Source organism: Xiphophorus maculatus, chromosome 17, assembly GCF_002775205.1.
Source record: "Xiphophorus maculatus strain JP 163 A chromosome 17, X_maculatus-5.0-male, whole genome shotgun sequence".
Classification (NCBI taxonomy): Eukaryota; Metazoa; Chordata; class Actinopteri; order Cyprinodontiformes; family Poeciliidae; genus Xiphophorus; species Xiphophorus maculatus.
Genome location: NC_036459.1, coordinates 1,271,313 through 1,325,892, shown reverse-complemented (window position 1 = coordinate 1,325,892; position 54,580 = coordinate 1,271,313). Strand labels below are relative to the sequence as shown.

General features: G+C 38.5%; 4 protein-coding genes across 5 annotated transcripts; all 4 read right to left on the bottom strand.

Moving 5' to 3' along the window:
* Positions 1–4,971: 4,971 nt before the first annotated feature.
* LOC102236714 (23 kDa integral membrane protein-like) lies at positions 4,972–10,337 on the bottom strand. The gene is made up of 9 exons (XM_005816018.2): positions 10,111–10,337; positions 8,218–8,274; positions 7,707–7,826; positions 7,519–7,593; positions 6,978–7,061; positions 6,793–6,894; positions 6,164–6,196; positions 5,979–6,062; positions 4,972–5,281 (listed from the first exon to the last, which is right to left on the bottom strand). The coding sequence occupies exons 1-9, from the start codon at positions 10,168–10,170 to the stop codon at positions 5,207–5,209; spliced, it is 690 nt and encodes a 229-aa protein (XP_005816075.1). The 5' UTR covers positions 10,171–10,337; the 3' UTR covers positions 4,972–5,206.
* Positions 10,338–27,424: 17,087 nt separating this feature from the next.
* On the bottom strand, positions 27,425–31,865 carry LOC106699971 (23 kDa integral membrane protein-like). 2 transcript variants are annotated; one of them, XM_014472958.2, is made up of 9 exons: positions 31,717–31,865; positions 30,938–30,994; positions 30,563–30,682; positions 30,400–30,474; positions 29,506–29,595; positions 29,198–29,299; positions 29,078–29,110; positions 28,908–28,991; positions 27,425–27,732 (listed from the first exon to the last, which is right to left on the bottom strand). In XM_014472958.2, exons 1-9 carry the CDS (start codon positions 31,774–31,776, stop codon positions 27,640–27,642), a joined length of 714 nt encoding a protein of 237 aa, XP_014328444.1. In that variant the 5' UTR covers positions 31,777–31,865; the 3' UTR covers positions 27,425–27,639. The 2 variants fall into 2 exon arrangements, with proteins under 2 accessions (XP_014328444.1, XP_023205725.1); XM_023349957.1 differs by lacking the exon at positions 30,938–30,994.
* A 9,781-nt stretch (positions 31,866–41,646) lies between these two features.
* Positions 41,647–44,389, bottom strand: LOC111611884 (tetraspanin-1-like). Its single transcript, XM_023350642.1, has 6 exons — positions 44,231–44,389; positions 43,479–43,535; positions 43,217–43,336; positions 43,065–43,139; positions 42,342–42,428; positions 41,647–42,265 (listed from the first exon to the last, which is right to left on the bottom strand). The coding sequence occupies exons 1-6, from the start codon at positions 44,288–44,290 to the stop codon at positions 42,173–42,175; spliced, it is 492 nt and encodes a 163-aa protein (XP_023206410.1). The 5' UTR covers positions 44,291–44,389; the 3' UTR covers positions 41,647–42,172.
* A 1,454-nt stretch (positions 44,390–45,843) lies between these two features.
* On the bottom strand, positions 45,844–52,153 carry LOC102224861 (tetraspanin-15-like). Its single transcript, XM_023350641.1, has 9 exons — positions 52,014–52,153; positions 50,722–50,778; positions 50,041–50,160; positions 49,888–49,962; positions 49,712–49,807; positions 49,515–49,625; positions 48,877–48,909; positions 47,935–48,018; positions 45,844–46,765 (listed from the first exon to the last, which is right to left on the bottom strand). The coding sequence occupies exons 1-9, from the start codon at positions 52,071–52,073 to the stop codon at positions 46,673–46,675; spliced, it is 729 nt and encodes a 242-aa protein (XP_023206409.1). The 5' UTR covers positions 52,074–52,153; the 3' UTR covers positions 45,844–46,672.
* Between the last annotated feature and the right edge of the window lie 2,427 nt (positions 52,154–54,580).

The following is a 54,580-nucleotide window of genomic DNA, read 5'->3' as shown; positions in this document are numbered from 1 at the left end:
TTCCTCCGGAGAATCTTAAGGACGCCTCGTTTATCTGGATGATTTTCCCGAGAGACATTCCATCCAGGTGAGGCGAGGTAAGAGCCAAAATCTCAGGAGAAACATTTGACGTTCAACTGCTAAAACCCTCTTTATTCTGAAAAACAGAAATCATTTGGATGGAAAGAAAGACAGAAAGTGATTTACATTTTTGGCCAACTCTCCAAAACTATCATTCTCAAGTTCTGCTCCACACAAAGAAATATCAAAAACATTTCCACAGTTCTGCGCTTCACTGCTGGAAACAGCATGAAATTAATTGAAATTAGTCCAGATCATCCTCCTCCTTGTTGAGGTTTAAGTGACCATTAGCAGTGAGGTTAATGGGAGTCCAATCTGACCTGAGAACAGAAAACGTCTTCAAATTTCTGCAGCGCTGCTCCTGAAATTCAGATCGACGTTTATTACCGGAACGCCAGGAATTAATCAGCGTCTGACCCAAGCTGGCAATGAAATTTCATGCATTTTTGATGTTTGGCATCTTTTCCTGGCAGACATTTTGACTCCATATGCTTGTGGATTCATTCATACTAATCATGCCTCTTGGCACGATTACATGGCTCCGGTTCTGTTGGTGATAAAATGAGATTTTTTTTCCCAGGTATTTGTTGAGCGAGACATTCACCCTGAACGTGAATCATCAGATTCTTTACCCGTCAAAACAGCGAAGACACGGGAGCCGTTACTGTTCAAGTCTCCATTTCCTCTCAATGTGCAGAAATACAAACAGGTTGCAGCTCAAAGAAAAGACGACAAATCTACGATAACGAGTCATAGACAGGAAAAAACAAAAGTTAATTCAAATTTTGAGCTCAGAAATTTCCTAGATAAAATCCAAAAGTTGAAAATTTGCAAGAAAAGGAGCCTCAGAAATCTTTGGATTAAGCTCAGAAAAAAAAATTGGTTTTAAAAGTTGACAATTTGACTTTTTCCCCCTTTTGTTTCTTTACTTTCTAGCAAAGTTTTTAAAAGAAAATGTGAGATTAATCTCGATTTGAGTTCTCGCAAATTTTCTATTTTGAGCTCAGAAATGTCCAAGTTTTCTAGAAAATTTCCTGATGGTTTTACTCCAAAGTTTTTTTCATGAAAAACTAAATTGTTTCCTCAGCTACAAACAGAATCAAAACAACAAACTCTACAACTAGATAATGAGTCAAAGTTAAATTAGTCACTTTTCTCCAATTTATTTTTCAATTATAATTTATTGAATATAAAGCAACTAATAAAGTACAAACTGAATTAATTATGCATCTACTACATCTTCTTATTTGAATTAGCATGTATAATTTAAGGTGTTTATTTTATATGCAACAGAAATAGACAATCTACGCAAGAAAATTTTATTATAAAGTAAATGCAGAAAAGAAATAAAAAGAAATAAAAAGTTTAAACTACAAACAAAAAGTTAAATGTTTTTAGAGGTAGCATCAGGTTTTATTTCATGTTCAGCTAATTTTAAATTCTTTATGCCTCTCTAGAAAACTGATGTTAATTCTTTAACTGGTTTGAGGAGCAGCTTGGATCTACCTGTGGTTGCGGATCAGCTGGGAGTCCAAGCATCCCTCCCACTGAGTCTGATCAGGTTTGAGAAGCTGTTTTGTAGCAGGAACAGGTTTGACAGAGCACATCACCCCCAAACAAAGACAGATTCACTGAGCAGCAGCTCAGCTGACAGCGTTGGGAAGGAGGAGGTTTAGACGGGACGTGGCTGCTGAGCCGCCGTGTTCAGATCGTCCATCAAATCACAGGAAGCCTGACAGAGTGATCAGCCGCACAAAAGCATCAACTTAAAATACACTCAGTTAAATCTGACACCTCAAAAACAAACACCTCTGATCCTCCTTATGTCAGGTTTCAGCTGTTTTTCTGGCTTTTACCGCCATCTGGCGGTCGGTTATGGAAAGTCGCTCTTTTATCCCAGTGCTTTTATATTTTAAATTGAAAAATATCACATTTAGATTTTTTCATATTTTCTTTAAATGTAATGCTTCATGCTTTTTATTCATATATAAAATATTCTATATATAGAATACTCCGAGAAAAACGTGTCAAAACAAAAACAGAAAAAGGTTTCAAAACCAGATCCTCCCTGTTTGAGCTGAACATGTTCATAAAATAAAAGATCAGAGTCAAGAGTCAAACCCGACGGTTCTTTATGATCGGATCTCAGCCTTTTTTCTTTTTACAAATTTTAAAAATAAGAAGTCTTCTTGTAATTCTTTGAATTCAGACATTTTTACTTTTGCTCAGAATTGGGGATAACGGCTTTTTTTGTCTCCAGAAATGAGGACCTTTGTCCCTTTGCCAACTGCAGTTTGGTATTTTGTGTTTCTTTTTTATGACAGAGTGTTAAGGCTACAGAAAATAAAAAGAAGAAAATATTAAGAGAAGTGGAAGAATAAAGTCGTATCGTTACGACTTTAATACCAGAATAAAGTCGCATTATGTGCTAGGATGAGGCTTTTTGTCTGTATCAAAATTGGTTTATTTCGCAAAAGTGCAAAGGAAATACTTTCTCATCACATGATCAAAAACCGGATGTTACTACTGGCGCAAACCACTAAGAAGACGACAGGAAGTGGTATGATGGCAAGGAATGTTTTTTTAATGACTTTATGGCATGAACATGCATATTTATATGTGATTTTAACTGCATTTCTTATTTAATGTAAACATCACAATTGTGATTTTCAGAGATTAGAGGAATATTGTCAAAGTTTTGCCCACATTTATAACAGCTGCTATGCTGATATGTTATTCTTTCCTTTTAAAGCTCATTATTGACGCGTCAAGCAAAGTACAGTTAATATTCAGTAAGCAGTATTTTTCATAAACCCAAATTCACATCTACATAAACAGCGACCTCATAAGAGTGAAACAAAACCAAAGCAGCAGTTCTACAGACATGGCAGCATAGCAAGGTGAACTGCTACAAGGAGACTCGGACATGGAAAACAACACGGAGCGGAAAACTTTGAGCCCACCTGCGGTGAAAAGCATCTGCTGGCAGGTTGAACCGGGGCTGAATTAGCATGGAGCAACTGCAGCCCAAACAGCCAAGAGGTAAACAAAACCAAAATAGTTTCATTCACACCCCAACTTCACCTCCAGGAGCCCAACTGTGCTCCTAAACCAACTCCAAGTAAAGCCAGTGTAACCAGTAAAGCTCCACAAACAGAGGGGGAAATCTACCAGAAACACAGCAGAAGATCTAAAGATACATAATTCAACTTAAGAGAAACAATCATATTTCATCACACTGCAAAATAAAAACTCCGCTTTAGCACCCAGAGCAAACAATCAGTCACAGTTTGAGAGATCAAAAGTGCTGGAAATAACAACTGTGTGAAGGTTTTAAACGGTTTACTCACATTATGAGGCTTGTTGCTGGTTTCCAGAAACTCACTCTTCCTGCTCAGCGGTTGTCCTGAGTCATTCCCGCCTTCAGCATCTCCTGACCCGACGGGAACACCTGCTCCCAATCCTCTAATTATCCTCCCACCACGCAGCCTGGCGTCTTCCCGGCTTCCGTGGCTAATGGCGACAGCAGCTGCTTCTTTCTGTTTTAGTAAATCTGTTTCCGCTGCCAGTTTCTACAAAGTTTGACTCATTTTTAAAATCGAGATTATAAAAATGTGTACAGAAACGAATCCACATTGTTTTAAATAAAAGTCTAAAACGTAGCCTTTCTGCCAAATTAATTTATCCGAGAAATGTCTGGTTTGCATAACCGCCTCCTTTTGACATGGAGTGTTGATCAAAATGTCAATGTTTAGAAAATAAACTTTCACTTTAATTCATTTATATAGAACCAAATTACAAGCTTCTTTAGATTCTGCCACTTCACGACCTGTTCCGGAAGCACTATCCGTACATTTGACTCATTTGCGCATGCGCTAAAGAAATACTTCCGTATTCTTCTTAAAATCTACATAAAAGAGTATAACGTTTATTTATATTAATTAAATACTCCTTGCTATATAAGGGTATATTTTTCTAGACGATGTTATTAATGAAAATTATTTGTTAATTTAAGTAGAAAATTGTGTACTAAGCATCACGGGACTGTTAGCTAGTAGCTACCACCGTCCTTACGCCCTCTGGTCGGCTCTTGTGTTTGTTTTCCTTTCCCTGACCTTTCACCCCTGTAGGCACCTGGATCCGCGGATTGGCTCAGTTAACTATGTGACATTAAATGACTGTTACTGTTGTAACTCCGACCAAACATAGTACTGCATTCATTTGAGCTGAATGCACACACACCTTCATTAGATTTTTATTTGTAAAACATTTTGGAACCACTTTATTCTCATAAGTTTATTTATGTATTTTTTTTTGTAAGTCCTGGGTCACAAAAATAGGTAGATTTTTGATTTTTTTGCAAGTAATTTTACAGAAAAATCTAGAAATACATTGGGGTTGACTGTACAGTTGTATAAAAATAAAATCATAATATGAGAACAAAGTCATAGAATTAAAAGAATAAAATTGTACAAGAATAAAGTCAAAATTAATAGAATAAAGTCACAATTTCACAAGAATAAAGTTGTAATATTACAAAAATTAAGTCTTTCACCAATATTATTGTTTAACCAATAATCAGAATATTATGACCTTGTCTCGTAATACTACGACTGTATTCTCAAACTATTTTTGATTTTATTCTCGTAGGATTTATTCTCTTATTTTTATAGTGCATATTATCAAAAGAAAACGCAGCTTATGAAGCTGAAATACTAGCTGACACGCTATTGGCTGTAAAAGTCTATTGGCAGCCAATCCGAGATCACCTCCCATTTTCCTTTGTGCTGATTGGCTGAACCCCCAAACAAAGGAAAATGGTGGATGTTTCTGCAGTAGCGCTAAGATGGTTTCCACCGTGCATTAATGCATTTAAAAGATACAAACTATTAAAACAGGCAGATTATGATTATATTTCAGTAAAAGATTTAATCCACAGCAAAGCCAAAACCTCTGACAAGAATATATCATTTTAAAACTTTATTTTCGTTGGTTATTTGCAGATTTCTTACTAGTTTCCCACCATTAGTTTACGGTGGGATTCTATTTACATTTTACCAATTTACAGTTTATATGGACCAGTCAGTTGATGATGTCTTCATTTTTTCTTGAAAAGACAGAAAGAACGTATGACTTTCAAGGTTCCTCATGTGAAAGAGCGGCCAGAGTCGGATTTTTTGATTTGATAGATCAGGAGGAAGCCGAGCGCCACAAGCAGAATCTGTAAAAACAAGAAAACTGTTAAAGATCAAAAACAAGAGGAAAACAAGCAAAAATCTGCCCTTAATTCCTGTTATGTACCTCTGCTTTGAGTTTTCTGATCTTTAACTGGTGCAATGAACATATAGGGGCAGCCTTCAGCCAATAAAATAACAATAATAGATTCTGGGATGATTCTTATTATGTCAGAGCGAATTTAGTGTTTATTACATTATTAACCATTATTATTAAAGGACACCTTCTAAGAGCCTTTGCTTCTAAGAGCAAAACAAGGTCATTTTCTACCAAAGAAATCTGAACTTTTGAGATGAATCCCAGAAATTTTCTTTTAAGAAATCATGGAAAAATCTGAGTTTCAAAAGTTGAAAATTTTTGACATTTGAAACTCTGCCGCTTCAAAGATTTTTCTAAAGATATGTCATAGTCATTTTTCTGAGCTCCAAGAAGCTCAGAAATTTCCATCTTTTTTCTAGAAGATTTCTGCGATTAATTTCAAAATTTCAGATTTTTTTGGCAGATATTTACTCTTTCTAAAATCTACAATGGTCCTATAATGCCGTAAACCAGTGCTACTACCAGTTTATCCGTGGAATTGATGACTACAACGCTGCTTGAAACGATGGGCACATTGTATTTGCAACGTCTGAAACAAAGGCTGGAAACCCCTGATGGTAAAAGAGATCAGAGTTCAAACTTACTTCGATGCAAACAAATCCGTAGAAAAGCGCCATGGCAAAAGTGGGAGGCAGTCTAAATACCATTAACAAAACGTCTTTGCAGGACTGTGGAAGAAAAGACAGAAACATTAAATATTTTCAAAACCATGACAGAATGGGAATGATGACTGAATTCAGAACAATTTGCAAATAAGCTGATTAAATACCTGAGAAAATATCTTATCTGGACCCTCAGTTCCCTGTTGGGACAAAGATCAAATTTTAGAATTAAATGTGATTTATGGGTGTATTGTTAAAAAAATGAATTTAAAAAATTGTTTTTATTCAGTCTTATATTATTGCACATTGTAGTTTAAAAAAAATGATTTAATGTTCGCCAAGAAATTTTGAGGTTAAACTCAGAAAATTTCCAGAAAAAACAAGAAATATTTTGAATTTCAAAAGTTTAAAATTTGGTAGAAAAATAGCCAGAATCTTTAGATTAATCTCAGAAATTTTCCAGAAAAACAAGGTAACTTCTGCATTTAAAAGTCAAACAAATTGCTTAAAAACTCAAAAATGTTGACAATAATTTCAAAAATGTTCCAAAAAAAAAAAAAGGTTTATTTATGTTTCAAAAGTTGAAACATAAATAAACCTTTCTAGTTGTTAGATTTCTGTATCATCCTGCTCTGACGTTTGGACCTTAAATTAAAGGTTTTAATTCACTGTGTTTATATTTGGACCTTATATAAACACAGTGAAAGTTTGATTCAGAACAATATTTCTATATATCTTTTATGCTCCCCATTGAAAATGCTTGAATTACATTGTGACATGATTGCATGTAACCAACCTGAGGTTTGGATTTACATTTCGAGTCAGATTCAGTGCATTTGCAGGACTCTGGGATTTTCGTACCCCAGTCTTCTGCACGAAACGCTCCGCAGCATTTGCCCTGCAACCACAGGCGACTTTAAGTACGTGATCCATCTCAAAACTGTGTAAAAACTGTTAGTTTATCTTGGTAAAAAGCCTTACGTTTCTTTGAATCGCTTCAGACTGGGTCCCGTTAATTAAGAAATTCATAATTTCTCTATCAGAGTTGTTGAAATTATCCGTTAACTGCAAAGTCAGAAAAACTGCATTAATAGAATCTTAGACAAGAGAAGAACAGATTAGAATGAGCACAAAAGTTACAACAAACAAGATGTCCGGTAATTTAAGTTCCCAACAGATTCCTGTCGGTCCGTTCATCACAAAACTTTACTTTTCAATGTTAGATGGACCAAAGTTGGTAAAGGTCTATGTTCCACAACCAAAACTTCTGCTGGGATTGTATTGTTAAAACAGACTCTAGTGACTGAAACGAGAAAACTACGGAAACCAAATTCTCTCAAAATGTAATTTAGGTTGCATGTGAGAATATAAAAGATGCTTTATGTGTCCAGTCAGAATTCTGAGATTGAATGATGACTTGAGAACTTAAATTCTGAGATTAAAGTCAGAAATCTTACATAAAAGTACAGATAAAAGAGAACAAAATACTGCAGAGAAACACAACATTAATCAGATACATTACCACTTTTCTATAGATAGTGAATGAAATCCCCATAAACAGATAGATGATCATCATGACTATCGTCAAACCTACGAACTGTAAATGAAACCAAACAGTAGTTCAGACTTTGTGCTGATGGAAACAAAAAAGTTTAACATTTTTGTGAGAATTTCGGAAGTGGTAAACTTTTTTTTTTTTTTTTTGCGTACGATCTTCAGGGCGATGTTGTTCTCTGCGATGGCGGCGTAGATTCCCAGGACGGCGACGAAGAGGATGACGAGGGCAAACACCCACATCTTTAGCGGGTTGAGGTCATTGAATCCAGAAACCTGAAACAACAACAGAGACACCGGATTACAGCTGAGTCCCAGTCACACGCAGCCACTGGCGCAAAAATGCGCTAAATGTTACACATAGGGGCGGCGCTAAATCAAATAATCCATATATAATATTTTTAAGTGCAGGCAAATCGAGTTCAAGAAGCAGCATAATATATTGTAACATTAAAAATTTTATGGCAAAAACATAATTTCTAGTCCATCAGCTGATTTTGCTTTCAAAACGCGCTACGTGTCTGAATAAACATCACACAGTTTCTGGCTACACAATGATTTATTCAGCGCCATTCGTAGATAATTTAACGCCCTGTGTGTGCAGAAACTGTCTGCTTCACTTCTTCCATCTAACCTGATGCTTAATAGCAACGCTGTTCGTGTTTACCTGGTAGGTGTTGGTACCGGATATCACGGACACGTGTATCATCACGAATCCAATGACCTGCGAGCAGAAAGTTAAATACTGCGTGTCAGTTTAACAAATTACATAAAATGAAAACGATAGAGCCTCATTTGAATAGTTAGATTAGGGGTTGAGAGTAAAATAAGACTTTAAAAGTGGATTGCAAAGACTTTTTAAAGGGAGTTTACGCAGATGCATCGTGGAAGACGTAATTGCAACAAAAAGACACTAGAGGGAGACAAAGAGTTGAGAACAGTTCTGCTTCCATTTACATTAAAATAAAACTAAATCTAAAAATCTAAAGTTATTAGATTTTTGTCAGATTTTAGATTTTACCTGCTTTTTTCACCTGTTAACCCAGAAAAATAGTTTATTACCAGGATTTAAAAGGCAGAACAGAAAACACAGAAAACACAGAAAACACTGTTCTTTATTAAGAACAAACCTGCACAGGGGAGAGAAAGTTGTTCAGCCAGAGGCTGTCAAACAAACTCTGCCAGGCAACAGCAGAGCATCAATTTTATACACATCTTAGACCCCTAGGTGGCGCAAAAACAATTCCAGGAAGTCAACCAAAAATAATGTTTCTTGGAACAAGGTCATCAGGTGCAAGGTTTAGGTCAAGCAGAAAATAAGACAGAACATAATGACATTGTTCAAACCGCAGCTCCACATATAGTCAGAGTAGATAACAGACGTGTGGTTTCTAATAATCGCCTTGCTTGCATCACACCCTGAGTGTTCAACAGTTTAATCGGAGCAAGTGTGAATATTATTTTATCTTTATCAGCAGTGAGGTGTTTATACAGAAATGAGTCTGTTGGAGGGAACCGAGCCGCTCTCACAGACAGAATGACAATTTCCCCAAACGGAGCAAAAGCTGCAGCTCTGAGCTGCTGCTCAACTTCCAGAAACACACATGATAAATGAAAGAACAAAATTAAAGAAAGAAAGAAATGCATGAATAATTATTTCATTTGACAATTTCACACTTTTTTTTGTTCTCGAAACAACTCAAAATAATTATTCTTAAAGTGAAAAGAAATAGCTATAAAACAGACAACAAAAAATCTCAAAAATAGGAAGAGATTTCAACTGAAAGGAAAAAAACGAAAATTCAAAATAAGGAATAAGAAAATAATAAAGGATTATACGGTAAATGATTATGATGATAAAATAAGAATATATGGTTGTAAATAAAAAATATATGTTGAAACAATAAATAAAAAAATAAACGTCTTCACATCACATGTGGCAAAAAGGAAAGAGGGAATAATAATCAAAAACTTCAATCATTGACCTTCATCGTTTAGATGCTTTAAATCAATAAAATCACAAATGTTATTAGAAGTCAGCTGTTTCTGCGGGGATAGGCCCCTAATAAATGTGGCTAAATAAAGTGGAAAATAAGCAAATAATGAAAAAAAGAAAACAAAATGAAAACACTTCAAAACTTTTAAAAAGAAAATCAAGAATGGTTTACACAAAGTCGTACTTCTTCACTTGCTGGTCACTTCTTAGCACAAATGGCATTTTAAACCTTGAATCAAGAGTACTGGGATCAATCAAGATTACCTCAGTGGTTGATTCTTCTTCCGGATCGGACATCAGCGTGATGGGAAACAAAAGTCTGAACTAACATTTGCTGAACTTTAGGTTTTTCAAACACACACATCATGAATTTAGTACAGAGAGACTGAATACATGGGAAACATCAGATTGGTCCACAGATTGGCAGGAACAAAACAACCAAGTTCACAACGATGACAGAAATGATCACAATTTTCCAATGTCCAAAAAAGTTTTCAAACCGTTTCAGAATCCACTGTTTATAAAGCTGCCAAAGAATCAGAAATTATAAATAGTTGCACTCACCACGAAAAACACATTGAGGAGGATAAAAGCTATCTTGAGGCAGGAGTTTGCTTTCCCCATCTTTGCTCTGGATGCTGCAGGTCAGGGTTCTGGACGGTTCTGGGAGGTTCTGGAAGGTTCTGGAAGGTTCTGCCAACAAATATATGGGCCGGCGGCACAAAATGACATCACATCCTGAGTAGTTAACTGGAAAGCATATGCATTTTTTAGAGAAAATTACTGGCAGGAAAGAGAGGTTGAGTGCAGCTCAACTGCAGGTTGAGCAACACTGGAGGGAAACGGTCTAACAGAAATCCATAAAAGGTCAAAGAAATCAACAAGAGGCAAAGAGAACAAGAAAATCACGAAGGATGATGATTGTTTATCTTGGACAGATTGAGAAGAGTTTTCTCCAGTGGGTCTCAGTTTATCTGCTGTGGTTGGCTCAGGTCTGAAGGGGCCCGACTGGCGAAAGTCAGGATGGGAAACATGAGCTCAGAGTTCCTTAGAAAAGTTTTAAGATTTAAGCATCTGCAGCCAAAACCACAAGGAGTTCTGGATGATTTCTGTTCACATCGAAAACATTCAGCTTTCTCCAGCCGCTGCAGTAAAACAGAGTAACTCTCTGAAATAACATAACACATTTAAATTACATCTGGGTGAATAACCAGAAACCAGCAGCAGAAAGAGTCACTGCTTTGGAGGATTCACTGTTTGTAAAGCAAACAGTGAATCCTTTTCTTTTCTTTAGTCAGAATTAGGAAATTAATGAGGATTTAAAAACTTTAACTCTGCAGCTAAAGCAAGAATTCGAACTTCAGTGTCTGAATTTTTTCCTCACAATTTAGTCAGAGTTTTGAGATTAAAGTCAGAATTATATTAGATGATCAGATCTGAACTTTAATTCTGAGAGCAAAGTAAAAATTTTAATACCCAGATTAAAGTCCAAATTCTGAGATTAAAATCAGAATTATGTATTTAACTTACTGGCAAATAGTAAAAATAAAATCCTCATGTTTAAAGTCAGAATTCTGAAATTAAGTAAAAATGTTTAGATTAAAGTCATAAATCCAAAAATAATGTCAGAATTCAGGGTGCTGACATTAAATGGTGACTTCTAAACTTAAATTATAAAAGTAAATTCAGAATTTAAAGTAAAAATATAAAATGAAAATCAGAACTTTAAGCTTAAATTCAGTGTTTTAAAAATAAAAATTCAGAATTTTGAGATTATGACAAGATTCCAAGATCAAAGTGGAAAATTTTAAGTTTTTAACGTCGACAGAAACTAGGTATAAATATAGCTGCATGGAGTTTTTCTCTCTTTTCTGTTGTGTTTGTGTTTAGTTTTTGCTTTATATGTTAAACTCCTTTTGCTGCTGAAAGATGCAGAAGATTTAAAAAATCTACAGCAAATATCTGGATCCTCATCTTTGAATGAGAAAATATTTTAAAAGTAAAGAATGAAAAATACAAACTAATGGTTTCTCATTGCAATATTGCTATTCTATAAAACATATACATATATAATACACATATAAAACAATATTATTACTATAAGACATCCTGTGCAGGTTGTGGATATTTGTGCAGACTTAGGAAAGTTGGACAAACGGACATTTCCAATTACAGGCATCAGGAAAACAGGAAACACCTCACACATAGAAATGAATGACTTCCTGTCCATGTTTCTCTTTTCCAGATGAGGCTGCAGAAAGAAACAAAGGTCAGCATGAAAAAACTGGAGATTCTTCTCGTGTTTTTCTGTCAAGTAAAAATAAAATTCTAGGAATTCATCAGGATTTTAAGAAACGTTTGAATGCTTCAGCTGCGTGGTTCATATTTTCTAGAACATACTTAGGTTTTGAAATTATTTTTAAATAGTTTTTCTCCTTTTTCTAAACTGTGACAAAACCTGTACTCTTAAATACGACTTGAACTTTCCAACTTGGTTTTCAGGAAGTTATTATTTCTCGCCCTGTTCCCTTCCTGTTTCTATTCACAGTGGTGACCAGGTGGAAAATTTGGCAGATAAAAAGGAAAAGAATTGATAAGATCAGATAATGCCCAGAGAAATTATGTAAACCAATAGTTAAGGTCATGAAACAGACCTACTTTGTTAACAAAACCCAATCCAATGTGTGATGCTGAAAAAAAGCTCCAACTTTTAAAATATCGTGTTAATTGGTCACATGTAGTAGAATCATGTTTGTCAAACTTACTTTATTTACATTTGTTTAACATGACAATTTAATAAACTTATGTGGATAAATTGAATTGAATTAATTGTGACCAGTTAACCCAATATGTTTAAGTTGGATCAGCTGCAAATTAAATGACACAGTTTTTGTTTTTATTGTTTTAAATCATCCATCATATTTCTTCTAATTTACAATTTGAAAGGATTGTCAAAGGCCTCATCCATCCGGAGACAAATACGGCCCATTTCTGAAATGACAAAGAAAACATTTGCATCCACTTGACAGGATGAAACACCACAGGAAACACTGCAGTAGGAAAATATTAGGTAAATTATATATATTATTATCAAATATTTGTTGTTTCATGTGCCTTTATAATGTTCTTGTCTTATATGCCTTTATTTGTTTCATATTAGCATAAAGAAAGTTTCTGTGTTGTTGAATTACTTTGATTCCTTTCTCAGAAGGCCTCTGAGGAACAGCAGAGAAACTGTTTTCAACAGGTTATCGCTCAGCAGAAATGTCTGCATCCTTGACCTGTTAGATATAAAACTGTCGCCATGAAGACGTACAACTTGCTGTGTGTTATCCTGTGTCTGGAACAGAATAATCTAGTATGTAGATACCATGTGTTTTGTTAGTGACTAGCATTTACGTTGCAATCATGTGACTGAAGTGTTTTCCCCGCCCCTTTGAGACGCTCTCTGTAACAGGGATCCTAACAGCAATAGAAAGGGAGAACGGACACATATGTTTTGAGAACGGAGGAGATGTGTGACTGAAAATATCTCTGGCTGTTCTCCTCGCGAGGACAAAAGAATCTAACTCTCTTGTCTTTCTTGTGTTTGTTCAATTTGTCTTTAATAGGTGTTTAAACCTGACATTTACTTGGTCCTTCGATTGCCGGTCGCCAATATACCAGAAGGATTCCTGCAGGCATGATGGACCCCAGTGCAGTCCGTGCGCACGGCAAGTTTCCTAGTGGAAACTTATCAGATCCTGTTCAAGGGCTGGCGCTCGGCCTGCCTGCTGGGATCTGATGGTTGACGGTGCTCCAGGGAAAGACAACAGGGGTGAGTGATTCTTGTTTAAAAGTGGCGAGTGACTGAGGGTCATTGCGCGCACAGAAAACCCTGTCAATTCTAGACTCTAACAGGTAAATTTATTGCACGAAATCCGTGGAGGACGGCGGAGTCCTCGCGCAAAATTCCATGGTTAGGTGGACGGAGCCTGGTGCCTTCCTGCTCAGGGAGACGGGGCCCGACGAATACCCGTTACAAAAAGTCGAAAAACAGGATCCGCGTAAAATAAAACATTTAGATAAATGGATAACAAACTATAACTTTGATGGCCGTCTAAATTAGAAAAAATAAAAACAACTAACTTTACTGCAGTATAACATAAAAAAAAAAACAAAAAAAGTCAAATCCAAAGAAAATGAGCAAAGAAGGGTATGACGATGTAGATTTTTGGTTGTGAATGGACTGACAATTTATGACTGACCACGACTAGACTAAATGTTTCATGCTTTGTTTGTTGTGTTATTGCAAAATAGCAAACAAACTGTATATAGGAACTGAGTAACTAATCAAATTATTAACCATTTGATATTTGAAAATATAGTGAATTTGAAATGCAAAGTTCAGTGAAATGTGATACTTTGAGCCATCCTAGTAAATGTAACTAGTTGCTCTAAATTGATAAAAAAAATTAATAAAAGTAATGTGTTTTCTAGAATGGAGTTTAGAAATCTTTAATCTGGGATTATTTGATTGATAATTAAATTAATAAAATTGAGGGAAATTAAGGAATCTGAGAACTTGATTTAATTTTGGAATGGTTCATTTTCATTGAGGAAGTAAGAAGAACCAACTATGGCCATTTGGCAGGAGTAAAAATGGACGTAAAATGTCCTCCCCTCTGGGTTGGACAGATGAAGCAGAAGAGGCCCTTTGTAGAAAACAGCAGGCCCTCGTATGAAGTACAGCACTGGCTCTACCAAACTGTAAAAAAACCCAAAAACAACATTTTGTTCAGATGGTGGATTGTAAAGGTCATTTTATGACCTCTGTACTGGTTCAACAACATGGTGATAAAATGAGACCAGTAGCATATTTCTCTTCTAAACTAGATAGTGTGGCGTGTGCCTTGCCTCGCTGTGTGAGAGCCGTCATTCTATGGCAGTAGAAGTTAGTGCTCCTATAGTTCTGTTCCATCCATTAACATTAAAAGTACCACATGACGTCTCAGCACTACTATTGCAAACAAATATGACTTTCTTATCACCTGCCAGGCATCTCTCATGTATGTCCACTCTCTTACCTCAACCCCATCTAACTATTGAAAGATGCACTGTTTTAAATCCTGCAACATTGTTACCTCTCCACCAGGCTCACCCAGTATATTGTCAGCAAAATTTTTTTTAATTTTAGCAGTTATCCATACAGGTATCTATTTGTAAAATCAGATCTTATTTTAACCAGTTCCTGGAATCATGTTTGTAGATCTTGAATAAGTCCTGTTTTCCACCTCGGGCTTCAACTTGAAGTGTTTCTGTTATATAATTGTTTAGTTTTTGTTTTTTTTGTTTTTTTCCATTCTGTCTCATCCTGATGTAATGATTATTGTTTAAGGTATTTTAGGCTGCACCTACCAGCTATCGCAGATGTTCCTACATCTGTACATAAACACCTGGTTCAGCTCAGCTAAAGCTTGTTTGTAGGATGGGAGAAGGAATTTTTATGGATGTTTACAAATGACTACTAGAAATGTTTTTTTTTTTTTTGAGGTTTTCTTTGTGTTTTTAGACAGTTTCCTAACTTATCTCAGAAACAATACAAACAGTCAAAACTTTTGTATGCTCTTTTCTAAGCTGAAACTAAAGTTTAAAGTGCTTTCCTCTGCCTTTTGAGTTGTGATCATGTACTTAGTCCATCTGTGCATTTATCTGTAGTTTTGTTGCACATTGTTTTTGTTTTTCTCATTTCTTGATGTTTCGCAGATATGAAGGGCTACGAACTCATTACAAGAATTTTTAAGGGTTATTTATGAGGTATAAGTAGCAATAAGTGAAGCACTGCCGTGGAATGAAGGCACACCAACCTCACAATATGTAACGTAGTGTGAGAAACACTGACCATCACTATTTACTTGATACATTTTATTGCATTATAAAGGACCTAATTATGTGTGCATTCATTTATATCTCTTTAGATCAAAAATGTTGTGTTCTCCATTTTTATGCTTTAAATTAAAAAGGTATTAGGGGTCTGACTGCTCTGTGACTGATCTTATCAAGGTTATAGTTACCATTTTATTATGGCATGTTTGTTAAATTCACCATCTTAAGATGAGTACATACATAAATTAAATGTTTCTTTTCAGGATGAAGGTTAGTCAAGCTTTTGTGCACCGATGAATAAAGACAGTTAAAGTCTAAAAAATGAATAAAACAGATAAATAAATAAATAAAAACTTTTTGTAGTCAGGTGTTGCTGACTACACCCCACTGCTGTAAAAAATAGCAGAAAGATCCACTTGGGTGCATTTGACACACTGTAAAAAGGTCATTTCATTTCAAAAGTAGAAAAAGCAGCTTAGGACGCTCGCCGACCTACTGGGCGAAGTCCAGCGTACACAGGGGGCTAAACCAAATAGTTTAGTCGTCTCAAAACTGGCGAAGATTGTCCACAACTCTGTAGTGTCTTTAGGAGCTGAACAAGCTTGCACATTTAATGAAATGGCGAGTAAATATGTTGTTTTGTTTTTGTGTTTTCATCAGGGAACGACTGTTGTATTGTGTAGTATGTATGGAACCAAGGCCTCTACTTCGTGTGACTCCAGCAACCATCACAAAACAATGTCTATTAGAAGTAATGACTAAAACTAAACATAATAGCACCTGTGTGATTTATGATTCAATATTTCCCCTTACAGCAGCAGATGAGAAGAAACCTTTTTTTTTTTTTTTAAAGATAGCTCCGAGTAACTTCTCATGTGTAAATATAACAGGGTCTGGGAAAAGATTGGGAAATATTTCAGACACCATGTGTTCTAATGTAATCACTGTAAACAATGACTTTAACCCTGTTTCTCGTGCAGATGTTGGTGGTGTACGGTAAACAAAAACGTAGACAGAATTAATTACATCCATTACAACGTACAAAACTGGGTAACTGGACACAGGCTGGTTTCGAGGCGGTGCACGAGCAGCTGGCCGCTACCTCAGTAATGGCTTTCCAAAACCGCATAGCTCTTGACATGCTGCTAGCTGAAAAAGGGGGTGTGTGTGCCATCTTTGGAGAAAGGTGCTGCACATTTCTGCCAAACACAGCAGCTAATGGGAGCCTGACGAAGGCCATTGCAGGGCTCCGTACCTTTAATGGCAAAATGACAGAACTCTCTGGAGTGAATGGATGGATGTTTTGGGAAAGTACCGAACCCTTGTGTCCTCTGTCTTACTATCAATTGCAGTCTTTGCTGCCATTCTAACCTTGTGTGGATGCTGTTGTATTCCTTGTCTGCGTTCCTTGTTTAACCGTCTCATTACCACAGCAATTTCACCCATGGAGGACCGGATGGCACAGATATCCTAACCTTTGGACTGAGTACGGTCCCTGAGTGTAAGCATATTTGTGCTCCTAAAAATGAACTCCCGGCTGGAAATCGTTTGAAGTGGCTGTTTTGGAGGGATATGAGAATTGGAACAAATACACTGCTCAAAAAAATAAAGGGAACACTCAAATAACACATCCTAGATCTGAATGAAAGAAATATTCTCATTGAATACTTTGTTCTGTACAAAGTTGAATGTGCTCACAACAAAATCACACAAAAATCATCAATGGAAATCAAATTTATTAACCAATGGAGGCCTGGATTTGGAGCCACACACAAAATTAACGTGAAATAACACTACACGCTGATCCAACTTTAATGTAATGTCCTTAAAACAAGTCAAAATGAGGCTCAGTATTGTGTGTGGCCTCCACGTGCCTGTATGACCTCCCTACAACGCCTGGGCATGCTCCTGATGAGGTGGCGGATGGTCTCCTGAGGGATCTCCTCCCAGACCTGGACTAAAGCATCCGCCAACTCCTGGACAGTCTGTGGTGCAACGTGACGTTGGTGGATGGAGCGAGACATGATGTCCCAGATGTGCTCAATCGGATTCAGGTCTGGGGAACGGGCTGGCCAGTCCATAGCTTCAATGCCTTCATCTTGCAGGAACTGCTGACACACTCCAGCCACGTGAGGTCTAGCATTGTCCTGCATTAGGAGGAACCCAGGGCCAACCACACCAGCATATGGTCTCACAAGGGGTCTGAGGATCTCATCTCGGTACCTAATGGCAGTCAGGCTACCTCTGGTGAGCACATGGAGGGCTGTGCGGCCCTCCAAAGAAATGCCACCCCACACCATTACTGACCCACTGCCAAACCGGTCATGCTGAAGGATGTTGCAGGCAGCAGACCGCTCTCCACGGCGTCTCCAGACTCTGTCACGTCTGTCACATGTGCTCAGTGTGAACCTGCTTTCATCTGTGAAGAGCGAATTTGCCAATCCTGGTGTTCTCTGGCAAATGCCAAGCGTCCTGCACGGTGTTGGACTGTGAGCACAACCCCCATCTGTGGACGTCGGGCCCTCATACCATCCTCATGGAGTCGGTTTCTAACCGTTTGTGCAGACACATGCACATTTGTGGCCTGCTGGAGGTCATTTTGCAGGGCTCTGGCAGTGCTCCTCCTGTTCCTTCTTGCACAAAGGCGGAGGTAGCGGTCCTTCTGCTGGGTTGTTGCCCTCCTACGGCCTCCTCCACGTCTCCTGGTGTACTGGCCTGTCTCCTGGTAGCGCCTCCAGCCTCTGGACACTACGCTGACAGACACAGCAAACCTTCTTGCCACAGCTCGCATTGATGTGCCATCCTGGATGAGCTGCACTAGCTGAGCCACTTGTGTGGGTTGTGGAGTCCGTCTCATGCTACCACGAGTGTGAAAGCACCACCAACATTCAAAAGTGACCAAAACATCAGCCAGACAGCATAGGTACTGAGAAGTGGTCTGTGGTCCCAACTGCAGAACCACTCCTTTATTGAGTGTGTCTTGCTAATTGCCAATAATTTCCATCTGTTGTCTATTCCATTTGCACAACAGCAGGTGAAATTGATTGTCAATCAGTGTTGCTTCCTAAGTGGACAGTTTGATTTCACAGAAGTTTGATTTACTTGGAGTTATATTGTGTTGTTTAAGTGTTTCCTTTATTTTTTTGAGCAGTGTATATGATAAACATGGGGGAAATGTTAGGTAAATTATATATATTATTATCAAATATTTGTTGTTTCATGTGCCTTTATAATGTTCTTGTCTTATATGCCTTTATTTGCTTCATCTTAGCATAAAGAAAGTTTCTGTGTTGTTGAATTACTTTGATTCCTTTCTCAGAAGGCCTCTGAGGAACAGCAGAGAAACTGTTTTCAACAGGTTATCGCTCAGCAGAAATGTCTGCATCCTTGACCTGTTAGATATAAAACTGTCGCCATGAAGACGTACAACTTGCTGTGTGTTATCCTGTGTCTGGAACAGAATAATCTAGTATGTAGATACCATGTGTTTTGTTAGTGACTAGTATTTGCATTGCAATCATGTGACTGAAGTGTTTTCCCCGCCCCTTTGAGACGCTATTCCTATTTTTACTTCTATGTCAAATCCGTCATCTCTAATGTACATAATGATTGAACATTGATCCGTGATATAGTTGTTCCTCTGTTTTGTTATAGCCTTGTTACACAGTTTTCGGTTAGCATAGCTCACAAGGGTTTCATACTCTGTTTCTAACTTTGATTGAAATTCAGTCTCTGTCAAACTTGCTATCCATTTCCATTCTAAGTGCACATTTCTGGTTTTGCGAATTAATTTCTTGGAAACATCTAAATTTACATTTACTGGAAAGAACACTGGCATGTACTTGTCTGGAATTTTATAAGTTGTGTGGTACTTATCTTTCTCATTGGAGATGGATCTTTTCACAAGATCCATCTTGTGAAAAGATCCACAAGATGGATCTTGTGGATCTTTAGTCATCTCTAGGTCACCGTTTGTCCCCCCTGGAGGCTGTTGAGTCCACGTTCTGTCATTCTGGTTCGTCGTGGTCGGTTTGTCCCGTGGTGTCGGCTGCAGATTGTACGAGTTCGTCTCTGCTGTCGACACCATTGCATGGCTCATCACCTCTGTCAACATCCACAGTTGGACACTTATCAGTATCAATCTCATTGCTGTGAGGCTTCTGCTCATTTTCCTTGTCAAACTCAAGTTTAACTCTGTCTTTATTTTGAACTTTAGTGCAATGAGTCAAATGATGCCAAGTGATACTTCCTTCTACTTGGACAGCCGTTGGGGTGGCTCTTTTGACTTCATAAGGTCCTTCCCATCGGGCCTCATGCCATCTGCGTCTGTACACCTTGATGTACACCAAATCACCTGGCTTCACCAATGGCTCCAACACTGCCGACTCTGGACTTCTGGATTTTTCCTGCAAATAGATAGCTCTATGGATAGCAGTTAGTTGTTCAACATAGTCTTTCAACTCAGTTTGCAACTGCTCAAGGGGAGGTCCTTTAAAAGGTAACCTCCATTGTGGTACAGGCATCGGTCTGCCAGTTAGCATTTCATGCGGTGTTAAATGCGTGCTTCTGTGCATTTGCATGCGGTAGCTCATTAGTGCTAGTGGCAAAGCATCTACCCAGTTTAGTTTAGTTGATGCACAAATCTTTCGTAGTTTTGCCTTTAAAGTAGCATTAATGCGCTCAACCAAACCTTGACTCTGAGGACGGTAGACTGAGCCAAAACGCTGTTTGATTTGTAGTTTTTGCAAAATGCCTTTAACGACTTTTTGTACAAAAGCTGAGCCATTGTCTGAACTGATTTCAGATGGTATTCCAAATCTTGGAATCACTTCTCTTGTCAGGAATTTGATAACTGTGTCTGCTCCTAAGGTTTTTGATGGTACTGCTTCGACCCATCGATTGAAACGATCAAATCACGTCGGGGTCACCATTATGTTGGATCAGAAAAGGTCTTAATTATATTATAGATGAGAAATAATACTCTGAGACGAGTTCTTCAACTGCAGGCCACGGCGGGTGGAGATTTATTACACTGTTCCACAGATCAATTTACAGTACAAAGTCAATTCTCAAAATTCTCCCCAAAATCTCATTGTATTCTTAGTGTCAGTCTGTTTTATAGAATCTCATTTTCATTGGTGTAAGTTCGTAAGTTTCGACCAATAGCATTTCTGCCCGTGTTTGACGTGTGTCCTTACGTAAGAATTCTATCAGCTTTCACATGAGTGTGTATTGGGGTTTCTTAGGGAGTGTTAAGACCTATTAAACCTCCAACATCTGCACCATTTCAAAAGTGCAAAACAAGCCCATTATTATTCTTATCTGTCGAAACAGTTTATTTCTCAGACATTCTTTCCGTCTCATAAATAACCTTATAAGGAGTATTTTCGCTCTTATAGCATCTAGACGTCAGGCGTCTAGACATTGATGTCAGGCGTCTAGACGTCAGGTGTCTTGACATTGACGTTAGGCGTCTAGACGTCAGGCGTCTAGACGTGAGAAGTCTAGACATCTAGACGTTAGGCGTCTAGACATCAGGAGTCTAGACATTGACGTTAGGCGTCTAGACGTCAGGCGTCTAGACATTGATGTTAGGCGTCTAGACGTCAGGCGTCTAGACATTGATGTTAGGCATCTAGACGTCAGGCGTCTAGACATTGATGTTAGGCGTCTAGATGTCAGGTGTCTAGACGACAGGCGTCTAGACGTCAGGCGTCTAGACGTCAGGCGTCAAGACATTGATGTTAGGCGTCTAGACGTCAGGCGTCTAGATGTGAGAAGTCTAGACATCTAGACGTTAGGCGTCTAGACATCAGGCGTCTAGACATTGACGTTAGGCGTCTAGACGTCAGGCGTCTAGACATTGATGTTAGGCGTCTAGACGTCAGGCGTCTAGACATTGATGTTAGGCATCTAGACGTCAGGCGTCTAGACATTGATGTTAGGCGTCTAGATGTCAGGTGTCTAGACGACAGGCGTCTAGACGTCCGGCGTCTAGACATCAGGCGTCTAGACATTGATGTTAGGCGTCTAGACGTCAGGCGTCTAGACGTGAGGCGTCCAGACATCTAGACGTTAGGCGTCTAGACATCAGGCGTCTAGACATTGACGTTAGGCGTCTAGACGTCAGGCGTCTAGACGTCAGGCGTCTAGATGTCAGGTGTCTAGACATTGATGTTAGGCGTCTAGACATCAGGCGTCTAGACGACATGCGTCTAGACGTCAGGCGTCTAGACGTCAGGTGTCTAGATGTCAGGCGTCTAGACATTGATGTTAGGCGTCTAGACGTCAGGCGTCTAGACGTCAGGCGTCTAGACGTGAGGCGTCTAGACGTCAGGCGTCTAGACATTGATGTTAGGCGTCTAGAAGTCAGGCACCTAGACGTCAGGCGTCTAGACGTCAGGCATTTAGACATTGATGTCAGGCGTCTAGACGTCAGGCGTCTAGACATTGATGTCAGGCGTCTAGACGTCAGGCGTCTAGACATTGATGTTAGGCGTCTAGACGTCAGGCGTCTAGACATTGACGTTAAGCGTCTAGACGACAGGCGTCTAGACGTCAGGCGTCTAGACATCAGGCGTCTAGACATCTAGACGTTAGGCGTCAAGATATCAGGCGTCTAGACATTGACGTTAGGCGTCTAGACGTCAGGCGTCTAGACGTGAGGCGTCTAGACGTCAGGCGACTAGACGTCAGGCGTCTAGACGACATGCGTCTAGACGTCAGGCGTCTAGACGTCAGGCGTCTAGACGTCAGGCGTCTAGACATTGATGTTAGGCGTCTAGACGTCAGGCGTCTAGACGTCAGACGTCTAGACATTGATGTTAGGCGCCTAGACGTCAGGCGTCTAGACGTCAGGCGTCTAGACGTCAGGCATCTAGACATTGATGTCAGGCGTCTAGACGTCAGGCGTCTAGACATTGACGTTAAGCGTCTAGACGTCAGGCGTCTAGACGTCAGGCGTCTAGACATTGATGTTAGGCGTCTAGACGTCAGGCGTCTAGACATTGATGTTAGGCGTCTAGACTTCAGGGGTCTAGACAATGATGTTAGGCGTCTAGACGTCAGGTGTCTAGACGACAGGCGTCTAGACGTCAGGGGTCTAGACGTCAGGCGTCTAGACATTGATGTTAGGCGTCTAGACGACATGCGTCTTGACGTCAGGCGTCTAGACATTGATGTTAGGCGTCTAGACGTCAGGCGTCTAGACGTCAGGCGTCTAGACGTCAGGCGTCTAGACATTGATGTTAGGCGTCTAGACGTCAGGCGTCTAGACATTGATGTTAGGCGTCTAGACGTCAGGCGTCTAGACGTGAGGCATCTAGAGGTGAGGCGTCTAGACGTCAGGCGTCTAGACATTGATGTTAGGCGTCTAGACGTCAGGCGTCTAGACATTGACGTTAAGCGTCTAGACGTCAGGCGTCTAGACGTCAGGAGTCTAGACATTGATGTTAGGCGTGTAGACGTCAGGCGTCTAGACATTGATGTTAGGCGTCTAGACTTCAGGGGTCTAGACAATGAAGTTAGGCGTCTAGACGTCAGGCGTCTAGACGACATGCGTCTAGACGTCAGGCGTCTAGACGTCAGGCGTCTAGACATTGATGTTAGGCGTCTAGACGTCAGGCATCTAGACATTGATGTTAGGCGTCTAGACGTCAGGCGCCTAGACGTCAGGCGTCTAGACGTCAGGCATCTAGACATTGATGTCAGGCGTCTAGACGTCAGGCGTCTAGACATTGATGTTAGGCGTCTAGACGTCAGGCGTCTAGACATTGACGTTAAGCGTCTAGACGTCAGGCGTCTAGACGTCAGGCGTCTAGACGACAGGCGTCTAGACATCAGGCGTCTAGACATTGATGTTAGGCGTGTAGACGTCCGGCGTCTAAACATTGATGTTAGGCGTCTAGACTTCAGGCGTCTAGACATTGATGTTAGGCGTCTAGACGACAGGCGTCTAGACGTGAGGCGTCTAGACATCAGGCGTCTAGACATTGATGTTAGGCGTCTAGACGTCAGGCATCTAGACATTGATGTCAGGCGTCTAGACGTCAGGCGTCTAGACATTGATGTTAGGCGTCTAGACGTCAGGCGTCTAGACGTCAGGCGTCTAGACATCAGGCGTCTAGACGTGAGGCGTCTAGACATTGATGTCAGGCGTCTAGACGTCAGGCGTCTAGACATTGATGTCAGGCGTCTAGACGTCAGGCGTCTAGACATTGATATTAGGCGTCTAGACGTCAGGCATCTAGACATTGATGTCAGGCGTCTAGACGTCAGGCGTCTAGACATTGATGTTAGGCGTCTAGACGTCAGGCGTCTAGACGTCAGGCGTCTAGACGTCAGGCGTCTAGACGTGAGGCGTCTAGACATGAGGCGTCTAGACGTCAGACGTCTAGACATTGATGTTAGGCGTCTAGACGTCAGGCGCCTAGACGTCAGGCGTCTAGACGTCAGGCGTCTAGACGTCAGGCATCTAGACATTGATGTCAGGCGTCTAGACGTCAGGCGTCTAGACATTGATGTTAGGCGTCTAGACGTCAGGCGTCTAGACATTGACGTTAAGCGTCTAGACGTCAGGCGTCTGGACATTGACGTTAAGCGTCTAGACGTCAGGCGTCTAGACATTGACGTTAAGCGTCTAGACGTCAGGCGTCTAGACGTCAGGCGTCTAGACGACAGGTGTCTAGACGTCAGGCGTCTAGACATTGACGTTAAGCGTCTAGACGTCAGGCGTCTAGACGTCAGGCGTCTAGACGACAGGTGTCTAGACGTCAGGCGTCTAGACATTGATGTTAGGCGTGTAGACGTCAGGCGTCTAGACGTCAGGCATCTAGACATTGATGTCAGGCGTCTAGACGTCAGGCGTCTAGACATTGATGTTAGGCGTCTAGACGTCAGGCGTCTAGACGTCAGGCGTCTAGACGTCAGGCGTCTAGACGTGAGGCGTCTAGACATGAGGCGTCTAGACGTCAGACGTCTAGACATTGATGTTAGGCGTCTAGACGTCAGGCGCCTAGACGTCAGGCGTCTAGACGTCAGGCGTCTAGACGTCAGGCGTCTAGACATTGATGTCAGGCGTCTAGACGTCAGGCGTCTAGACATTGATGTTAGGCGTCTAGACGTCAGGCGTCTAGACATTGACGTTAAGCGTCTAGACGTCAGGCGTCTGGACATTGACGTTAAGCGTCTAGACGTCAGGCGTCTAGACATTGACGTCAGGCGTCTAGAGGTGAGGCGTCTAGACGTCAGACGTCTAGACATTGATGTTAGGCGCCTAGACGTCAGGCGCCTAGACGTCAGGCGTCTAGACGTCAGGCGTCTAGACGTCAGGCGTCTACACATTGATGTTAGGCGTCTAGACTTCAGGGGTCTAGACAATGATGTTAGGCGTCTAGACATCAGTCGTCTAGACGACATGCGTCTAGACGTCAGGCGTCTAGACGTCAGGCGTCTAGAGGTGAGGCGTCTAGACGTCAGACGTCTAGACATTGATGTTAGGCGCCTAGACGTCAGGCGCCTAGACGTCAGGCGTCTAGACGTCAGGCGTCTAGACGTCAGGCATCTAGACATTGATGTCAGGCATCTAGACATTGATGTCAGGCGTCTAGACATCAGGCGTCTAGACATTGATGTTAGGCGTCTAGACATTGATGTCAGGCGTCTAGACGTCAGGCGTCTAGACATTGATGTTAGGCGTCTAGACGTCAGGTGTCTAGACATTGACGTTAAGCGTCTAGACGTCAGGCGTCTAGACGTCAGGCGTCTAGACATTGACGTTAAGCGTCTAGACGTCAGGCGTCTAGACGTCAGGCGTCTAGACGACAGGCGTCTAGACATCAGGCATCTAGACATTGATGTTAGGCGTGTAGACGTCAGGCGTCTAGACATTGATGTTAGGCGTCTAGACGTCAGGCGTCTAGACATTGACGTTAAGCGTCTAGACGTCAGGCGTCTAGACGTCAGGCGTCTAGACATTGATGTTAGGCATCTAGACGTCAGGCGTCTAGACATTGATGTTAGGCGTCTAGACGTCAGGCGTCTAGACTTCAGGGGTCTAGACAATGATGTTAGGCGTCCAGACGCCTGACGTCTAGACGTGAGGCGTCTAGACGTCAGGCGTCTAGACGTCAGGCGTCTAGACATTGATGTTAGGCGTCTAGACGTCAGGCGTCTAGTCGTCAGATGTCTAGACATTGACGTTAGGCGTCTAGACGTGAGGCATCTAGACGTCTAGACGTGAGGCATCTAGACGTCAGGCGTCTAGACATTGATGTCATTCGTCTAGACGTCAGGCGTCTAGACTAAAACATGGCAAGTAAAATTGCAACTAAAAACGGCAACTAAACATTGCGACTAAACACGGTAACTAAACACGGCAACTAAAAACGGCAACTAAAATTGCAACTAAACGGCAACTAAAGACAGCAACTAAACATTGCAACTAAAAACTGCAACTAAAGATGGCAACTAAAAACGGCAACTTAACATTGCAACTAAAATTGCAACTAAAAACGGCAACTGAAATTGCAACTAAAAACGGCAAGTAAAATTGCAACTAAACACGGCAACTAAAGACGGCAACTAAAATTGCAACTACAAACGGCAACTAACCGGCAACTAAACATTGCAACTAAAATTGCAAATAAAAACGGCAACTAAAATTGCAACTAAACACGGCAACTAAAAACGGCAACTAAAATTGCAAATAAACATTGCAACTAACCGGCAACTAAAGACAGCAACTAAACATTGCAACTAAAAACGGCAACTAAAGATGGCAACTAAAAACGGCAACTAAACATTGCAACTAAAATTGCAACTAAAAACGGCAACTAAACATTGCAACTAAAATTGCAATTTTATTTGCAATTTTAGCAACTAATTTTGGTTTAGTTGCAACTAAAAACGGCAACTAAACACGTCAACTAAAATTGCAACTAAACATTGCAAATATTAGAAATGAGGGGCGTGCTGTGGTGGCGCAGGGGGTTAGGGTAAAGGTCAGGGTAAGGGTGTAGAAACGAATGGAAGTCAATGGAAAGTCCCCACAAAGATAGCCGCTCAAACATGTGTGTGTGTGTGTGTGTGTGTGTGTGTGTGTGTGTGTGTGTGTGTGTGTGTGTGTGTGTGTGTGTGTGTGTGTGTGTGTGTGGAGGGGGATGGGTGGAAAAATACAAGCACAACATGGAAAAAGTACCATGTGTGAACTGTTGAAGAAAGGTCATGGTTTTCCGAAGCAGACTGATGAGAGGCCAACACAATCCCGTCTGCAGCTTTTAGAGTAAAACTATTTCAGTTTAAACTCACACTTTATATACAAATACTTTACTTTGACCACAGCACATGTGGTAATAGTCATGATTCAGTTTTGATGTAGAGGAGCAAGAATTGATAACATCAGATGAGAGCAATTTCCAAATATTAGCAGCTATTAGATGCGAATTCTAAAAGAAAAACAAGACTTAAAAAAACATCTGTAAACCTTACATAACAGATCCACTCTGGTAACTTCACACATGCTTCAACTTCAAATGTACAATCATCCACTACTTTATGTGTTTCTATCAAAGGGGTTTCCAAAACAAACATGGTACATTTTCAAAAACTATTAAGCAAAATGTGCAACCACATGACAGGAGACATGATAAAATAAATTACTGCAAGGTGCAAACATCAGTCCTGCACACGACTGAAAGATTAAACTACCAGTAGTTTGGGGGAGATGTGTCCTGGGTGTTTGTTGTAGATGGGAGCAACTCAGCAAACCCCCCAAAAAAAAAAGTTTTCAAGTTTAACTTTTAACTTTTGGTGCAGCTGGATTTTTGCCCGACAGCAGCTGATTTTTTATTATTTTTTACTGGTGGTCGGCGGTACACCAGCATTCCACCAGCATTCCCACTACATCCGCACAAGCAATGTAGTGGGAATGTTGGTGGCTCTGTAACTCCATTACAAAAAACCCTGAACTACTCCAACAGCTCCATGTTTATTTGTGAAAGTGACGACTCAGAGGCCTGGTGACAGCATGTTTATTTGGTTCAGGTGTGTTAGAGAAGGGATCCATCACAATAAAATACAATATTTATGGTGGACTCATCACAAAGTGTGGAAACGTTTGCAAAACATTTTATTTGGTAACATTTTTGCGACAGTAAAGATTAAAAAGTAAGAATCTGAACAATATTTGATCATCATTCCATAAAACCCATCAAGACTTGGAGGTTGATGTCAATAAGCCTTCATTGCAAAAGCTGACATTCCTGCTCTGTCGTGACGACTGATCTGATTAATCATGTTAGCGGAGATGATCAATCCCATCATCTGGAAGAACAAGTGGACAGTTGGTCAGAAGAGACATGAGGCCAGAACAAAAGGAAGGTTCTAGTCTTCCTGTTGGGTTTGCTGGCTGAAATGTTTTTCTACTGTTGGATTTCTTCTAAATGTTTCAGCCTACTCTCCTCCTAAATTGACATTCACTGTTTGGTAGTCAATCTGCTGTTCTTCTACAGCACCACTGCTTGGCGAAACATATTAGCAGGTCATGTTTTCCTCTGGTTTTGATATGAGAAGTCAATAATACTGGGCATAAATATGTCGAGTCATTTCCAGTTTGTACAGTTGTTTGATCCATATTGTTGTTTCACACCTATTTAATTTTATATCTGTACACCAACCAAATACTGAACTATGGGATATTAGTTTAAACATGTTGTACTTAGAGCTGCAGTAATTTTTACAAAAATGTATTTATTTATTAAACCTGTCACCATGTTGTGACAGATACTCTGGGAAAAGCTCGGTCTCCTCCACCTCGTCCCTGAACTACTACTGCTCTCTGCAGGAGTGCAAAAACAAAAAGAGCTAGGAGGAGGGTCTTAGTGCTGTCAATCACCTCATGTACTTGCTGCTAAATGAGCTAATGGCAGAGAAACAATTTGTTACAGGAAACCCATTTATCTGCCGACTTCGTTGGCTACGCTAACTAGCTTTAGCATTCATGTCAGGCTATGTTGTGGTGAACCAGCTGTAGCTTAGCAAAGAGCTAGCAGGAGGGGGTTAGCATGAGAGCGCTAATCTCCACATATTCAATTCAAACATGGTAACAGCTGGTGTAGAATTTGGATTTTACATTAAAATGGCCTATAAACCCTTTTTTTTCTAATTTTCCTTCATGACTAAAATTGGATTGTTTTTAATCCATCATTTCTCCAAAACAAAAACATTGTGTACATGTAGCCACATGCTTGGTGTTGAGTTATTTATTAGCTTTATTTAAGGCTACCTATTTACAGCTGCTAAGGAGTACTCTAGCTCCCAAAGAAGAAATAATTACAGTGGTAATTGTTGACAGAGATGCAATTTTAATTTTCACAATGAAAGTGAAGAAATTTAGGACCAAAACATTTTTGTCTCCCTTCTCCAGGATTAAATGATTTGTGTTGCTGTGCAGTGAAGATTGTTTGTAGATGATGGCAGAGAATATGATCGGAACTTACAGCAACAAAAGCGAATCCAAAAATGATGCATAAGCCAATCTTTACGGCATATTCAACATAATCCCCAACAATTTCACCACAGGACTGGAAACAGAAAGTTGAGAGTAAGTTAAGGGTTGCACCCTGGAGATCTGACAAAATGGTGAAGTGAAATTTGCTTGACTGAATACCTTGGAGTGGACAGATGAAGGTCCAATGGATCCCTGTGAGAAAACGACATGTTCAAAGATTTGTAGATAATTAGTTTATTCTTTGACAGAAGATTAATTTTTAAACCTTTGTTATCTCACCTGTGGGTTGGGTTTACATTCTTCATATGAAAGTGTGCAGCGACAGGATTTAGGGACGTCTGAACCCCAGTCCTCCACGCCAGACCATCCACAACAGTGAAGCTGCAACACAAGACTTTAAAATTAGGAGAGTTGTTGGGTTTTTATACATTGCATCAATACAGTACAGATTCTGAAACAAAAGAATTGCCGATGCTTTAATTTTAATATAATTATTTGTCCATCACTAACATGCATACTGTCTTTTATTAAAAAGGTTTGTCTGTGCTTCCTTTAAAACGTCACCAGAGGGAGCTCTTTAGTCTTACATGTTCCTGCAGGGTTTCAAGCAATTGTTTTTTCTCATTGTCTTTCAAGAACTCCTGGGCAACTTTAGGACTTCGAAAGTTTTCCATCTCCTAAACGTTAAGGAAGAACAATTAGATAAAACCAGACAAAACACATGCAAGATTAAAACAATTAGGAAATGTAATAATGGAGACTGCCTGTTCATTTTATGCCTCATTGTTTACATTTTTATAATTGTATCAGTTTCAATATTTGAGTTCAGCTGGCATGTGAAGGAGTAGTTGTTGCTTCTCCACTTAGGTTAATTAAACATAACTTATAAAAAAGAATATTAATAACAATCAAGCAGCAGAAAAAGTGGATTTCCCCTGGTGATCTATGAACACCCAGCTTATCTTTATGGGTTTACAATGGACCGTCATAGAAGCTATTGTTTTTCCACAGGTGTGAGATCAGCACTTTGCTGGATGAAAAAGGCTAAAAGCGTAACCGCATTTCTACATCCACCAGAGATTTGATAAAATAGACCCCAGAAAACTGATGCCTGATTTTATTTACTAACAGGAAATGGGTTACATACCAGTAAGCCATAAATCTCTGCACTAGATTTCCCCATACAGGAAGAGATCTGGTTATTGTTCTATAGCAGAGATGCTAGCATTGCTTTGGTGTGGAGAGCTGTAGCGGCCATGTTCCAGGACTTGACAGAAAGAAATAAAAAGACTGATTTCATTGTAAGCTGGTTATTCTTTCAGTGACTGGATGCAGCAAACTGTGAGGTCTGTGTCAGACTGTGCTGAGTTAACGTCAGTAACCAGTCAGTAACCACTGACCTGCTCTACCAGCTGAGCCTGCAGCGCCCCAGACTGACCTGTTATCTTAACTCTGCACCACATTAACTTTTTAATAATCACCTGCTTTTTTAATACAACGACAGCAACTCCAAAGACTAGCATGAGGACCATTCCAAGCCCCATCAAAACTGCAAACTGCAAAGAAAACAATAAGAATAATTATTGAATTATTGATCAATTTAGAATTAGAACTTGTGTAAATTTTGTGAAATCTTGTACATACAAGTTTGAGGCCACATTTATTTTCGGTGCGTGCAGCGTGGCTCCCCAGCAAGGAGATCAGGAGGGTGATAACGGCAAACACCCAGAGCCAGATTACGCTCGGGGCGTCAATCCCTTCCATCTGATCGAAGAGAGCAAAAACACAGGACTTACTGATTATTCTTTCAAGTTTTTCCAAGTTTATTTGTTTTCCAAAACTTTCTATTCTCCACTGCATTAAATTATTGGCGGCCTGGAATCGTTGCAGAGACTTTTTAACTCATCGTAGGATGTTTACGTCTCCAGGCTGCTCAGCAAGACAGCATTTCCTCAAAAGAAAGAAATCTGTGAAACATTAGTCCAAAATAAAGCACATTAAACTATGTTTGTGTTTTACCTCATAGTCACTGGGACTGAACCTTATTAATACGTAGATCAATATGCCTCCCAAACACTAAAAAAAAGGAATGAACAGGTTTATTCAATAAAACCAAGAAAAATTTTATTTTCCTTCAGATTTACAAAAAATGATATTTTAACACTGAAGAAAATATAATAATTTTCTCTACTTGTCTCTACATTTGTCATTTCTACATTATAACACTAGAGGGCAACGCAGAGCTAAACTGAATGAAACTGGACATAAAAATATTTGATAATTGAAAAATAATCCAAATATTTAAACTATAGTCAAGATTAAAGTGACAGTTTAATGTGGACAAAAATGAAATGAATTGAAAAATGATTCATTTTTATCAAGGATCCGCAGTGACTCCTGCAATCTAGACTCAATTTAAAATGCACTGACATGAAAACAAATGATTAAATTCCTTATAACTAAATAAATAGTCACCGTTATGCAAAGAAAGAAACTAATTTAGTAGAATGCATCTTTCAGGTATCAGAAAAATGGGAAGGAAAGTTGAAAAATGAATAAAATCAAAGAACCACAAATATGTATAACTACCAAACAAAAATAACAGGAAGTGAATATTTGTGTAAGTTTTATTTCTACTTTGCTCTCTCTTTTTAGTAGTTTTAAAAAATTACAAGTAAAAATCTAAATATCTAGTCATTTCTACCTACTGGCCTCATTAATTATTATATATTCTTTGTGCTTTGAAAAGAACAAAAACTGAATTTTCTACATAAATAAAAAAAAATCATTTTACTTACTGCAAACAAGCAATTGAAGGAAATGAAAACAGCCTTCAGGCATCCATCAATTTTCCCCATTTTGTCTGTTTTCCTTTGACTAGACAGTTGAGAGACAGAGAGAAGTGAACTGTAGAGACGAAGGTGATTATGCTGCTGTGTCTGCAGACAATCTGATGATTGAGGGGAACCGTTTCAACACGGAGGGGAAAATCTGCAGCCAGTCAACGAAACCCGTCAGTCACCAGAACGAGGAAGTTTCAAAACTAAATACATAAATATATACATTTAACAAGACAAGGATTAACCTCACCGTAGTTTAGTATCTCATTTCCACTCTTCAAAATGTTTTTCAAGCAGTATTTAAGAAATAATTTTTAATCACACAGAAGATGAGATTAAACAGGAAACATCTCCAGTTTACACAAGAAAAGCAGAAAAACGTTTGTGTTCAATTGTTTTGTTTCTTCCTGCTTTTGAACTTCAGTTTTACCAGAAATCAAACCATTAAAATCTGCTTTGCTTCATACAAACTAAAGAAGAACGAAGGATTAGAGGAAAACTGTTTCTAAACTTTTCCCACTGGTTGTTTTTGTTTTGTGATTATGAAGAAAAAAAAGTTCTAATTTATATTTTACTACAAATTTCAATTTCCAAAATGTTCTTACCATACAATATATTTATTTTCATTAAAGCAATAAAACTCATCTTATTATTACTGAGTAGTTTTTTTCATGTGTTTTGGGTATTTTGACATTTTATCTTCGATGATGAGCTCCGGATGAAAATCCTCTTTGCCATCACCCTAATCTTTAGCTAAATCTTAATGCAGTGAGAACCAGGCAGTATCTGGCCTTTTGCCAGGAGAGGAAAGAAACTTTCTAAGAATAAAAGTTAAAATTCAAAAATTAGTTCAATGTATAGTAAAGGTTATGATATGAAGAAACGGCTGAGAAAACGAGGAAAACTGCAGCGACGAACGCAGAAGAGAAACTAAACCTCTGCAGAGAATGTGACCACAGACAATAATACAGTTTATGAAAGTTATGGTTGAAAATAAAACTCAGAAACAAGAAATGATGATGGCAAACAGCAGAAAAAGATTAACAAAATACCAGAGGAACTCCGGTTTACACATGGAAACTGAAGCAACATTTAACAGAACAAAGCAGATATAAACATATAGTTATTCATTGTTATGATTGTTTTCCACATTTTGTTTAACCTGCTAATTTCTCTTTTCTTTTGTTGTAAAATTCTAAGGAGTCTAAGGAAAGTGAAAGTACTACAGGGACTTTGGACGGTAAAATATCTCATCACACCAAAACAAATAAACTCATCCACAGCAGACCCAGACTCACAGTCATTCACATATTAAATCAAAATGGTTGTTAGACGATGTAGTGCGACAGTCATTGGTACATAAAATGAGTCGTAAAGGAGAGAAACAACCGTCTTGTGGTAAACCAGCAGACGAGAGCAGCTGATTGGAGGAACAGCCGTTGGTTTTCACACATTGAGTTCTGTCGGTAAAACCAACCAAACCACAAGATTAAGATCAAGTTTAAACTGGTTAAGAAGCTCATCAGCTAGAAGATCTGCCTGGGTAATCCAGAAATCTACAAAAAGTCAAGAAGTAGGAGCTGAGGAGGAATGCTGGCTATAGTGAGCCCAGCTGCAGGATTTATAAAAATGTCCTGCAGTAGAAACTCTTTCAGTGAGTTTTTAAAGGCCTTCTTTAACGTTGCCTGGTGGCGTTTGGGTTTTGGATGTTTTCACAGTAGACTCTGTTTGATTGGGGTCCAAAGTTGCTCCATTTGTTTTATTTCCAGCTGCTGTGATTCTTTTTCACATGGCACTGAGTCAAACAAACAGAACTCTTTGAAAAACCTGTTCCCCTCCTCGCCTGTGGGGGCGCTGCACCAAGAACCACTGAAGGAAACGACACAATATACTTCTTCACAAAATGTAAACGGTAAAAATGTCTTGTGGTCTTTAGCCAAAGACTAAGGAGAAAACCTCCAACCGTTAAAATCTGATGCTGCTCCATGTTTGTTTTGGTTGCATTTACCCAGAATGCCACTTCCTGCTGGAGTGGTCTCCAGTTCATTTGGCATTCACATACTCATTCGAACCGCACCAGAGTTCACTTTAACTGAGCTGAGACCGAGGTTTGTAGGCGAACCAGAGTTCGTTTTTTTTTTTCAGAGTTCAAATGAACCGGATCTCTAGGCAAACGGACTGGAGTCCAGTTAAAGTGACCCAAACAGGACAGGTGGGAATGAACTCAGTCTCTGGAACTGGAGCAATAGTTCACTTTGTCCATTTGTCTGGAACCTTCTGTTGCTGAAAAAAGATATGAGAAAAGATGTTGCACAACTGCACAGCAGTTATATATATATATATATATATATATATATATATACAAATATATATATATATATATACATATATATATATGTATCAACAGACAATGTGCTCAGTGAATGTCTCAGACAACAGGGAACGGAGGTTGAGGTGCCAGAGATACCATCATGGCAGGACAAGCCCCTACATGGGATGTACCACCAGCAAATAACCCAAGTGGCTGATATCAGTAAATCCTACCAATGGCTGGAAAAAGCTGGACTCAAGGACAGCACAGAGGCCCTCATCCTGGCCGCCCAGGAACAGGCCCTAAACACCAGAGCAATAGAGGCCCAGATCTACCACACCAGACAAGACCCAAGGTGCAGGTTGTGCAAGGAGGCCCCTGAGACAGTCCAGCACATAACAGCAGGGTGCAAGATACTGGCAGGGAAAGCGTACATGGAACGACATAACCAAGTTGCAGGCATAGTGTACAGAAACATCTGTGCAGAATATGGACTGGAAACCCCGAGATCAAAGTGGGAAAAAACCCCAAAGGTGGCGGAGAACGCCAGAGCTAAGATCCTGTGGGACTTCCAGATCCAGACAGACAAAATGGTAATGGCGAACCAACCAGACATTGTAGTAGTGGATAAACAACAGAGGAAAGCCGTTGTGATAGATGTAGCAATACCAAGCGACTGCAACATCAGGAAAAAGGAGCACGAGAAACTAGAGAAATACCAGGGCCTCAGGGAGGAACTGGAGAGGACCTGGAAGGTGAAGACCACAGTGGTGCCTGTGGTCATCGGGGCCCTCGGGGCAGTCACCCCCAAACTGGACCAATGGCTACAACAGATCCCAGGAACAACATCAGACATCTCAGTCCAGAAATGTGCAGTCCTTGGCACAGCCAAGATACTGGGCAGAACCCTCAAGCTCCCAGGCCTCTGGTAGAGGACCCGAGCTCAGAGGATAAGAACCACCCGCAGTGGGTGAGAAGGGAATTTTATCAGATGTGTTTTGCACAACATTTCTGTTATCTGATCTTTAACAAACCAAGTTAAAAAAGTTGCCAGATGTCAAACCAGATTTGTGACACTTGGGAACACAAAGTACCAGCTAGTATGAGACATATTTCAAAAGGTAATAATGGTGATAACCTTGTTTTTCCTGTACTAGACCGAACTTATAGTCTTAAAATGGAAGAGCCCTTGGCTGTAGAAGAAGTTCTGCGTGCTCTTAATAATATGCAAAGTTCAAAATGCCCAGGACAGGATGGATTTCCTGTCGAATTTTATAAAAAGTTCAGTCTTAAATTGGCTCCCCTCCTACTGAACATGTTTAGGCACTCATTTGAAACTGGAACTCTCCCAGCATCCTTGTTACAGGCTTCTATTTCTTTGATCCTGAAGAAGGATAAAGATCCTTTATCTTGTGGCTCCTATCGCCCAATTTCTCTTTTAAATGTAGACTATAAAATTCTCGCCAAACTTTTAGCCCTCCGTTTAGAAACTGTCTTGCCATCTTTGATCAGTCCTGACCAGACTGGATTTATTAAGGGGAGATATGCCTTCTCCAATGTTAGACGGTTATTTAATGTGCTCTATAACCCCACAGATTCTTGTGAAGCTGAATTTGTGATTAGTCTGGATGCGGAGAAGGCGTTTGACAGGGTGGAGTGGGGTTACCTTTTTTATGTACTTCAACGTTTTGGATTTGGTAATAAGTTTGTTTCATGGATAAAGCTCTTATACACTTCCCCACTTGCCTCTGTCAAAACAAATTCCATTTACTCTAAATACTTTCCTCTTTTCAGAGGCACTAGACAGTGGTGCCCCATGTCCCCATTACTTTTTGCAATAGCTATAGAGCCATTGGCCATCTCACTTAGATCCAATACACATTTAAGTGGGGTCACAAGATCAGGCATTGAACAACGACTTTCCTTGTACGCCGACGACTTGCTTCTCTATATTTCTAAACCAGCCTCTTCAGTCCCTATTGTACTTTCAACTCTTGATCAATTTAGCCGCGTCTCTGGCTATAAACTAAACCTTGGTAAAAGTGAAATTTTTCCATTAAATTCGGTGGCTCGAAAATATTCACTTGCTTCTCTCCCATTTAGGGTTGCCCTTGATGGTTTTACATATTTAGGTGTTAAGGTCAAATGTAAATTTTGCGACCTTTTTAAATTTAACTTTGAGCCGTTGGTGGACAAGGTCAAACAAGACCTAGATAGATGGTCTTTGCTTCATTTATCCGTTGCTGGGAGAATTAATACGATTAAAATGAACGTGCTTCCCAAGTTTTCTTTTCTCTTTCAGTGTGTCCCTGTTTTTATCCCCGTTTCTTTTTTTAGTAAACTGGACCAAATCATCACTGGATTTATTTGGGATCATAAACCCTCTAGAATTTGTAAATCATATCTTAGGAGACCAAAAAGTGTGGGTGGAATGGCATGGCCGGACTTTATGTTTTATTATTGGGCATCCAATATTAGAATTCTTAATTATTGGTTAAAGGCAAATGATTTGGACAGTGCCCCGGCTTGGTTGGATTTGGAAGCCTCATCCTGTATACGATCGTCTTTGTCTGCTTTAGTTTATGCTCCCAAATTGCTATCAGGAGCTGAAATTCCGAACAACAAAATGGTGAGAGTGACTCTGAAAATTTGGTTTCAGTTCCGCCGCTATTTTAAATTAAACTTTTTTTCTTTACAATCTCCTATCTTCAAGAATCCTTTATTCCGGCCCTCTATGATCGATAATGCTTTCTCCGTTTGGTTCTCTCATGGTATCAAAAGCTTTAGTGACCTTTATGAGGAGGGTACATTTGTCTCCTTTGATCAGCTTTCTGCAAAATTCGACCTCCCAAAGAGCCACTTTTTTCGTTACCTACAGGTCCGAAGTTATGTTAAGGAAAAAACTTCTCTCTTTCCCTCTAAACCTCCTGTTAATGATTTGGATAAACTTCTGTCACCTTCCCCACCGAAAAAGGGTCCTATTTCATGTTTGTATGAGAGATTGTGCTGTCTTCGTGAGTCCCCAATTCTCTCAATCAAAGCGGCATGGGAAGAGGACTTGGGTTTTCTGTTTCCAGATGACTTGTGGGATAGAATTCTTTACCGTGTTCATGGTTCGTCACTGTGTGCCAGACACGGACTAATTCAGTGTAAGGTCCTGCATCGCACTCACTGGACTAAGGCCAGGCTTTCTAAAATATACCCAAACGTTAGTCCGGAATGCGATCGTTGCCATCAAACACCTGCCTCACTGATCCATATGTTTTGGTCATGCCCATCACTAAAGCAATATTGGACAAACATTTTTGCAGCCTTGTCTGAAGTAGCTCATATGTCCATCCAGCCTGATCCACTAACTGCATTGTTTGGTGTACTTTCTGAGACGGTTTCTTTGTCAAGACTTGAGGCTGATCTGGTTTCATTTCTCACTTTGTTGGCGAGGCGTAGAATATTGCTGTGCTGGAAATCAGCTTTACCTCCCTCATTTGAAATCTGGATTAAAGATGCTTTACACTTTAGTAAACTTGATAAGATTAAATGTACCCTACGAGGTTCCACAACTAAATTTTTAAAGATTTGGCAGCCGTTTTTTGATTTTGTTCAGACATTGCCGTCCCGTATGGTGCCCAACTAAATTTTGCTTTTGCCTGACCTTTTTATTTACATTATCATATTATTTATCAAATTATTTATTTTGTCATTAATACCCATTGATGTACCTTTTTCTTAAATCCTTCCCCCCCCCCTTTTTTTTTTTTTTTCTCTTTCTTTCACTATTAAGACCTATATTTATATCATTGTACTTTGCACACAAGACTAATGTCTTTTTTATTTCTTCTTCTAACATATCTACTTTTTGTTTTTTCTTGTTTTCTTTTCTTATTCCTCTGGATTTTATTTGGGAAGGCTTATCCATGTGTTCTGTACGACTTATGTTCGGTTCTGTTATAGAAAAAAAGTTTACAGATCTTGTTCATATATTTTTGTACATTTTGTATTTTGATGTTAAAACCTAATAAAAAAAATATATAAAAAAAAAAAAGGTAATAATGGGTAACTAGTTGATGCCCATTAAAACTATTTTTAATTAACTATGTAATATTTAATGTTTAATTAATGAATCAGTGACAGACTTTCTTTAAACAAACATGTTCTGAAAAGACTGAGTTTAAATTATTTTGGCATCATGTTTATATGGTGTTATTATATATATATTCAAGAAAAACAGTTTTTTAAAAGAACTGGCAAGAAAAAAAACACTAAATGTCAATAAAATATGTTTTGTTGTCTCCAAATGTTTTCTCAGAGAGTTAAAAGCTGTAAACAGGAAAATTAACACTGACTTACATTCTACAGCAGAGCTGAACTATTTAAGGAAGATGTTTAATCATCTGAATGTGGTTTTCACAACAGCATCAAAAACTAAATCTACCAGCAGGCTGAGATGAAGAGAAGCATCGACTGCTCAGGCTAAAAACATCTCTTGCTGCAGCTGCACACTCAACTTCTGCACTTGGTCTAAGGTGCTAACAAAACCAATGCCCTAGTTCTGTGGTGTCTACAACAGAAGCAGAGAATGCCACAGAGTTAAGAGAAAAGGACAGGCTGAGTTTCACGGAAAAAGGGTGTTAAGAAAGTCATGGTTAAGGAGGAACAACCAAAACACGTTGAAGGGAAACAAACTGGCTAAATATGCTTTTAAAACGGTAAAATTGCCAGGCACAACTTTGAGGTTTAAATCCATGAAGACTATAAGAGTCACACGATGGCGTAGAAATCCATTTGCTGCTTGTATTTGGAGTCTTTGGGCATCAATCATTTATAAAACTGAAGGTGAACTAAAGTTACACTGACCAAGAGATTCAGTTCACCATCTCTATCACAAGCTACTCATCCTGCCGTCACTTAGGAGATGAAGATGGCTGCGCTACATTGGTCGAAGCAAAGTCTCACCACTTAACTTAATGCTAACTTGCTAGTAGCCATTTGGATTCTGGAAAATTAAGGAATTGGTCACAAGAAACAATTGGTATGGTAGACTATGAATGTTCAACCCAATTCAATTTTTACACTTGCACTTGAAAATGGCTGCTAACAGTTGCACAATTTTACAACCGCACATCTTTGAAGCACATACAGTGAGAAACCAGCCAACCAAATGTGCTAGAGCTCCTCTTTGGTTGCTAGGCAACGGCACAGCGACTGTCTAATGTGACTCCTTTTCTAGAGACCATGAAACTATAGTTTATTCCAAACACAGGGGCTGGGTGGGGTTTTTAAAATGTTTGGGCTGCTTTTAGAAGCAGCTGAGACAGAAAAGGAAGCAGAAAAATGTGAAAAATGTCAATTTGAGAGCAAATTTAGAATTTCAGGGTAACAACAAATGGATCAAGTTGTGTCGACGTTTCTAACAAAGTGGGTTTGAAGTGGATCCAAGTGCTGCGGTGGTGCAGGATGTTTGGAGGACCATAACACTGCCGCAGGTTTTTATCTGCTGCTGATGATGTGTTAAACACTCAGAAGAAATTTCTCTCCATGGCTGCTTCTCGCTCTGACCTTTACAACTTCAGTTTTCTCTTAGGACTCCACAGCACTTCATCAACAAAACACAAATGAGCGATTTCATTCAAAATAAGCTAAACATAATTCTGGACAAGCTGCATGTTTCCTGGTTAAAGGGGAGGAAATGAGCCTCTTCAGTGAAAGTAAAGCAGCATCATAATGTTGTTAGTTTTAAATCCTTTGAAACAAAATGTGGAGGAAAAAACACGGTTCCAGTGTAACACTTTCAAAAGTCCCTTGTGGTTGGTGAAAGCAGGTCATGGGTGGAGGATCAGACTGCGGCTAACACCTGCAGCTCTGACAGTAAAACTACCACTGCTTGGCGTCAGAGACTCTCATTATATGTAAATGTTTTACTTTGAGTCGTGACAATTAGCACTTATTTTGTGGTTCAGCTGGGACAGATTATTAAAGTCTGGACCCTTATATAAAAGTATTTTGAGTCGTATTTCTCAAGCGTTTTAAATCCTCTGACAGACTGAACCATGTAATGTTTCAAAGACATTAAAAAGGAAAAGTTCTTCTCATATTTTCAAGTCGCTGATGGATTAAAAACATCCTTATTGGTTTCACCAATTTATTTAACAAGCATGAAATTCTTTGGTACTTTGTGATTTTTAGGTGTGAGGTTCCTCAAGGCTCTATTATTGGCCTACTTTTATTTACAGTTACATTCAAAAGATTTTAATATTATTTAAAAGTTAATTTCTTTCAGAAAGTTAATTCACATAATGAAACATTCTTTGGATTGATTAAACACTTTTTTGGCTTCCTTTCTGCAAACTGCGATTATTTCCAGTTTAAAGTTAATGAAACTGAAACATGACATTAAGCCTACAATATTACATCAGACATATAAAAAACATTTTAAATAAAGAAATGTGTGATTCTGTTTCAAGAAATGCTTTTAATTTGATGAGATGTATATTTTAATTCATATAAATGTACTAACTACTTGCACCATTTCTTACTAACACTCCTGACCAACTAAATAAATGTGTCGACACCAAATGCGTAGGTGAGTCAACATTTCCTACTGTTTTCGTTCGGAAAAACTAACAGTCGTTTGGGGTCTAAAATGTAGATCAGCTCAACTCAACGGGGAAAATTTCTGTCTTAAGTGAAGAAGTTTCTGTGTTTTATTCAGGCGGGAGTTTGGATCGGAGTGAATCGTTGATCCATCCTCGTCTTTCGCCACCTGCTGCTCAAAGATCGGATCAAGAGCAAGTCAGCAGCTGAACTTTCAACATTAAGACATTAAACTATCCCTTTAGCTTTACTCATGTCTCCATGATCAAACAGCTGAAATGTCTCCAAACACTGAAGGTCCAGAGTTTCAGTTTCATTTTTTTAAATATTTTGCAAACTCCAGTCCTGACAAACATGTGAAGCTTCAACTTTTAACTAATTGACTGTCATCTAGTGAATCTCGAAGTGGGGAGCAGTCTGCTTATACAAAAACACAACCTGCTTACATATTTTCAGAAAATTTAAAGTAATGTTTTCCCATTTTTATTCACATAATAACGTTATACTTTATTACCAAAGATTGTTGCCACTGTTTGAAGAATATGTATAGTTTGTTACTGTCGGGGGTTCTCTTAAAAGTTCAAACTATTTTTGAAACAGGAACCAAATGCAGAAGCTGACAAACAAAAAACAAGGAAAACTTACTTACAAGTTTAAAATGAGGATGGCATAAAAACTGGAGGAGCGAAACAGAAAAATCCAGGAAGAAATATTGGACATAAGATTCAGGACTGAGGAAAGGCTGGAGATCCAGACTGGATCCAGGTGAGTCTAATCTAAGGCTGAGTAACGAACAGAAAACCTGAGAAGGAAACTAATCAACAACCAACTGGGAGTTCAGCTAAGACTCAAAATGATTTACAGATGAAAAATTTAAAAAGTCTCACATTTATACAACAGCATAAAACAAATGTCACAGAGGGAAGAAGACAAGAAATAAGTAAGAAATGAAACACAAAGGAATGATTCAGAGTAAAACCTTTATTGGCAATAATAAAGACCAGAAACACAAAGGAACAAAATAGAAAGAAAACTATGGACAAATGCCCATAGTAATTTAATTTATAGATTTTGTTACAAATTTAGTAAAGTAGATTAAAAGAAAAAAAAGACATTAAGTAAGTAGGTGGAGGTTTGTTTTATTAGAAAACTTTATGTAACTGTTTTTGACAGGATGTGTTAAATGTTTGCAGCCTCAACCTGTGGTGAGTTTTAAAGTTTCATCTAAACCCAAAATCAAAATCAAAATGTAGGAGAAAAAGGGAAGGAAAACTGAGAGCAGCTGTGGGAACATGAAGCTTGTGTGAAACGTTGAAAACTGATCACAAACAATCAGAATAAAACACAACATTTACGGTAACAACATGAGAAAATGTGGGATCAGTTTTAGCAAAACATTTTTATGTGGCAACATTTTTACCAATGCAAAGGCAAAACAAATAGCATGAAAACCTGAACAATATTCTTCCATCATTCCATAAAACCCATCAAGACTCGGAGGTTCTTGATTGGTCAATAAGTCCTCATTGCAATAGCTGGCACTGCGGCGTTGTCGTGACGACTGATCTGATTAATCATGTTAGTGGAAATGATCAAACCCATCATCTGGAAGAACAAGTTGGTTAGAAGAGACAGGAGAACAAAAAGATGATGGTGGTAAAAGAATATGACCAAAACTTACAGCAACGAAAGCAAATCCAAAATTGACCCCAATGCTAATGTTGAAGAGAAACTCGGCTTCACATTTCCCCTCAGCTTCACGGCAATACTGAAGAACAGAAGGTGAGTTATTAAGTTATAGGTTGCAGGTTGTGAATCCAGAGCAAGAACTGTTGTCATTACCGGAGATATCTGCATTGCTTTGGTGTGGAGTGCTTTAGTGAGGGTGTTCCTAATAATCAACGTTTTGTGTTCTGACACTTGACAGAAACAAAGAGACTAATTTCATCGTTATTTAGTGATTGGATGCACCAAACAGTGTGGCCTGCAGCTGTCAGACTGTTTACTGTGGTCTGAGTTAACCAAACCGCAGTTTGCAGAACCACTGCAGGGGCAGGGGCAGGGGCAGGGGGAGGAGGAGGAGGAGTAGGAGCAGGAGGAGCAGGGGCAGGAGCAGGGGCAGGGGCAGGGGGAGGAGGAGGAGGAGTAGGAGCAGGAGGAGCAGGGGCAGGAGCAGGGGCAGGGGCAGGGGGAGGAGGAGGAGGAGTAGGAGCAGGAGGAGCAGGGGCAGGAGCAGGAGCAGGGGCAGGAGCAGGGGTTCTGCAGTGGTTCTGCAGTGGTTCTGCAGTGGTTCAGTTGGTTGAGCAGACACCGCTGATGCTCAACCAACAGAACCTGCAGCATCTCAGACGACCCGTTTGAACTCTGTCCATTTTCTGCACCACATGAACTTTTTAGTAATTACCTGTTTTTTTAAAACAATGGCAGCGACTCCAAAGATTAGCATGAGAACCAATCCGATCCCCATGAAAACTGCAAACTGCACAGAAAACAATATAAACTGTAAATCATTTATTTTAATTTAGCTTTGTGTTGTGTGAATCATGCTGTACGTACAGCCGTGAGGCAGCATTTATTCTCAGTGCGCGCTCCGTGGCTCCCAAGCAAGGAGATTCCAACAACGCCAACGGCAAAAATCCAACCTGTGATCATGTTCAGGCTGCCCGTTCCTCCCATCTGATCCAAAACAGCAAAAACAAACGAGACAGCAAACTGATTGTTACAGAACATCACCCACATCTATTTCTCTCTCTGTGAACAGATACTATACCTGGTTCCCTTCTGAAATCATTTTTAACCAGAGTTGTGTTTGTTTTACCTGGTATCCGTTGGCCGCGATGCGTCCTAAACCGTACATCATCAAGGCCCCAAAACACTGAAGAAAAGAGGAAAGGTTTATTCAACAAATACATTCCTGTTATTTATATCATAAAAACACTGAAAGATGTTCACATAAAGATCATAATAGTCTCTATGAGTGAACGCAGGACGCAGGATTTGATCCACATCAGGTCCAAATAAGCTGATTTCACATCTCAGAGCATAAATGGATCATTTTATGGTGGATTCTTAAATAAATACTTTTAAAATGAATGTTTTCTCACATATTTGTAATTTCTGCATTAAAACACTAGAGAGCAAAATAAAACTAAAACCTCAACCAGAGGATACCGGACATAAAAAGATTTAATTAATGTAAAATTAATGTTAATCACCTTTAACTGCAGTCAAGATTAAATTAACAGTTTAATGATTAAAGTGGACAGAAATGATTAATTTGATCTAGAATCTACAGTAACAGTATAAAATGAATTTACATTAAAAACAAATAAATTTCTTAGAAATATTAACATGTAATTATTAACTAAACAAAATAACCACAAGTAAACAGTTTACTAGTTTTATTTCCAGTTACTGCTTTTTAAGCATTTTAAAAATTATTTTAAATATTTTACCTGCTGGCCTCACAAAGTTTCTCACGTTAAGAAACATTATAAAAACTTTAATTAACTTTGGAAAGAACATTTCCTCACAAATATGATCAATTACTTACAAAATTATTTTACTTACTGTAAACAAAGAATTGAAGATGATGAACAAAACTTTCAGGCATCCGTTAATTTTCCCCATACTTTCTGTTTTACTTTGACTAGACAGTTGAAAGGCAGAGAGAACAGAAGTGATGTTGAGTTTAAAGCGTCTGCAGAGAAACGTTTCGGCTTTTAAAGCAAATCTGCAGCCAGTCAGTGAAATGAGGAAGCAGCAACAGGAAGCATAAAAAAATGATTTTTTTTATCTTTCTCTGCTGTTTAACCTCTTGCTATTTTTGTTTTTCTATTACAAAAACATATTTTTCAGGTTCATTGTTTTATTTTTTATTGAAAATTCAAATGTCAGAACTGTAATCTTTTAACCTTCTTAATATTCAATATATTCTTTATTTTAATTTGCATTGAAGCAATAAATCATGTATTTTTGATGTGTTTTCTGGTATTTTGACAATTGATGTTAATCTTTATAAAGATTTAGCTAAATAAATTGGCCTTTTGCTCTGAGCAAAGAGACTTTATAAGAATAAAAGTACAAGTTCAAAGGTCAGTTCACACAACCTATAAACATTTGTTCTCCAAATATTCTTCTTTTATATTGGTAAAGCTCTAAAATATAATAAAATATATGATGTGCTGCTTCTAAATGTTTTCTCAAAGGGTTTAAAGCTGCAAAGAGCAAAATGAAAATGAATTTCTTTCTCCAAACAGTGAAATGTGAAGTTCTGCACATGACCGTCTGTCTGAATGTGGATTCACATCAGCATCAAAAGCAAACATTTGGAGACACAGAGAGCGACACCGACCCCAAAACCTCTCTGGCTGCTGATGCAGTCACATTATTTCTGCACTTAGTTATTATTTATTATGGCCGTAACAAAACCAGTGACCTAAAGTTATGGTAGCTTCCAGGGAAGAAGTACGAAAAGTCAAATGTTCATGAGAAATTACTTTTTCACCCATTAACATGAATAATATGAATTATTTCCCTTTTCATGGCTCAAAATAAAGCAATAACTGACTAATCTACTCAGGGATGAATCTAAAATTTACTTCTTAGTTTTACTGAATCTGTTTTGTTTGAATAACTGAGAGATTAGATTGAATTATTGAATAATTTTTATGTGTGAGGTTTAGCATCTGCTCCCTCTGGATCATTTATGCAGAATTACAGCACAGAGACGTTGGACTTTCTACAATACAATTACAAAATAAACTCAAGTTTCCAGAAGCCAATCAATATAAAATCATAGTGAAGGAAAATAACTTCAGTTTCTGATAATTTATGATCAATAAATGCTTTTCTTCCAATTATTTTTATGATATTCATGCTTGTTTGTTTGATGCCTCTCCAGATAAATGAGAACCTAAAACAATAAATTAAGTAAATTAATATTGTTTGGCTCTATGTAATAAATACAACTCTGATTTGTTATTTATTTTTCACATATAGATGCAATCATACGCATATTTATTCACAAAACTCAGAGGAATATGATCTGAAAAGAACTTTAAGAAGCAATGAAAACATTTTTTCTTTGTGTGAATCTCTTACATAAGAAACCACAATAATTTTGAAAAACTGATGTTTTCATTTAAGAAGTCATAAATATTTAGATTCAACACAATATCAAGTAAACTTGTGGAAATGTTGCTTTTATTTTTAAAAAAGTGCAATACTTTTACAGAATATAGTGGAAATGTTTGGTTTCATAAGGAGTTTAAAACATCCATTTACATAATTAGTAAAACTTTAAAGCTTAAACAGATTTGTCTCGTTTTTATCAGGTGAACATCCAGCAAAACGACCCAAAAGGCCACAAATGATTTTAAAATAAAAATAATATTTCATTTTTACTGTTGGAAATTTGTTGTCATTTTTTAACAACCACCACTTTATTTAGATTTTTAGGTTTTAAAGTAAAGAAAAATACAAATTTTGCAAAAAGGGTGGATAGATTTTGTAGAAATTTCTGAAAAATGATGTAAGAAAATAATAAAAAAATACATTATTTCCAACAAACTAATAAGAAAATAGATGTAAAAATGTTACTGGTACTTTTAAAGTCATTATGTTGTAAAAATTATTCCATCAAAATGACTGAAGATTTTATATAATCTGCTTTAGTGATTGTTTTGCCAACTTATAAAAAGTTGTTTGCAAGTTTCAGGCCCCAAAATGCATAAAACATTAATCCCACGGTCGTAGTTTCTCTAAATAATTCTTGAATTTAAATGTTTTCATCTCCCAGCTGCGGATGATGATGGAAATATTCAGATTTTTTCTGCATTTCACAGATTAATACAATTCAGCAACAAAACATAAAGATGTAAAAAAATAAATGTTCATACAAAAATCAGTGATACAAACAAAGAGGAAACGTTTCCTCTCAGGATGAGTTAAATGATAAAAACCGACTCTGAGTCCCGGGTTACATTTCAGAGGCTAACGGTCAGGTTAGCTTCAGTAGCCCTTCATGGCGATGGACGGCCCTCCCATGCCGTCGTGACGTCTGACCTGATGGATCATCAGGATGGAGATCAGCAGGCCCAACAGCTGGAAGGACAAACAAACTCAGAAATTAAAACATACTTAAATAATTAGGTCACATGTTTCGATTCTGCACCAAAAATAAGCAATAAATTTGTTTTTAATGCCCCCAATGAGTATTAACCCCTAATATGTAAAGAAACATCAACTTTGAGAATGTTTTTATTCACCGTTTCATATATATTACATCTAATTAACATAAATTAAATGTTACTATCAGATTATTATAACTTTGTTACCAGATAATACAATTTTCAACACAATCCTCTTTTGATTATAAGAAAATATGTAATATTTTATGCTAATCACATCAAATATTATTTTATTAACATTGTTCTCAGGTTTTTTTCTTTGGTTGTTTTCTTGTCAACTTTTCCATTTTTTGCTGCTTTGCTGGCGTCAGAAATAACATTTAAATCAATTATTTTAACTCACGTTTTATTTTTGAAATTGATTGAACAACAGGAAACAAAAATTGTGATGAAAAATTTAAGGGATTCAATTGTTTCGTTTTTCAGAGGCCACAGCGCCTCCTGGTGGCCGTCCTGAGAAAACGGCCTTATTTTTCTGCTCACGTTTAGCCTGTTTAGCTTAGCATAGTTTAGCTGTAAACAACTTTACTTTTAAACTCTGTTAAACTTACTTATCAACTTAAGGTCAAAATGATTAAAAACCTGAATATTTACCTCATGAAGAGTTTTTATTTTCTGGTTCTGAAGCTGCTTTTCCTTCTTATTATTAAACATCTTCCTGCGGAGTCACGTCACAAAATTCCTTGCAGGTATTTCTAACTTACTTCAACAAAATTAGTGATTTTAATCAAAATTATTTAAAAAAACAAACCATCAGTGATCAGGACACAGTCTGATATTCATAATCTGATGCTTTTAAAGATTAAATATTTCCTTTTTTTTCTTTTTACCAACATTATGACATTATTCTGGTAATATCATCATTTTATGACTTTATTCTCTTAACTTTATTTATTGATCTTTCTTGGCCGAGTCCTCATCCTCTATTTGTACTTTTTAAAAACCTGTTTAAATCACAATAAATTGTGAAACTCTGCCGCTTGTTGGCAGGAAACTGCATCTGCAGTTGTTTTATAGTTTCTGCTGCACAACCACATGCTGGCAAGAAATCATTTTATAAATGAAACCATCAGTGGGACTCACTGCAGTGACAGCGAATCCAAACAGGAAGCCCAGGCAGACCTTGAATACAATGTCCACTAAGTAAAAGATGCTGCCGCTGCAGGACTGCAGAGGAGAGAGGCGGAAATAAAACAATAAGATTTAAACATTCGACAGGATATCAGAGCCGTTCAGACAGAAAAAACAGGAGTAAAAAAAAGTCTGAAAATTTCTATGAAAAATAAGGAATTTCCTCAGTTTGAAAAGGTGGAAATTTGGTTAGAAAACAGACATTTTAGGTAAATTTCACATTTTCTAGAAAAACTTGTGCAAACTTTGGAAAGTTGAACATTTTCTACTATTAGAAGAAGCAAGAAAATCTTTCAGTTTAAAAAGTCAAAAGTTGGTGAAGAGAAATATCTGATTAATCTCAGAATTTTTTCAGAAAGAAAATTTTGGTTTCAGAAGTAAAAAAATTTTGCAACTTTTGAAACTGCCAAGAATTTCCCAGTTCGATTCTAGAAACTTTCTCCGTTTTTTTCTAGCAAATTAGCCATTTTTCAGACATTTCCAATTCTGTCCTAGAAAATTTCTGATTTTTTTTTCAAACTATTTTGTAATATTTAAATCTCAGAATTTCATTTTTTTTCTAGAAAATTACCAAGTGTTTTCTAGAAAATTACCAGGTTCCATTTCTTGAAAAATTCCAAGTTTTTCGTAAAAAATTTGCAATTTTGAAACAAAAGTTTTCCAAAAAATTTTTCTAGCAAATTTGTGACTTTAAAAACTCAAAATTTTCACGTTTTCCTAGAAATGTTTCAAGTTCTTTACAGAAAATCTCAAATGTTTGTCTAGCAAACTGGCATCATTGCAAAAACAAAATTTTTTCTAGAAAATTTCTGAGATTTTTAGGCGGAAATTTATGTTCAGAGGCCCGAATTGGCCCAACATGAGCAGAACGTTGTTGATCATCTGAATTAATACCTCAGAGTGGATCAGATCCGGTCCTGAAGATCCCTGCAGGAAAACAACAAGACGACGTTCAGAAGATTCACACAGAAACCAGAAACACCATGAAAATACAGATTTCAGCATTTTCTAAAAACTGTAAGAAATCTGATGAAAAATATCAATAATAAAAATAAAATGAAAAATATATTCATTAAAAAATATTGCTATTTAACATCATTGCACTTGTGTGAATTAAAAGGACAAATTTTAAAAATGGTTAAAATCCCAGAATTAAGAAATTCATGTAATAAATAAAAAATAATTAATTAATAATAAAATCAATAAGTAAAATATAAATTTATAAAAAATAAAATAAAACCAATTAAAACGTTTAAATAAAGTAGAACAAAAGGCCTTCATGTTTAGAGAAAACACTCCTCTTGGTTAAAGTCATTGTGAATAATAAAAATTGTTTCAATAAATTAATAAAAGGCCAGAATTAAAAATGAGATTCATGTAAAAATAAGTAAATAAAATTCTATTAAAAATGTTTTTTAAAAAATATTAAGTATTATAAAATAATTATAAATAAATAAGATAAAGCTGATGAAATAATAAAATAAAATAAAATGCCTCTGTATGGCCCTGAACACGTTTCCCGCCCGACGTACCGCAGGTTTGGATTTACAGGGTCTGAAGAGTCCGTTGGTGTTGCTGCATTGACAGGAGGCTGGGATTTTTCTGCCCCAGTCCTCGGCGCTCACCACGCCGCAGCACTGGAACTGCAAACACACACGCCTTACTGGAGGCTTCTGCACAAAACGTCAGACATCCAGAGCATGAGGACGGATTCAGAGTCCAGTCTTACTGTCAGTTGGAATTCCTCCAGCTTTTGCCGCGACTCTTCGTCTTTCATGAGAGGCTCGACATATTCTTTGGCTTTACTGTCAAAGTTTTGTTTCAGCTAAAAGATAAAAATCAAAACTCTGTTAGCATAAAACCAAACTGAAGTTCATAATGAACCAGGGGTTTATAGCAGGTTACCGAGTTTCTCAAAACAGCCACAACAGTCCCAAAGATCAGCATGATGATCATCCCAATCCCCATGAAACCTGCAAACTGCACAAAACAAGTTCAGGTCGCGCTCTGCTGACTCCTCATCTCATCTTTCTGTAGGATTCAGACTTTTCTACGTACGATTTTGAGGAAAAGCTCCTTCTCTGAGCAGGCGGCGAAGATTCCCAGAGCGGAGATGCCGAAGACGCCGAGGGTGATGACCCAGATCCAGCCCACGCCCGGGCCTCCGAATGTCGACATCTGATCGTTTGGGAAGCAAAGAAACGAGTCACAGCAAAACTTTAAACGATTAATCACAGTTTCTTCAAAGTATCCAGTTCAGTTCGAGTCAAAAAGAGATTTAAAAACAACCACAGTGAACCAAAGTCCACTAGAAACTAAATATAAAACTAAAACAAATAAAAAAACTGACATCAGACTGTCTTCAGTAAGAGGCTTCTTCAGATTCACTGTAACACAGACTGCTACAGGAGGTTTCTTCTGCCCATAGCCAGGATAATAAGAGAATAAAGTCACAACATTTTGGTTTATTCTTGTAATATTACAACTTTGTTCTGTATTATTGCTACTTTATTTTTATAATATGACAATTGTCAATTGTAGTTGTGTGAAACACATTGCGCTCTGGAGCGCCCCCTGTTGGTTTGGAGTGTCTAGCTCCAGGTTGCTTGTCATTACATTAATGCACAGGATTAGATGCAACTACTTGGTTCTTTTTTTTTTACCATATCAAAACAGGAAGTATATATTTGAGACTTTTACTCTAAATAATTTAAATTGTATGATATTTTCATAGTTTACCTGGATAGAAATAGCAGTGGCCTGCACTGCCACGTATATCAGCACACATCCGATGATCTGGGATAGAAAGAAAAACTCAACTGAACACAAATTAAACAATTTTTGCTTCATTTGAAATTCACAAAAAGTTCCTCATATGAAAGGGAGACAAAAAAAGTTTCATTTGATGACAAAATTATAAATTAAACATATTTTTCATCTTTTCATTTATTTTATTAATAAATTATTAGAACAAAAAAAGTGAAGAATCCTGGTTTTAGGGGATTAATAGTTTATTTTAGGCGTAATAAATTCTGCTGTAATTTTGGCTGCAGGACACGAGAGGGCGGCAGAGAGCAGAAAATGGGCGACTGTGTGAAATGACGCAGCTTCAGAAAAATGCCGGGAACGGAGGATGAAAAAAAAAATTAAAAAGGCGCGGGGGAGAAATATAATTAATCAAAGAAACAAAAAAAAAGTTACAAAAAACTTTATAAATTCACTTTTTAAGTTTTTGTGTTTTATTCTTGCACCAAAAAACTTTCTGAAACTTTTCTCCAAGATTTCTCAAACTCCAAACTTTTTCTTTCTTTCTTTTTTCTCCGTTTCATCCGAAAGGAAACCGAAAGAACATAAAGTCTTCAACGGGAAGCATTAAAATACCGTTAGAGAGAGAAAACAACAGGAGGGTTGATGGGCGGAGAGTAACAGGACCCCCAACCCACACACACCCACGCACACACCCCCTCCTCCACACACACACACACACACACACACACACACACACACACACACACACACACACACACACACACACACACACACACAGTTACTGGAAGTCACTGCTTACTGGACACAAAGTGGACATTTTACACATCAGAACATCATGTACTTTGTTCATCCTATGTAACTTTTAACTGTAATAATTAAATTGCAACTAAGATCTAATTTAACAAATTACAAGTTTTACAGAAACATATAAGTTTGAAAGGTGAATCAAGAACAATTTGTACATTTTCCATACTCCAGAAATCCAAAATCTTTCATATTTTTCCAATGCAGGATAATTAATATAAAATGACTGATAATACATTTTATGACTAATAATACAGCAAAAGTTCAAAGAAGCCTAAAACTGCAAAATAAAAATAAAAGAGCAAAAACAACTTTTTTGTCTTTTTGTGTTATTTTTAAAAAAAAACCTGATTCTTCTTGTTGATCAACACATTTTATTAAAACTTAATTATTACTAAAAATTAAGATTTTAGAGATGCAAAAACATGAAAAAAATTTTTAAAATAACTTTTACTTACTAGAAACAGCACATTAAAGAAGATAAAAAGGCACTTGAGGCATCCGTTTATTTTCCCCATCTTTTCTGTTCACTTCGACACTGAAGAGGAGAAGCAGAGCGGTTGATCAGATGCAGTTTGGGTGTGACGTTCAAACGCTCCTGCAGAGAGTCTGAGTGTCTGGGTGGAAATACAGCAGCCAATCAGCACAAGCGGCTCTAAGGCTTAGGTACGAACCCATCAAGACTCAGCAAAGCAACAGAAAATGAAACAGAAAGCTGCACAAACAGTTTGGTTCTTGATTGTCTTTAGCATTTAAACAGCTTGAAAATAAGCTGAATTAAAAAGTTTGTTTGCAGAAATGTTAAAATAACACAGACACACTAAATATTGTAAACCAGTGCAGGAAAAAAGGCTGGAAAATCTCTGTGTGGGTTTCTGCTGCTTCTAAAAACAATAAAATCATCAGCAATCTAGTTATTGATAAAAAGTTTTGGTGTCTGGAAAATGAGTCATTTCAAAAACCTCCAGAATGTAAAGTCACAAATCAGTAAGTACTGCCGGTAACCTAGCAACCCCAACAGAACTCTGTCCATCACTTAGCAACCCTAACAGAACTCTATCCATCACCTAGCAACCCGAGCAGAACTCTGTCCATCACCTAGCAACCCCAACGGAATTCTGTCCGTCACCTAGCAACCTGAGCAGAACCCTGTCCATCACCTAGCAACCCCTACGGAACTCTGTCCACCACCTAGCAACCCGAGCAGAACTCTGTCCGTCACCTAGCAACCCCAACGGAACTCTGTCCGTCACCTAGCAACCCCAACGGAATTCTGTCCGTCACCTAGCAACCTGAGCAGAACCCTGTCCATCACCTAGCAACCCCAACTTCCGTCCACCACCTAGCAACCCGAGCAGAACTCTGTCCGTCACCTAGCAACCCCAACAGAACTCTGTCCGTCACCTAGCAACCCGAGCAGAACCCTGTCCGTCACCTAGCAACCCCAACGGAACTCTGTCCGTCACCTAGCAACCCCAACGGAATTCTGTCCGTCACCTAGCAACCTGAGCAGAACCCTGTCCATCACCTAGCAACCCCAACGGAACTCTGTCCAACACCTAGCAACCCGAGCAGAACTCTGTCCATCACCTAGCAACCCCAACGGAACTCTGTCCGTCACCTAGCAACCCGAGCAGAACTCTGCCCGTTACCTAGCAACCCCAACGGAACTCTGTCCGTTACCTAGCAACCCGAGCGGAACTGTCTGTTAGATAGATAGATAGCATTTATTGTCATTGAACAGAATTCAACGAAATTTCCATTGCAGCTCCCGTGCAAAAGGTCAAATATATACAGTATAAATAAGCAAACACACAATAATAATAATAACAATATATACAACTAAATTAACTAAAGGCACTCAACCACACCAAAGAAGTAGCAGCAGGTCCAATTATGGCAAAGTACAGATGATGTGACAGTGCAAAGTGCAGAACAGTGTGGCTGTGTGGGGGTGGTAGTAGGTGGTTACCTACTGAACTGACTAAAATCCCATTATCTAAGATTGATTTTGTGTAAAAAATGTAATGAAAATGTTTTATTGAGCTCATAGGCCTATGCTAACATGTTCAATGAAGAACAATAGGTGACTTATTGAAAAAAGGGAAAGAAAATCAAAATGCTTGGAAAAAATAGAAGTATAGAAGCAAGACGTGAAAGCAATTAAAGTTAAATGGAGTTTACAAGCAACACTTTTCTTAGACTGTTGTGGATTATGTTGTTCCCACATTTAGCCACAACCTTCTGGTTCTGAACTCTACAACCAGAGGCAGAGTAACTTAAAAACAAGTGCGTGAATTACGCAACGCAGTCAGGACTGCTAAGGAGCGGCTCCTGAAGTAGCTTCATCAATCTCCAGACCTGAACTTAGTAGAAAACCTTTGGAGGAGCTGAAGAGCTGTGTTGCCTAGCGACAGACGTAAATCCTGGAGGTGAATCTGATTGGAGGAGAGCTGCAGTGCAACTCCGACTTCTGTAGTTAAAACTTTGCGTCCAGAAATGTGGTTTTCTGGGTTTTGTTTAGCTTCTCTGTCTCTCCATTCTTTGAAACATCTTGATTTTTTCAGGTTTTCCTCATTTCTGAATATTTACTTCCAGCACCAGCAATCTGAGGAGCAAAACAAGGCACAATGTGAGATTGTTTACTAGCTGAGCCAAACAATGTGGCGTCTGTTACAGGAAACGACTCGAGCTGAAGAGCCTTCATGAGCTTCAGCTGTGGAGGAGAGACAAACACCGTCCAGCTCACTGGATGCTTTCCAACAGAAGGGAAATCATCCAGCCTTTTTAAACCGAGCTGCCGTCATCAACGACTTAATAAACGTGATTCATCTAAAAACAGAATTTAAAAATAAACATTTTTTCTCTGAAAAAACTCTGTCTTGTTCATCAAAATTCAGATTTTTTGCTAAATAAAATCATTATTTTTCCTCACAATTTTGCCATTAATTTCATACTGTAAGTCAGACATTTTAACTCAAAATTAAATTTTTCTCAAAATTCTCACTTTAAACTCAGAAATGTC

Coding starts and splice junctions, on each gene's coding strand:
- LOC111611884 (XM_023350642.1), bottom strand. CDS start 44,290: ATGGGGAAAATTAACGGATGCCTGAAAGTTTTGTTCATCATCTTCAAT. Junction 42,429..43,064: donor CCATTGTTTTAAAAAAACAG/GTAATTACTAAA, acceptor TCTGTTCTTCAG/TATTGCCGTGAAGCTGAGGG. Junction 42,266..42,341: donor TTGGATTTGCTTTCGTTGCT/GTAAGTTTTGGT, acceptor TTGTTCTTCCAG/ATGATGGGTTTGATCATTTC.
- LOC102224861 (XM_023350641.1), bottom strand. CDS start 52,073: ATGGGGAAAATAAACGGATGCCTCAAGTGCCTTTTTATCTTCTTTAAT. Junction 50,161..50,721: donor CCACTGCTATTTCTATCCAG/GTAAACTATGAA, acceptor CCAAACGATCAG/ATGTCGACATTCGGAGGCCC. Junction 48,910..49,514: donor CCTGTAAATCCAAACCTGCG/GTACGTCGGGCG, acceptor GTTTTCCTGCAG/GGATCTTCAGGACCGGATCT.
- LOC102236714 (XM_005816018.2), bottom strand. CDS start 10,170: ATGGGGAAAGCAAACTCCTGCCTCAAGATAGCTTTTATCCTCCTCAAT. Junction 6,895..6,977: donor CTGAAGCGATTCAAAGAAAC/GTAAGGCTTTTT, acceptor CTGTGGTTGCAG/GGCAAATGCTGCGGAGCGTT. Junction 6,063..6,163: donor CAGATAAGATATTTTCTCAG/GTATTTAATCAG, acceptor TTTCTTCCACAG/TCCTGCAAAGACGTTTTGTT.
- LOC106699971 (XM_014472958.2), bottom strand. CDS start 31,776: ATGGGGAAAATTGATGGATGCCTGAAGGCTGTTTTCATTTCCTTCAAT. Junction 30,683..30,937: donor TCAGTCCCAGTGACTATGAG/GTAAAACACAAA, acceptor CTCTTCGATCAG/ATGGAAGGGATTGACGCCCC. Junction 29,300..29,505: donor TTGAAACCCTGCAGGAACAT/GTAAGACTAAAG, acceptor CTTGTGTTGCAG/CTTCACTGTTGTGGATGGTC.